We start from the raw sequence: 72,089 nt of genomic DNA, 5'->3' as shown, positions 1-72,089 counted from the left end.
TAAAAAAGGGAAGCAGGCATTATAAAATTTCACCATAGACAGGAAGAAGATGCAGCATCCACCACTCAATTCTAGGAGGTCCAGATCTTCAGGGCCCACCCCTTCCTATCACTTCCTCACCCCCTTTGGAATCCTGATTCTTAATTTTGTAAGGGGGGCCCAAAATTCTCTGTCATCCTGCTCAGGACAAAATGAGTTTTTTTTTTTTCCAGCATGCTGAATAAAACAAATGTTAATATTAGGCAAGGAAGTGACCATAATTACAAGTTTTATTAACACATGACAAAATTATTTAAAAGGATTATATCTTAAGTTTTATATAATTTTAAAGTACTTTTTAAAGATAAAATGACAGTTGAAAACATTTATCCTTACAAAGAAGCAATCACTTAATCCTCCTTCAAATGAGAAAAATATTATATGTCAAAATGTCATACATACCTGGTGACCTTGACCATCTTTGGGTTGTACTGCCTGACCAAGGAAAGCAAAGTTTGCATTATTTTGCCAGTGTCCATAATACCCTTTCAAAAAAGAAGACATTGCATACCTTTAAATTCAGAGTCACTTTATATAGATAGTACCAAAACCCCCATGTATAACTGCAATACTGTCATTCTTTTCAGTGCAGTGATTCTCACCAAAATTCACACTGAGATATTCTGGAATCTACAAATCATCATCCCTCAGCAAACAGTAAGAATGCCTGTCCCCAGGACTGGATTTTGTAGGCACAGAGGTCAATGACAGCAAATTTCTATATATACAGGCACATTTTATTAGGTCCTTCGTCATAAAAAGTATTTTAGATTTTTGTCCCGTAAATTCAAAATAGAGACTCTCTCCTTCCAACTCTCCAATACAGGTGGCTAACAGAACACACTTTGAGAAACACTGCTTGATACCATTTTTAAAGGCACCCAAATTAATAAGGCTATAAAATGACTTTACGTAACAGTGAATCTCAGCTTTTCAGTCAAAAGTAGGACATTACTCTAAACAAACCCATCTCTATTAGGGAAAAGATTTTTTAAACCATAACCCTAATGCTTTTCAATAAAAATACTCTTTAAAAATGGAATAAAGCAGTGTGAGCCATCAGAAACACCATGGCTGCAGACTTGGGAAAAATGCAGATTTCTGGGCTGTGGCAGGTGGAATTCTGATGGCTCTCAAAATTCCTGCCTTTTTTAGGGAAAAAAGACTTTATGGGAGTGTTGTTTGTTTGTTTTTAAGTAGGACATTACTCTAAACAAACCTATCTCTGTTAGGGAAAATATTCCTGCCTCTCAAAATTTCTGCCTCTTTTAGGGATGAAAGACAAAAGAAAGAAAAGGAAGGAAGGAGGGAAGGAAGGAAGGAATGAAGGAAGGAAGGACAGAAGAATAAGGAAGGAAAAAATTCCTGCCTCCTGGTGTACACAGCCAGAGGAGTTCCCTCCCCTAGAATGTGACCAAGATCTGTGAAAATAGTGGGATAGCCGCTCCTGTGACTAGGTTATGTGGCAGACTAGAGCAGGATTCTCCTGATGCTTTTGAAGAAGTCAGCTACCAAGTTGTGAGAGTGTCATGGGCTGGGACATGAGCCTTTAAGTAGCTGAGAGCAACCCCTGGCCAGCAGTCGTTGAAAAATGGGCCCTCAGTCCTACAATCACAAGGAACTAAATCTGCCAACAACCTGAATGAACATGGACGAGGATCGTGAGTCCCTTGATTCAACTTGATGAGCCCCTGAGCAGAGGACACAGCTAACCTGTACTAGGAAAGTATAAAACACATGCATGGGAATGATATATTTCAGCTTTAAGGATAATTGTCACACTTCTGGGAACGAAGGGAAAGAAATGTATTAAGACCTTCAATTTCTATAAAAAGTAAGATCAGAAGCAAATACGACAAAATGTTAATACTTTGTGGTGGGTGCTTATGTATTGAGCATTCTCTTTGTTCTGAGTTCAAAATACTTCATAATTAAAAGTAAATGCAGGCCAGGCACAGTGGCTCATGCCTATAATCCCAGCACTTTGGGAGGCTGAGATGTGAGGATGGCTTGAGGCCAGCAGTTCGAGACCAGCCTGGTCAACATGGCGAAAGTCTCTACTAAAAAAAAAAAAAAAAAGAAAAGAAAAAGTCAGGCATGGTGTCTCACACCTGTAATCCCAGCACTTTGGGAGGTCAAGGCGAGTGGATCACGAGGTCAGGAGTTCGAGACCAGCCTGACCAATGTGGTGAAACCCCATCTCTACTAAAAATAAAAAAATTAGCTGGGCGTGGTGGCGCACACTTATAATCCCAGCTACTCAGGAGGCTGAGGCAGGGGAATTACTTGCACCTGGGAGGCAGAGGTTGCAGTGAGCGGTGATTGTGCCACTGCACTCCAGCCTGGGAGACAGAGGAAGACTGTGTCTCAAAACAAAAACAAACAGCAACAAAAAACATATATATACACCAAAGAAATTAGCCAGGCATGGTGGCATGCACCTGCAGTCCCAGCTACTTGGAAGGCTGAGGCATGTGATTTGCTTTAACCTGGGAGGCAGAGGTTGCAGTCAGCTGAGATCAAACCACTGCACTCCAGCCTGGGCGATAGAGTGAGACTCTGTCTAAAAAAAAAAAAAAAAGAAAAGAAAAATTAAATGCATAATGTTCAAGTGAGTTGAAGAGGAAAGAGGTATCAAGGAAGGTTTTGTGGAGGTGACTTTTGAGCTGGGTCTTCAATGAGTTGAACATGGGATAAGAAGGGAGGGAATAAGGACATTTCAGGTATGAGAAATAAGGAGCAAACAGTGGAAACAACCTAATGTCTGTCAGCCAATGAATGGATAACAGAAATGTAATTCAGATGGTCTCCAACTTACGATGGTTCACCATGAGATTCTTTGACTTTAGAATAGATTTACCAAGGTAGTAAATCCATTTTCAACTTATGATATTTTCACTTAAGATGGGTTTATCAGGACACAGTTAAGTTGAGGAATACCTGTATATCATACAATTTGGCAATAAAAAGGAATGAGTGCAGATCCGCTCCACAACATGAATGCACCTTGAAAACATGAAGCGAAGTGAGAGGAACCAGATACAAAAGGCCACATATTGCATGTTTCTATTTATACAAAATGTCCAGAATAGGCAAATCTTACAGAGAGCAAATAGGTAGATGATCACTTTGCTATGTGCTGGGGGAAGGGGAAATGGGGAGTGATGGCTAAGGGGATTGGGTTTCTTTGTGGGGCAAAGAAAATGTTTTAAAATTGAATGTGATAATGATTGCACAATGCTGCAAATATAATAAAAAATCATTGAACTGTACACTTTAAATGGGTGAATGGTATGATATGTGAGTTATATTTCAATAAAGCTATTATTTTTAAGAGGGAAATAAGGAGCAAACAACAGGGGCAGAAAAATAAAGGTATCAGCTCTGGGAATCAGTGAGAAGTACAGAGAAAATTAAAGGAAGATGCTGGAAAATGAGGTTGGTAATGTATATTGGGGTCACACTGAAAAACTCTAAAGAATGTAGCCTAAACACTAAAGAATGGGAGAATGGCGTCAGAGGAGGAGACAGGATCACAAGCTGTGCTTTACATGTTTGTAGAATTCAGTAAGACAGAAAGATTTCAATAGATGACCACAGACCAAAAATAAAGATACATATATATATATGCATGTGTATATACACATATATATCTAATATATATACATTACATATATGTGTGTGTGTGTGTGTATATATATATAGAGAGAGAGAGAGGCTGTTAGACTGTGATAGTAAATGCATAATAAGTGGGCTGGAAAAGAACTGATTGGAACAAACAGGTTGAACTATAAGGAGAGAAAGCAGAGAGGCTACTCAACAAGGCTGGGTTTCCAAGAGGGCATGATGAGAATATGACCAAGGTAGCAAGTCCTGGCTCCATGTCTCCTTAATGGCTTAGTACTATGTAGCTTGCTTTCTCCAGATCAGACCTTCCTTTTAGGATCCTAGAATGGAATTTTCTTACTGGAAAACACTCATTCTCTTGACATTCAGGTAGGCCCAAGTCTACCACACTCAATCACATTTTCTCTTCATATAATCTCTTAACCATCCTCTGTCCTTTAACTGTTTTTCTATAACCTGATCAAATGGCAACAAAAGTGAGAATGTTATAATCATATCTTTTTAGAGGTAGACTGTATCTCAGATAAAAAAAATGGCAGATATTCAATTTCCCAAAATATATATGCAGAAAAAAATAAGTCTGGAAGGATATATGCTCAGGTAATCAGTTAATTTATTTACTTGTATTTTATGAATTCTTTTAAATAAACACATTGCTTTTTAAAAAAAGACTAAAGGTTTCTGTCAGTTAAAAAATGACACTGATGAAGCAGAGTCCTTACAGATCATCCAGTCTGACCCTGGCCCATACGGTAGCCACGTGTGGCGTATCAGTTCCTTAAAAATGCAGTTCCTGTGCTGCACAAGATGTGTCAAGTGCTCAAAAGCCACATGTCACTAGTGGCTCTGTGCCACACAGCAGGGACATAAAAGATTGCCATCCTCAAAGAAAGTTCTACTGAACAGCACTGCTCTAATTAAATAAAAAATACCATTGAGGACAACATAGTAATAGAAAAGATTGAAGAGGTAGTGCTGATACTTAAAAACCTGGTATTTTCAGCCAGGCATGGTGACTCATGCCTGTAATCCTAGCACTTTGGGAGACTGAGGTGGGGAGGATGGCTTAAGGTCAGGAGTTCTAGACCAGCCTGGGCAACATGGTGAAACCGTGTCTCTACAAAAAATACAAAACATTAGCTGGTCATGGTGACATGCGCCTGTAGTCCCAGCTACTTGGGAGGCTGAGGTGGGAGATCACCTGAGCTGGGGAGGTCAAGTTTGCAATGAGGTGAGATTGCACCACCACACTCCAGCCTGGGTGACAGAGTGAGACCCTGTCTCAAAAAAAAAAAAAAAAAAAAAAAAAGCAAACAACAACAACAACAAAAAACCCTGGTATTTATTTTTAAGTACACTTTTTCAAACATTCAGAAGTTATTTCATCCTATCTTCATGGTTTCCATTCTATGCCTGGTTTAGGATTGGAATCTGATCAAATAAACATGTTCAACAGAACCACTTCTCATGACTATATAACAGATGATCAATATGTATTTGCTGAGGAAATTTTTCAATTTTCTTATTTTTTTTCACAAAATTTATGGTTTCAAAGGACCAAACTTGAATACTACACCTTCATGTTCTAAGAATCAGAGGACGTATATAAAACCTCAGTTGCTTGATAAGGACTACATCAAAGTGAAAAGCCACAGGAAAGAACTAGAAAGTATACTTTTGACCCTAGTTCTGTAAAGTTTCCTTATGCCACAGATAATACACATCCCCATTCCTGCCAAATTCCTTCCCTCACCCCTGTCTATGGTCTCAAAGTTATAGTTTTGGCCAGGTGCAGTGGCTGGCACCTGGAATCTCAGCACTTTGGGAGACCAAGGAGGAAGGATTGCTTGAGGCCAGGAGTTTGAGGCCAGCCTGGGCAACACAGCAAGACCCTATCTCTACAAAATCTTTTAACAAAATTAGCCAGAGGTGATGGTATGCACTTGTAGTCCCAGATACTTGGGAGGCTGAGGCGGAGGATCCCTTGAGCCCAGGAGTTCAAAGCACAATGAGCTATTACTGTGCCACTGGATTACCGTCTGAGCAACAGAGCAAAACCTTGTCTCAAAAAAAATTTTCTAATTAAAGATAAATGGTTATAGTTTTATGAACCTTGACTGCAACTGAGGGAAAAATCCCATAATTGGCAAAATGAATTCTGCCTGCTTGCAAAACTTTAGGACTCATAGAGAATGAATAATAGAAAGCCCATATTAGAGGATCCACATCAGTTAAAAAGTTTTTCCAAGTAAGAGTGACTCTGAGTTCCGCAGAGTTAAAAGATTGGGTTCAAATCAAAGACTTGTGAGATCTTGAGGAAGTTACTTAATCCCTCTGTGACTCACTGTTCTGAAATGTAAATGAAGACAATTTGTAACCCAAAAACATAAACATGAAAGAGTTTTCTCAAAGATTGCAAATCCTAAGGATAATTTCATTTTAATATCAGTCATTTAGTCTGGATACACCATGATGCAGACTAATTTTCCCGCTGCGTAAGGTCCACACAAAAACATTACCAATAAAATTTACTTGTGGATCAAATTTTGCTCCTGAGGCTTCGTCGTTTTTTTGGTTAAGAAAAAAAAGAAAGCACTAGACCGGGCACAGTGGCCCATGCCTGTGATCTCTCTTACGGAGGCCAAGGCAGGTGGATGAGTTTGAGAGCAACCTGGGAAACATGGAAAATCCCCATCTCTACAAAACAATACAAAAATGAGTCAGGTGTGGTGGCACATACCTGTGGTCCTGGCTACTCCGGAGAGTGACGTGGGAGGATTGCTTGAGCCTACACAGAGGTTGCAGTGAACCAAGATGGCACCACTGCACTCCAGCCTGGGTGACAGAGCAAGACCCTGTCTCAAAAAAAAAAAAAAAAAACTATAAAATTGAGAAATTCACAAAAAAATGTGCATACTTGGCCAGGCGCCGTGGCTCAAGCCTGTAATCCCAGCACTTTGGGAGGCCGAGACGGGTGGATCACGAGGTCAGGAGATCGAGACCATCCTGGCTAACACGGTGAAACCCCGTCTCTACTAAAAATACAAAAAATGAGCCTGGCGAGGTGGCGCCGCCTGTAGTCCCAGCTACTCAGGAGGCTGAGGCAGGAGAATGGCGTGAACCCGGGAGGCGGAGCTTGCAGTGAGCTGAGATCCGGCCACTGCACTCCAGCACGGGCGACAGAGCGAGACTCCGTCTCAAAAAAAAAAAAAAAAAAAAAAAAAAAAAAAAAAATGTGCATACTTAACCTTCTTTTTATTTACTTATTTACTTATTTTTAGTATTTTGAGACAACGTCTTGCTATGTTGCCTAGGCTGGTCTTGAACTGCTGGGTTCAAGCCATCCTCCCATCTTGACTTCCCAAAGTACTGGGATTACAGGTGTGAGCCACCAGGTCCGCCAGCCCTGCTACACTATTCTTGGCCCCTCAATGACTATATGAATTTTAGGATCAGCCTGTCGAGTTCCACACACACACACACACACACACACACACACACACACACAAATTCTATTTGGATTTGTGTGGGAATTTCTTGAATATATAGATTAATTCATTGAGTAGTATGTTTATAGCATTGAGTCCTACGATTCATAATACATATGGCATATATTTCAATTTAGTCAGTTCTTCCTTTAAGTCCCTGGGAAAGTTTTATATTTATATTAGTCCCTTTGTAGTGCTATAACAAAACACCTGAGACTGGGTGATTCACACAGAGCAGAAGTTTATTTTCTCAGTTCTGGAGGTTGGGAAGAACAAGATCAAGACTCCAGCAGACACTGTGTCTAGTGAGGGCCTGGTCTCTGCTTCCAAGATGGTACCTTGAATGCTGCTTCCTCTGGAGCAGACAAATGCTATGTTCCCATGAGGCAGAAGGGACAGATTTACCACCCCCCTCAAGCCCTTTTATAAGGCACTAATCCCATGCATGAGGGCTTGCCCTTATGTCTTCAACACTTCTCAAAGGCCCCACTTCTTAATACTGTCATCTTGGGAATTAAGTTTTAACACTTGAATTTTGGGAGACACATTCAGGCTATGGCAATACTCTTCATGAAAGGCCTTGTGTATATTTTGCTAGATACATTGTCAGGGTTTTGTTGCTATTGCGAATAGAATCTCTTTTTCTATTACATTTTCTAATTTGTTATTACTGATGTATGGGAACGCTAATAGTTTTTTAAGTGGATCTTGAATTCAAAAACCTTGCTAACTCTCTTACTGGTCTTAATAACTTATCTGTATACTCTTCTGGATTTTCTGCATAGACAATCATATGGTCTGAAAATACAGGTAGATTTTTCTTTCCAATTTAAAAATTTTATTTCCTTCATCTCTTTCTTTCTTTTCCTTTCTTGTGTGTGTGTGTGTGTGTGTGTGTGTGTGTGTGTGGGTGAGACAGAGCCTCGTTCTGTTGCCCAGGCTGGAGTGCAGTGGAACAATCTTGGGTCACTGCAATCTCCATCTCCCAAGTTTGAGATTCTCCTGCCTCAGCCTCCTGAATAGCTGGGATTACAGGCACCCGCCACCATACCTGTCTAATTTTTGTATTTTTTTTTTAGTAGAGATGGGGTTTCATCATTTTGGCCAGGCTGGTCTCCAACTCCTGACCTCAGGTGATCTGCCTGCCTCGGCCTCCCAAAGTGCCGGGATTACAGGCATGAGCCATCTCGCCCGGCCAATTTATTTCTATTGTCGGTTGAATTACATACATTTCTGATGTTGTGCCAATGCATGCCACTGCACTCCATAAGCTAAAAAAATGGCAATTTCATATGTATTAGCCTAATGCATTACCTAGGACCTCCAGTGCCATGTTCAATAGAGACAGTGATAGAAAGTACCCTTGTCTACATCCTAACTTTGATGAAAAGTGCTTCTAAAATTTTACTATTAAGTATGATAATTGCTTTACATTAAGGAAGATAGGGCTGGGTGTGGGGGCGCACACCTGTAAACTCAGCACTTTGGAAGGCTGTGGGGAGGATTGCTTGAGCTGGGGAGGTGGAGGTTGCAGTGAGCCAAGATGTTGACACCGCACCCCAGCCTGAGTGACAGTGACACCTTGTCTTAAAAAAAAAAAGGAAGCTAGCTTGCTAATAGTGCATTATCTGATGTTGACTCTGTCCTTGCATTATTGTAATAAAACCTAATTCACCACGATGCATTGTGTGTGTGTGTACATTGCTGCATTTGACTTGGTATTATTGTATTTAAAATTTTGGAATTCATGTTCATAAAAGTTAGTAACAGCTAGCATCTATTTGGTTTTCTATGTTCTGGACATTGTTAAGTTACTTTCCTTGAATTATTTCATTTCATCCTAGAAGGCTTCTTGTAGAGGTTATTTCCCCCTTTATCTATGAGGGAGTTAAGGCACAGTGAAGGCAAGTCATTTTCCCTAAGGTCACAGGGAAGGTAAGCAGTGGCAGCAGGAGTACAAATCCGGATTGCCTGGCTCCAGAGGCCGAGCACTAAGCACTGCCCTGTGCCCTCTCCCTGTGACAAAGACTCGTCATTCAGACTGTTCTACCATGAACTGTCCTTGTATATCCTTGTTCCAGTTTTGTACCAATATTATATTATTCTCTATAGATGATTAGATCGCTCTTCTTTTTTTATTTAAAAAAACTTGTCAAACTTTTTAAAAAACCTATTTCATCCTATCACCTTTGCTAGTCTGATGTCGACAGTTTTGCAGTGGCCTCCAGGTTTTACGGCATTTGCAAGCTCCTGTCCTGGGGATACTGGGGAGGTATACATCCCATAAAGCCAGGGACACAGACCACAGATCAGCAGCGGACTCCCCACCCTCCAGCACGCTTGTGTGTGTTTGTTTGTTTGAGATGGAGTCTTGTCGCCCAGGCTGGAGTGTAGTGGTGTGATCTCAACTCACTGCAACCTCCGCCTCCCGGGTTCAAGGGATTCTCCTGCCTCAGCCTCCCAAATAGCGGGGATTACAGGTGCCCACCACCACACCCGGCTAATTTTTATGTATTTTAGAGACGAGGTTTCAGCATGTTGGCCAGGCTGGTCTCCAACTCTTGAGCTCAGGTGATCCACCCACCTCAGCCTCCCAAAGTGCTGGGATTACAGGCATGAGCCACCGCGCCCGACCAGCATCCTTTCAAGTACTGGGGTCCCCCCAACCCCCCAGCTTCCAGCTAGGAGTCATTTGATTCCTTTATCCCAAAGGACCTGTCACTGTTTTGGTTTCCAAAGCCCAGCAGGGTCCAGGCTCTTCAGCCTCCAACCACTTTGTATTCTTTTCTGCTTTTCATTCATGGAGATAAAGATTAACTTATTTTTCAGACTGGGTATTTTTTTTTATTTAGGTAATTTTAAATTTTTATTTATTGAGATGGAGTCTCACTCTGTCACCCCGGCTGGAATGCAGTGGTGAGATCTCCATTCACTGCAATCTCAGCCTCCCGGGTTCAAATGATTCCCCTGCCTCAGCCTCCTGAGTAGCTGGAACTACAGGCGTGCGCCACTATGCCTGGCTAATTTTTGTATTTTTAGTAAAGATGGGTTTTCGCCATGTTAGCCAGGCTGGTCTTGAATGCCTGACCTCAGGTGATCTGCCTACCTTGGCCTCTCAAAGTGCTGGGATTACAGGCGTGAGTCACCACGCCCAGCCTTTATTTACTTTCTATATCTCACCTATCACTGCCGCAGTTTGCCGAAGAGAGGATGCCCTCAACCCTAACTTCTCCAAACCATCCCAAAGGGGAAGTCTGCTCCACGTCAACAGTGTTGTTGTTTTTAAAGGCCATCTGTCTGTCTACAAGCCAGATTATAGCAAAAGGATGTCGAGGGAGCGATATGAAAGCAAGCCTGAGAGTCCTGGAGAGAAGGTGGCCGAGCGGCCCTTTGAAGGTGGTCACTCCCTCAGACCCTGCCCTTCCTGCCTTGTTCCTCCAGTTGTCAGATTTGCTGTTGGGACCCTCACTGGGAAGAGGGGGGCCTGGACTGGGAGGGAGACGGAAAAGCTGCCAGGGGCCCTTTTGGATCCAGAATTGAGGCAGCAGTTCCAGCCAGGTCTGGAGGTGGGGGCTGCCCTCCAGCCCACAAGGGAATGGTACTGATTCCAAAACATGGCGAGAACTCCCTGGCTGGGAGAGGGAGGTGCTTGCTCTCTTGAATCATCTGAGCCCAGGCTGGGAGGCCCAAGGAGGACAACGAGGCCAGCCCACTCTAGCCCTATCCGCTCCCTTTAACCCTGAGCTAGTCACCCTCCCAGATTTGTCCTTTTTCCTAAGTGCCCTCCCTGCAAAGTCTGCAGAGAGCAGCCCTCCCTTGCGCCAGCTCATACCACACTGTCCTTTCTTTCAGCAACCCCATGGGTATGAACTTGAGATGATGCATGTCCTAAAAGCCTCTTTGAGCTGAGGGAAGGTGTGGGTGACTCAGCGAGGTTTGGACTGGGGGCTGCCTCTTCTCAGAGCTGCTGTAAGGGCCAGGGCCACCTTCCCTGGTGGGTGTCTGTGGCCTGGGCAGCAGTGCTACTGGCTTTGCAGGCAGCCCAGGTCATCCCTAGCAGTCTGGGAGGCTGGGGGTGCACCGGCCTCCATTTCTGATAGGGCTGAGGCTCCTTCCTCACCTAAGAGCTGACTGTCTTGAAGAGTGGGCACAGAGGAGCCAGCAACCTGGGCGGTGTAGGCACCCAGGAGAACATCTGCAGCTCAGTCTCAGAGAGAAGTCTCCTCCAACACAGCTATTGTAGAGATGGGGAAACCGGGCTGAGAGGGAAGGGGGCGTGCCCAAATCACCAGGCCTGGAATATTTGAGCTTTGGGGGTGGATCTCCCAGGAAACGTGTTTTATGGCACCGCCGCCTCTGGTCACCCACCCCAAGGTGTGGCGGGCCTGGACAGACAGCTTGACTGAGGGCCGGGCTGGTGAAGCCAAACCTACCACTCAGGAAGGGGACCCAGACCTTCTCCAGACAGAGTTTAAATCTGAGGACTCCCTTCTTTGGGCCTCAATTTCCTCACCTGAATTCCAAGAACCCTTCTAGCTCCTACACTCTGGGCCAAGCATTTCCTCTGAGCCCCAGTCAGCCTAGAGGACCAGGGCTACATCTTCCTTGGACAGAGACCCACCATAGGGGCAGCAGGAGGTAGGGGTGGGGGTGGGCAAGGTTCCTGTAGGGAGGGGGAGCTGTCATCAGAGATGGTGGCCGCAGGCAGTGGGTGTGTCGTGGCTCTGCTACTACTTGCTAGGTGACCCTGTGCCATTTCTTTCCCCACTCTGGACCTCAGTTTCCCTATCTGTTCTATGGAGATGAGATACCTGCCTACGTATTTGGGGACTTGGAAGTGTGTGGGGAGTTGCAGTGTTTCTTAGGTGTGTTCCTGGGGCAGCCTGCACCACCCCATAGAGATTTCCGGGCCCCACCCTAGGCTCACAGGATCGGAATCTCCGAGAATGAAGCCTGGGAACTTACATTTACACAGGCATCCGGGTGATTCTGACATGATTCAAAAACCACTAATAGTATGTGGCAAGTTCTTCATAAACGGTAAATTCATAACTGCCCCGCACTGTGAGCGCTCTGGATAAGCCAGTGCCGAGGGAAAAAGAGCTCTGAATGTCAAACCATGAGTCTCAACTCCACCTCCAGCTCTGAGAGCTGTGGGCAGGGAAGGGCGCTAGTCCAGTGTGCTGTAGAAAGACCAGTCTGCCACTGTATGGCACATGGATGGCGGGGACCGAGTGCGGGTGGAGAGAACAGAAGGTGGACAGGGCAGGGGAGGCAGGGACATGGCTGTAGCCGTGGAGATGGGAGGACAGACAGGACTTGGTGGCCACTTGAATGAACCAAGGGAGGAGTCTGGAAGAGACACCCAGTTTTGTATCAGATGTGTGGAGCGTGGGATGCTGTTCATTGATTGAGGGAGGAGGAGGAGGAGGAAGAGGTGTGGCATGGGAGGAGGTAGCTGAGCTCTGTCATGAATGTCATTTGAAGTCCCCAGGGAGAGCCAGGCCCGCCACCGCCTTCACTGCTTCAGCTGGCCCTCGGGGTGCCTGTGCTCCCTGGCCCTCTCGGCTCCTGCTTCATAGCTGTCAGCTGCAGTGGGGGACAGCTGCTCAAGGGCCCAGCATGTCTGTGTGTTTAGCCAGGGGACTGCTGCATGGTCCATGCCGAGCAGAAGCTGATGGATGACCCTCTGAACAAAACCCGTTACAACAACGTGATCCACCCAGCCACCAGCTCCTCACAGCTCATCTCCATCGATACGGAGCTCTCCCTGGCCCAGTGCATCAGTTGGTAGGTGCAGGCTCAGGACACGTGTGGCTCAGGCTCAGGTGAAGAAGCAGCTCATGCCTAAGCCCCAGGCAATCAGTGTCCAGAGGAATGAAATGACTAGAGTTGACTTAGACTCACCAGTGCATGGCGGGGAGGCTGGAGGAGGGTCCATGAGGTTTATAGGTTTCCAATATTTAATGAGGTCATGGTTTTGTTAAAGAAGAAACGAGTATGAGAGCAGGATCAGCACTGGCTAGGCAGCCAATGGGTCTGCATAGACTCTGCTCCGCTGAGTCTCCAACAGGACCATAAGCTTCTCCTCCTCATCCTCCCAGCCCGGCCCTACTCTCTCCCCCAGCTTGCTCAGCAGGTGACCTTATAGGCTCCCTACTTGTTGGGGGAAATAAGAACCAGACTGGGGGAACTGATGGGTACAGAGGCCCAGGTGTAGGGGCAGGACCCCAGGGCAGTGCAGCCTCTACTGAGCCAGGTGGGTGAGGGTCTGGAGAATGGGCATGGCTGCTGCAGGCATGGAAAGGAGGCGCAGATGGCGGCACTCCCAGGGACCACTGTCAGGGTCTCCATATGTGGATGTGTGCAGAGGTGGGTGCTGAGGGAGGAGGTGCAGGGAATTTCTCATCTTCTCTCCACTGCCTCTGAGTTGGAGATGTCAGAGGGAGACATGGCCCACTGTAAACTAACACAGTGCCCCCACCCACAGGGTTAGAACCCCTCCCCTGGAAGCGGCTCTGAGGGGAGCAGTCACATGTGGAGAGTGCAGGGCGCTGTGTCCAGCCAGGGGAAGGAGGACACCAAGGGGGTTGACCCTCCTCTGGCCAGGTGGCTGCCTTCTGACACACCAGCCTCTCTCTCTAGCACAGTGGCCCCCACACACCTACAGCCCTCAAGAAAGTTTTGGCCAAATAAACGAACAGCTCCGTCTCCCAGGAGGAAGCACAGCTGAAGGATGCGGAGGGTAGTAGAGTTGTGGATGCTCCGCCCCCTCTCTCCACAGTCAGACCAGAAAGAATGGGGCTTTCAGCCAGGCTCTCCCAGGCTGGGGTCTGAGTGTCACTGTCCAGCTATTGGCTTCTTGCTTAACAGGTCAGCCCAGCTGCTCCTGTACAACTGCCACCCTAGTGAGGGTGAACCAGCAGGCGAGTGACATGTCTGATAGTTGGGGATACAGGAAAGATTAGGCTGTGGGCTGCTGGGCCAGGAAGGGGTGTTTTTTTCCAGGGTTTGTTTATCTATTGACTTGATGAGGGAGGGTTATAGGTACAACCAGTTTAAAGATGGAAATTTTGAGAGAGCAGACAGGGACTTAGTGCTGGGTAAGGCAAGCAGGTTTGTCAAAGCAGCTCTTTTGGGGAGGCCAGAATCCTGTACCAATGTCGTCAGCAGGTTCATCAGCTGCTGGGGGAGTGCCGGACAGGGTTAAAGCACAGGAGAACTTTCTGGATGATAGGAATGTTCTATATCTTCAAAGGAGGTGGGTTATATGGGTAATGCATTTGTTAAAACTCATCAAAATGTAAAGCAGATCTGTGCATTTTACTGAATGTAAATTATACTTCAAATTAAAAACATTTTTTAAAAGACAGATGGGCCGGACGCAGTGGCTCACGCCTGTAATCCCAGAACTTTGGGAGGCCAAGGCGGGTAGATCACCTGAGTCAGGAGCTCGAGACCAGCCTGGAAAACATGGTGAAGTCCTGTCTCTATTAAAAATATAAAAATTAGCCAGCTATGGTGACACACGCCTGTAATGCCAGCTACTCAGGAGGCTGCGGCAGGAGAATTGCTTGAACCCAGGAGGCAGAGGTTACAGTGAGCCGAGATCCTGCCACTGCACTAGAGCCTGGGCAGCAGCGGGACTGCATCTCAGAAAAAAAAAAAAAAAAAGACATGAAGGTTTTCACTGAAGGCAGAGTAGCTTGTTATAGATTAGCCTCCCTACAAGAGCAGTTTAAAAACCCGGACAAAAATGTGCCCCCCACCAAAAACAACTGTTTGAAGGTAATTGGAGACCTCAGCCAGGACTTGAGTGACCAGGCCTAGGAGGTGACCCTGACAGTCTGTACTGCTTTTCCCACATTTGGTGACTGGTAAACAACAGAGGGCTAAGAGGTTAAGAAACTGAGTCTGAAGTGGTAGTTAAGAGGCTGGAGAGCCTAGCTGAATGTTTGGCACTCACAGGGTTGAACTGACCTAATGAGAATTTGGGTCCCAGTAAGGAGATGGGACCTTGGTGGGGACCCTGGAAGGGTCACCCCTAGGAGTCCAAATGAATAAAAAGTAGACCAGCCATCACAAAGACTAAAGCCTGCTTTGAACCAGCTTAGTCCCAAACTAGATGAAGGTGATCTGCGCTTACTCCAATTGTGTGCCATAAAGTCAAAGTCAATACTCTCTGGAGGCAGATAAAAGTTTACTAGGAACGCTGTAAGACAAGACTAAATGAGAAAGAACAAGGAAAAAAAAAACAAAAACCCAAAAACAATAGAAACACACATGTAAGGAAGATAAGCAAGAAACTTTTTTTTTTTTTTTTTTTGGAGACGGAGTCTCGCTGTGTCACCCAGGCTTGAGTGCAGTGGCACGATCTCAGCTCACTGCAACCTCTACCTCCCGGGTTCAAGCGATTCTCCCGCCTCAGCCTCCCAAGTAGCTGGGATTACAGGCATGCGCCACCATGCCCGGCTAATTTTTGTATTGGCCAGGCTGGTCTTGATCTCCTGACCTCAGGTGGTCCATTCATCTCAGCCTCCCAAATTGCTGGGATTACAGGTGTGAGCCACCGTGCCTGGCCAGTATTTTGCCACTATTTAAAATAAATAAATTTTTTTTCTTTTTTTTTTTTTTTCAGGTTTGTGTTCTGACTATATTGTAAACAGTCACACGGCAGCTGACTCTTCTCCAGGCCTCGCTGCCGGCTTTTAGATGTTTATTATTTTTGCCTTCTTGTCATGTGCGCGGTAGAAGAATGGCAGGCAGGGCTTGCTGTAGAGATCTTTGGAGGGAGAAAGGCAGGAAACTGAGCACCGTGCGAGCCCTCCCCTGCTCCTGCCTGCCCCCCTCGCCCAAGGGCTCTACTCACCACCCTGCTTGTTGGCAGCCCCGAGCTCCTGAGGGACCGGGGTCCCTGGTGCAGACTCTTCTGCAGGGTTCTGGGCAGCTGCCCGCAATCCACCACGTCCCTGGTTACGGTCGCTCACAAGCGGAAACACCAGCTCCACCTGGAGGGAAAGGTGCTCAGTTGCCACACCCGTGCCCACACCCCCCTCACACCCACCCCCGCAGAGATGCTGCGTGACTTAGAGGGTCCGGAGAAATCAGAAGGCAGGAAACCAAGAGCTAAGGGGGTCTGGGAGGGGCCACCAAGGGAGACGGCAAAGCTGGGGTAGGCAGAGTCAGGCTCACCATGGCCTCCCGGCTCTCCAGCTCCTCTGGGATGCTTGGCATGGGCTGAGGTGCCTCCTCCTCCACCTCCTCCCTGTCCAGTGCATCTCCTGTGGGGAGTGGCCAGAGGGCTCCTCAGACAACCCAACAAGGGACGTAACAATGGACCCACCTCTGCCCCCACCCTCACTGTGCAACCCTGGCCAGCCCCTCCCCAGAGGGAAATCAGCAGCTGTTCTTTACTTTTATTTTTTTGAAGAGCCAACGTCTCCCTACGTTGCCCAGGTGCCGTCCCACTACCAATCAACACAGGAGTTCTGACATGCTCCATTTCTGCCCTGGGCCAGTTCCCCCATTCATAGGCAACCCTGGTGTTCCCCCACTCCCAGGAGGTCGCCATATCTATGCCGAACATAGCGCAGATACCTGGTCGGCATAATGACCAGCTGTTCTAAAAGTCTCCTGCAACTCCTCAATCCTACGCTGCTAACAGTCCCCCCCTCTTCCTGGGGCTCTCTCCTCTTCCTCTAAGTGGTCTCCCATACCTTCCCCAGGGAGAGCCATGAGGCTCAGCTCGGTGTGTAGCTGCTTGTTCTGCTGGATGGCAGCTTCCAGGTGCTCCTAAGGGGCCAGGAAAGAGAGTGAGAAGGCATGGAGGCTGCTAGGTCACCCCGCTCCGGGCCCGGCCCTCATCAACTCCCTCAACTGGGTCTCCTGCAACTATCGGGGGGCCATCTCGGCCACCGCTTTGCCCTGAGCTTCCTGCTGCTGCAGCTGGGCAGAGCCTCCTTCTCAGAGGCCAGCTGCTGATAGGCGGCCACGTACTGCTGCAGGGGACCCAGGGAATGGTCTCGCTGCTGCTGCAGACTCTGAGCCTCTTGGCTCTTCAGCTCCACCTGCAGGATGGGTGTCAGGGTAGGCAGTGGCTGGCTTCCAGATTCTGGGACCATAAACGGGGTAGCGAGGGCACTGTGGGGCTCTGTCGCCTGCCCAAGCCCCTGGCTCCTAGCCCCTTCCTCCAGGTCTAAGTGACTGCCTCCCTTGCCTAGAGGCCCATGCCTCCCTCCCCAGCCTCAAATCTCACACCCTTCTTCCCACCATTGAAGCTGTAGGCCACAGACTGGTGGAAAAGCAGAGGGAGCCAACCACCATCTGCTAAGTTGTGGTGAGGTCGTTCTGTATGATCTCCAGGGTTTGCACCCACCTCCGCCTGCTCCCCCAAAGCTCGGCCTTCCGCCCCAGCTCCCCCAGCCTCTCCTCCAGCTCCTGCAGCCTCACCTCCTGCTTCTGCATCTTCTCCTCCTGCTGCCACAGCCTCGTTTCCTGCTCCCGCATCTTCTCCTCCTGCCTCCCCATCTTCTCCTCCTTCTCCTGCATCTTCTCCTCCTGCCTCCACATCTTCTCCTCCTGCTGCCGCATCTTCTCCTCCTGCCTCCACATCTTCTCCTCCTGCTCCCGTATCTTTTCCTCCTTCTCCCATATCATCTCCTCCTGCCACTGCATCTTCTCCTCCTGATCATGCATTTTCTCCTCCTGCCTCCACATCTTCTGCTCCTGCTCGTGCATCTTCTCCTCTTGCCTCCACATCTTCTCCTCCTGCTCCCACATCTTCTCCTCCTGCTCCCGCATCTTCTGCTCCTTCTCCCGCATCATCTCCTCCTGCCTCCGCATCTTCTCCTCCTGCCTCTGCATCTTCTCCTCCTGCTCCTGTATCTTCTCCTCCTGCTCACGCATGTTCTCCTCCTTATCCCGCATCTTCTCCTCCTTCTCCCGCATCATCTCCTCCTGCCTCCGCATCTTCTCCTCCTGCCTCCGCATCTTCTCCTCCTGCCTCCGCATCTTCTCCTCCTGCTCCCGTATCTTCTCTTCCTGCTCCCGTATCTTCTCCTCCTGCCTCCACATCTTCTCCTCCTGTTGCTGGTACAGGCGGTTCCACAACTCGTTCTCTTCCACCTGGGCTTGGAGCTTCGCGGACACACTCTGCAGCTCCTTACCCAGGTGGTCAGCCTCCTCCTGCAGCTGCTGCTGGAACAGTGAAAGTGTTGGTTTGAACCTCAGAAGGAAACAGACTCATGAGCTACCCATATAAATGTAATCTATAAAACAATGGTTTTTTATCTATGATCCTATAAAATATTTTGTCAAGCCCTACCCTGAGATTCTGATTTCCCAGGCAGGGCCTCAATTTGTAGATTTTTAGCACACTCTAGAGGATTCTATGGCAGGACCAGAACAAGGACCCAAATATTCTAGCTTTTGGCTGGAGACTCCCCATATCCTGCTTGATCCCTAGACCATGGTCCCAGCCGGACAGGGATCCCACAACCCCCGGGGCTGCAGCCGCTTGCCTGTGGCAGCAGGAGCTTGGCCCTCTCCAGCTTCCTTTCTAGCTCCTTTACGTTGAGCTGGATCTCAGACTTTTCAGATTCTACAAGTCGAAGTTTTTCTTGTAGTTCGGCATTTTTCTCCTTCAGCTCATCATCGGTTATGCTACAACCAGAGGCGGTAGATAAAGGAATGAACGAAGAACAGAAAGGACCGCTGTGGTGATCAACCCTCTGCTTTCACCCCACAACCACAGAACCGTGGCATTGGATGGGACCCCAGGAATTAAAAATCACAGGTGGCAGGCCAGAGAGAAGACATGAGTTGCCTGAGGCTACCCCATGAGTCAATGGCACAGCCGGCACTAGAGCTTCCCTGTGCACACGTGAAAACCTGTATGAGCCTCTCACCATGCTCACCTGTACCCCCACCTCCCAGCACATCCCCCAAGCTAAGAGCCCCCAGACCTCCCATCCCACCGTCCCCCATCCTACGTGTTCCTGTACAGTTCCAGACTCAGGGCGTCCCTCTCCTTTGTTAACTCCTCGATGTACTGCAAATAGACAAAGGTGAAGTCAGGATAGAGCAGGCAGAGGAGCGGCTGGCCGACCAGGAACAACAGCCACCGTGACCACTCCACACATCACTCCCCACTCCCAGTCACACCTCACATGCTCTCAAGGCACTTCCAAGCCCACAGTCTCATTTGTTTTTCTGTCTTTGTTTCTTTCTTTTTCTTTTCTTTTTTTTTTTTTTTTTTTTTTGAGGCAGAGTTTGGCTCTTGTTGGAGTGCAATGGCGCAATCTAGGCTCACCACAACCTCCGCCTCCCGGGTTCAAGTGATTCTCCTGCCTTAGCCTCCCAAGTAGCTGGGATTACAGGCATGTGCCACCACACCCGGCTAATTTTGTATTTTTAGTAGAGATGGGGTTTCTCCATGTCGGTCAGTCTAGTCTTGAACTCCTGACCTCAGATGATCCACCCACCTCGGCCTCCCAAAGTGCTGGCATTACAGGCATGAGCCAGAGTAAAACAAGTCAAGTATGGGAAGGGCAGGCACTTGGCCTGCGAGCTCTATGTCCAGTGCTCACTCCCCACAGCACCCCCCAACTCACCCACAGCAGCCGACCCAGCACCAGTTGGCCTCTAACAACCACACACAAAAGCAGCAAGAAATGGCCATGCTGCCTTCTGGGCAGGACACTCCATCTTGCAGAAGGGACTTTTAGGCTCACTCCTCCATCTGTGAAGCCGGGCTCCCAGGGGACAGGGTAAGTAGTTGGACTCACCCTGTCCGCTTTCTTCTTCTGTGTAGCAACAGCAGAGAGAGCCCGCTCTAACTCTCCGGCAAACTTCCATGAATCATGCAGGCGGCTCACCAGATCCCTGGACTCTCCTGGAATGAGAGACATTCAGATGTGGCCCAAAGGTCTCCCCATAAAGGCCTGTCAAAGTGCCAGGTTGAAGGATGACCGGGTGCCAGATTCCCACCTTCCAACTGCTGGACAGCACGCTGGCTGTAATAGAGTGCCGTCTGAAGCTCAGTTTTCTCACATGTAAGGATTCGTATGGTATGAACCTGGGCCTTTGGGAGAAAAGACAAGCAAATGCTGAAAGAGAAGCAAAGAAACCTTCTCCAGAGGACAGGAGGGGAACTTCACACCGTCCACTCACCTCTAGCTCCCTCCTTAGGGCTTCCTGATGTTGGTGGCTTGCCTTCTTTTCCTATAGAAAGAGGAAGACAGAGCTCTTACTAGGGGGAGGCAGAGATGGCACAGCAAGAGACATGCCCCCAGAATGGCACCACTGCCCCAGGACAGGCCCACCCATGGGACCAGGTTATCAGGAACCCTGTGGGGACGGGGTGGGATCTGGGAGCTGAGCCTTCTTCCCCAGGCTGGGAGTGGGCGAGACGAGACTGGGGCCTCTATATCTGAGCGTCCCCCAAACCCAGCAGCCATGTCATGAGCAAACAAAGAAATCACGTTACTTCTTCCAGCTGAGCTTGGTTCTGTTGTTTCAGTCAAAGGAAGGTGACTGAATGTGGCCCCTCGACTCTATTCCCCAGGCCAGGAAGCAGTAGGCAGGGGCCAGGGATGGATTTTCTTCTTTTTTTTTTTTGAGACGGAGTCTCGCTCTGTCACCCAGGCTGGAGTGCAGTGGCCGGATCTCAGCTCACTGCAAGCTCCGCCTCCCAGGTTCACGCCATTCTCCTGCCTCAGCCTCCCGAGTAGCTGGGACTACAGGCGCCTGCCACCACGCCGGGCTAAGTTTTTTTTGTATTTTTAGTAGAGACGGGGTTTCACTGTGTTAGCCAGGATGGTCTCGATCTCCTGACCTCGTGATCCGCCCGTCTCGGCCTCCCAAAGTGCTGGGATTACAGGCTTGAGCCACCGCGCCCGGCCTGGGATGGATTTTCAAGGCAAAGTTCTTAGACCCAATGGGAACACGAACTGGTAAACTGTCCTCAACTCCCAAAGAAAAAGGATTTGGGTCTTTGTTGGGTTTTGTCGACAGCCACAGAGCTCAAAGTCTGAAACTGGATTCTCTAGAAAAGACAGTCAGAAACCTTCAGAGATGGAGTGTGAGAAAAGCCCACTTTTCTGCCAGCTTGTGATTTAGAAAGGTGCGTTCATTCAACAAACATTGACTGAGCACCTACGGGCCAGGGACGGTTCTTCACAGCGGGAGTATAGGACGGAAAAGGCAGACAGGAGCCCTTGGCCCTGAGGTTTCCATTCTAGTGGGCCTTTAACTCTCAGACTCTCAGAGCTGACAGACACCTCTGATACTCTCTATCTCTACCTCAGGAAATGCAAGCCCGAGAAGGAGAGTTTACAGCAGGCCCTGGACTAGGGATTAACATAAAAACAACAATGATAAATCTCATTTAAACTTCACAAATGTAGGTAAAACAAGACCACTCCTATTTTACAGATGTGAAAAGAGAGGCCCAAAGAGCTCAAGCAATTTGCCCTAAATCATATCCCCAGCAGATGGAGAGGATTCAAACCCAGAATTCTTAACCAGTACCTGGCAGTTCTTCCACAATCTCAATTACCCTCCACCACCCCTTGGGCCCTCTGTCCCCAGGAGCCTGGCCAGCGAAGACTCACATCCTCAGGTGAGTGGCAACCACCAGAAGTGGTTGTCTCGGGGTTAGTGCCGTTATTTATTTTCTTCTTTTTGGTGTCAGTTGCTCCTGCACCAACACTAGGGCTGGTCTGGGGATGATAGTCTCTCAACTGTGGAAAGGAAGAGCAGTGATACTCATGAGAACTACAAGCTCCAACAGTCACATCCTGCTTTACCGTTTATACAAAATACCATTATAGACCATCTGATTTAATGCCACCAACAACTGTAGGAAGTGTTGTCACAATCACTTAGTGACTGAGAGGGATTGATACCATGGCTGAAAAGAAGGCAATAATGGAACTTAAACTCAGTCTTCTGACTCCAACCTCTGGGGTTTTACCAAGAATCAGCAGCTGCCAGGGACCAAAACCAGAGGCAGAGGTAGAAAAGCAAATATTAAGTAGGCAGGAACTGTACACTGTGTGGTTTAGAGTCATACATCCTCACATGTCTGTTAGTGTGAGGAAGGGCACCACTACCTCTCAAAATTTATATTAATGTATCCTCATGGCAGAAGGCAGCCTTTCTGTGAAATCTGGGAACTTAACAGAAAGATGACAACCCAACCCTCATTTTAGAGAGAAGTCTTGTATACTCTTATACATCTATGTGACAGTCACCCCTAAGTACATTAATGTTTTGTTCCTCAGTAGACTCAAAGGAAACTGATGCTTCAGAAAGATGCCCCATATTTATCCTGTGGCACTCAAAGTACCCCAGGTGGAGATGAGATGAGGAAGATTCAAGCTGTCAAGTTCAGTTTCCCAAGATCTGTTCCACAGAAGATAGGCAGATCTCACTCCAGAAACCACTGACTGAGGGGCACTCTGGTCCCAGAACAAAGGAGAATTCAAGTCTGAGGTAGAGAACTCAGAAACAATGTTAAAATCTCTCTGGAGAGTAGAAGCCTGGGAGAAAACTAAACCAAACCTGTTCTCCCATTGCCACCCAGAGACACTGTTAACGTGTTGAGCTCATGGGGGACTTGTCGGCTTTTCACACTGTCAATGTCTGTATTAAGGAAGTAAGGCAGCCTGAAACCTCTCTCTCCTAGGCCCCACGGTCCCCATTCCCCTTCCAGCTGGAAACCTGTGCTGCAACCAGAGGAACCTGAAATTGGCAAGAACACTTAGGGGACTGCGTCCTAAGTCCAGAGACCGGTCTCATTGCAGTAATGACAGTTCTAGAGGGACTGCGACATCACTACATTCCACTCCTCGGTGGAGTGGTGGGGGGGACACAGGAGTGCAATGCCCAAGTTGCCACTCTGAGATTGGGGAGGGGGGTCACAGGATTCGGACCCAGGTCCTTAGAGACGCAAGCCCAGAGAGCCCAGGGAGGTCAGGCTTGGGGCGGTGGGAGGTGAGGGCCGAGTATGGAGCAGGGAGCCGCAGGAGTCACCTGCCCAAAGTGACTCTGGGGCAACTGGTGGAGGGCAGGTTCTGGGGCACCCAGGTGCTTGGAGACTTGAGCCCAAAGACCCCAGGGAGGTCGGGTTTCGGGTAGCAGGAGGTAAGAGTGGACTACAGAGTGGGAAGCCCCAGAAGTCACCAGCTCAAAGTCACCCTGGGGGGTTGACTGGCTCACAAGATTTGGGTGTGGGGAGCCCACAGGCACTGGGGGAGGGGCAGCCAGGTGTGCCTCCGGAGTGGCACAGACTCTGGCAGCAGTTTGGCTGTCAGAGGGAGCCTGGGGCTGAGTTGGGGGTGCCGCAACCTGGTACATTTTACCTTTTCCTTGGCCTTAGCCAATTTTTTCTGTAGGGTTTCCTCGGACATCATGGGACGGGTAGGGCGGTGGGTTTGGGGCCACATCAGCACAGTCCAGGCGAGGACAACTATACACCTCCAGTCACCTGCCACGTAGCTGTGTGACTGAGACAGAGGAGGCGTAACCAGGGCCACAGTAGAATGCAGAATAGGGGCGTGGCCTCAATGCTTCAAGCTCATTGGTCAATAAGATGAAAGGGAAATGAGGCGTGCCCAGACAGCAGCGTGTCATGAAGGACCTGTGGTGTCACAAGGAAAGCCGCCCATGCAACCGCTGTCCCCGCCCACTCCAGGACAGGGGCGGGACTGGCTTTCACTTTAAAAACTTTAAAACTGTATAACCTCAATTGAGGTACAAATCCTATTAAAATGGAAATTTATAGTGTGCTTGACGATTGATAAAGACTATATTATCCTATATTCCAATAAGATAATATAATCACAATGATTTCTCTTTTTTGGAAAAACTTTCTCTTATTCTCCTACATTATTGTTAAGGTTTTATTAAACAAACAAACAAACAAAAAACAAGAAACCTGTCTAACATCTTTAAAAACACAAAGCTTTAGAGCCAGGTGTGGCGGCTCATGCCTGTAATCCCAGCACTTTGGGAGGCTGGGGCGGGTGGATCACCTGAGTTCAGGAGTTCAAGGTCAGCTTGACCAACATGATGAAACCCTGTCTCCATTAAAAATACACAACTAACTGGGCATGGTGGCAGGTGCCTGTAATCCCAGCTACTTAGGTGGCTAGGTAGGACAATCCCTTGAACCTGGGAGGCGGAGGTTGCAGTGAGCAAAAATCATGCCACTGCACTTCAGCCTGGGCTACCGAACGACACTTTTTCTCTAAATACATATATACTTACATACACGCATACATACCTACACACACACACACACATACACACACACACACACACACACACAAAGAAAGCTTTCCATTTAATAAGCACTCAAAGGTCTTTACAAGTTTAAAACAAATACAGGACCCTCTAAAGTAAAGCTAAATGCTAAGCGATGCGGGAGAGAAAAAGGACATAAATAACTCCCACTCTCATGAGGTTAATCACTAAATCCTATTTTTCTAGAATCACCTGGCCTCTCTAAGCCCTGAAAATGAAACTGCATTTCTCACTTGATACTTGGCTATGACTTGCAATCATGAAAACCAAGAGTTGTGTTCTGTCACTGTGTAGTGCTTGCTACCTGGGATCAAGGGTTGACTTTTTCATGATTTGCTCCATTACCTGTGTGCTTCTTATCCCAGACCAAACTAAGCTTTTTTCTAGAGTTCTACCATTTTCAGTTTTACTGTATTATTTCTTGCTTTCCAATGGATACAAAGCAGAGTCCTGGTAGGCACATTTTGTATACCTGCAAAGATGCAAAACTAAACAGTTCCCTCTGTTCAATATTAAAACAAAAGTCCTGTAAACCTCAGATAGTGAGTGTAATACTTCGGCACTAGCATGAAAGCCTCAAATACAAAAAAATACCAAGAACACTCCTAGCAAACAAAAGTAAGCTCTTGGCTGGGAGCAGTAGTTCACTCCTGTATTCCCAGCATATTGGCAAGCCAAGGTGGGGTAAGTCAGGAATTCAAGACCAGCCTGTGCAGCATAGCGAATTCCATCTCTGCAAAAATTTTAAAAATTAGCTGGGCATGGCGACACACACCTGTAGTCCTAGAGCTACTTGGGAGGCTGAGGTGGGAAAATCACTTGAGCCCAGGAGTTTGAGGCTGCAGTCGCTATGATCATGCCATTGCACTCCAGTTGGGGTGACAGAATGAGATCTAGATATTACATTCTGTCCTGCTCCTATTTACACTAAAATCACTAAGTTAAAATATTTTCATTCAGCAGGATAATAATTAAGTGAAATTTGACTTTGGTTCTTTGCTAGCAAAACATAAATAAATAAAGTGAAATGACAAATTACTTACTGGGAGAAAGTCTTTGTAACCTCAATGACAGATAAAAGGTTTATATCCTTAGCCTATAAAGAAATCTTTAAAATTACTCAGAAAAAAAAATGAATGATTTCCAGCAGGAAATGGGCAATGGAGAAACCGGCACTTCCCACTAGAAGAAAAATGGCCAATGAGCATATGAAAAAGATTCAAAAGCACTAGAAATCAAAGAAATGTAATGAAAACAATGAAAGGTTCTGCTTAAAGACCAGTAGAAATGACAAATGGCAGGGGGAACCTGGAGCTCCGTCCCTGTTTGTGGGAGTGTAAACTCAACCAATTTTCCTGCAGGATAATTTGATAATTACTTTTAAAAATCCTAAAACTGTTTCATATTATTTTCCTCTAGAAATTCTACATCTATGAATTTGGTGCAAAAATCCTTACTCAAGTCCATTAAAAAGTATATGGAAGGAAATTCACTCTGGTGTGGCACCAGTGCACTTAACATATATCCAGCTATTAAAAATGATGATGCTAGGATATATTTCTCCCATAGAAACATGCTTAAAATATAGTCAGTGGCAAAAGACCATATATTATGATTCTACTTCGTTAAAATGTTTCTAGGCATAAAAAGTGTGAAAAGCAACAAACCAGAATGTGTTGAGTGGCAAAATTAAATATTTTTCTTTATATTTTGTCATCCAAATTATTACAAAAAGAATGTGATTTCCTTTATAATCAGGGAGAAGAGTTATTTTCATTGATTTATACTTACATTTCTTTTTGTTTTCTTCTTTTTTCTTCTGTATGTATCCCATGTAGGCTAGAGAGCTTAAATCCCTGCCTCTCGAGGGAAATCAGCCCATTTTCAGGGCGTGCAGTACGCAAAGCTGCCCCATCTTCCTTTTTTAATTTTTATTATTTATTTATTTATTTACATATTTATTTAGAGACGGAGTCTTTCTCTGTTGCCCAGGCTGGAGTGCAGTGGCGCATCTCAGCTCACTGCAGCCTCCATCTCCCGAGTTCAAGCGATTCCCCTGGCTCAGCCTCCTGAGTAGCTGGGACTACAGGCATGCACCACCATGCCCAGCTAATTTTTGTATTTTTAGTAGAGGTGGAGTTTTACCATCTTGGACAGGCTGGTCTCAAACTCCTGACCTCAAGGGATCCTTCTGCCTTGTCCTCCCAAAGTACTGGGATTACAGGCATGAGCCACTGTGCCTGGCCTGTCATATTATTTCTAAACATTTCAGTGATATTTCAATTAAGTTAAATTTAATTCTTACTGACCTGAACTCTTATCTTGTTTAATGATATCTTCCAGGTGAAAAGTGTTTCCTCTGTAATCACAGGTGCTAAAGGAAATAAAACATGTATTCATTAGGTAGACGTCCACTAAACCACTAATTCTTGCATTGTAGTTCTCAGAACCTCAGCATCAGCAACACGTGGGAACTTGTTAGACATGCAGATTCCTGGGCCAGCCCCACACCTCCTGAATCAGAAAGTGGGCAAGAGGGACAGCTATCGGTGCTTTAATAAGCCTTGAGATGCTCCCTGGAGTTTGAAAACCACAGAACTAGAATACGTGTGGTAGTAAGTGCTCACACTTTATCCCAGGTACCTAGGGACTCTTCCCCTCTTTTCCGTTCTCTTTTCCACTGAAATAAAATGAGAGCTCATTTTGACTTAATGGGTATAAGAAAGAAGGCAGTGAGATGACCAGGGTTTCAAGTGAGAGTTCAAAATTTAATCAGTGGACGGTGACAGGATGCAAGTCTTCTAAACAGATTACTGCAAGAAAGCTGATAATAATCTATACAGTAGGTATCATTAGTGTATTGATGTTAAATTTTGGGGGTAGATTAATGGTATTGTGATTATATAGGAGAATGTCCTGGTTCTTAGAAGATATCTACAAAAGTACCTAACAGTGAAATGCTCTGATACTGGCAACTTACTTTGAAATGATTCAGGGGTTAAAAGGGCACATATACAATCTTTCATACGCGGAAGAGAGAAACAAATATGACAAAATGTTAACTAGTGAATCCAGTTGAATAGCATACAGATGTTCACTGTATGATTTTATCAACTTCTCTATGTTTGCAAGTTTTTAAAATAAAAAGTTGAGGGAAAAGAAACATCACCCCAAATGTTTCTATGAAAGGGAACTATAGAAAAAGCACAGAATTGAACACTCTGTAGAAGAGCGCACCGTACCCATCCGGACAGCGTGGTCACGGCGCAGGGTCTCCTCCAGGAGGCTGTTCTCTGGCCTCTTCTGTGCTGTCACTGCCCCCTGACGCTGCCGAGGCTTTATTCTAACAACTCTTTCTAAAGGTATAACTTTTTTCTTTCATCTAAGAAAGAGACAAAAGAATGAGTATACACTTAGAAAATAATATTACACTTATACTTGTGTAAAAGCAAAAAATACTTTGAAAAGTGGGGAAGCAAGAAATATACTGTTCCACAATTCTGTTCTTACTGTCTTTTTATTCTGCCAATGACTTCCTATTTCTGCTGCCTATGGTGGGGTGAGCTGCAAATGATTTCTTTTCCTCATTGATTTAAAATGTCATGTTTATAATATACTTAACTCCCTCAGAAGCATTTGGGTTTATATCTGAGCTCTATTCTATTCAAGTGATCTATCTGTTCACAAGCCACTATCAATTTTGATTATTAGAGCATCCTAAAGTTAAGTAATTCTTTTTTTTTTTTGAAATGGAGTCTCTCACTCTGTCGCCCAGGCTGGAGTGCAGTGGCACGATGTAGGCTCACTGCAAGCTCCGCCTCCTGGGTTCACACCATTCTCCTACCTCAGCCTCCTGAGTAGCTGGGACTACAGGTGCCCGCCACCATGCCCGGCTAATTTTTTGTATTTTTAGTAGGGACAGGGTTTCACCGTGTTAGCCAGGATGGTCTTGATCTCCTGACCTCGTGAACTGCCCGCCTCAGCCTCCCAAAGTGCTGGGATTACAGGCATGAGCCACCATGCCCAGGCAAGTAATTCTTTGATTAGAATATTAGTATTTAATGGAGCCTGACCCTTTTGACTCTAAACTCAAATTCTTCTTATCTCTAACTTACAAAAGACAACAATTATGACTTCAGTGTATAAAATCCCAGCTTTTTCAGCTACCTTACAGAATTATCTTGTGTTCCCAATATCGATTCAGTTTATCCATTCAGTTTTCTCTCCAAACAATAATGTTTTCATTTTAGTATCCCTAATCTTTTTTTTTTTTTTTTTTTTTTTTTTGAGACACAGTCTCACTCTGTTGCCCAGGCTGGAGGACAGTTGTGCCATCTCAGCTCATTGCAGCCTCTGCCTCCCAGGCTCAAGCAGCCCTCTCACCTCAGACTCCCAAGTAGCTGGGACCACAGGTGCAAGTAATATGCCAGCTCATTTTGTATTTTTTCACAGAGATGAGGTCTCACCATGTTGCCCAGGCTGGTCTCAAACTTCTGAGCTCAAGTGCTGTGAGCTCCTGAGCTCCCAAAGTGCTGGGATTACAGGTGTGAACCACGGCTCCCCGTAGTTTTCCTAATCTCTTATCTTTATCTTTTGTAGTTGCACTGGCTTACGTGGCGATTAACTGTTAGTGTTAATTAATGGGGGTAACTGTAACACTGGACATTTTGTCTTCTTCCTGATCTTTAAGGGATGTTTGCAGAATTTCACCCATCATGCATGATGGCAGCTTTTGGCTAGATGTGTTTATAATCCACTAGGGGTAAAAAAAAATTAGAAATAAATACTGAATTTTATCAAATGTCTTTCTAACATATATGGAGGGAACTGTGTATTTTGTCCTTAACGTCTTGCAACCAGGAATCATACCAGATCTTCTAAGAGTGATTCCAAAGAATAAGGTTCACGTGGTTGTGTGGCATAATTTTTCCACTGGGCTACGTCCGCGTCATGAGTCATGAATAAGAGTGTGTGTGTGTGTGTTAATGCTACCTTTGTCAGGTTTGGGTTTTCATATTCTAACAGTTTCAAACGAAAAAAGCTTGAAAGTTCTACTTTATATGTGGAAATGGCAATAAATTATTTGTGATTTACTGAAAACTTCACTTGAAGGTCTAATAAAATTTCAAAGCAAAACCAAACCTTTCTTTCTTTTTTGTGGGGGGAGGGTGGGAGGAGTGGGATGGAAGGACACTAACTTATTAATACTTTATGGGGTTTTTTGTTTTTTGGGTTTTTTTTTTGCCTTTAGAATTTATCCTCTAGGGACAATCTGGCAATGATGAATTTAATTTAGGTTCGAAGATTTTAAAAATAATTCTTTTGATATTCTTGGTATGGCTTATTTGCGTATTCTCCAGCTCTGTTGCCCAGGCTGGAGTGCCATAGTCCAATAATAGCTCACTGCAGCCTTGAACTCCTGGACTCAGGCGATCATCCCAGATCAGACTCTCGAGTAGCAGAGAATATAGGCTCACGCTACCAACCCAGCTCATTTTTAAAATTTTTAGTGGAGACGGAGTTTCACCACGTTGCCCAGGCTGGTCTCGAACTCCTGGGCTCAAAGAATCCTCCTTCGTCAGCCTCCCAAAGTGCTGGGATTACAAGTGTGAGCTACTATGCCTGGCACTATTCTCATTTTTATTATAATACAATTTTAAGATTGGATAAATAATATAGCCAAATTATTGGAGCCAGACTACATCTACTAAATTTAAATGAAATTTCACTTGTCTGAAATCAGACATACTTTGGAAGATATGTTTGTTATGGTATTAATTAAAATTACGGCTATTTTTTGCACTCACCAAAATCTGTGGAGCACCTTAAAGACACAGGCGGTATCCTCCAGAGCAGTGAAAACAGTTACAAGAGGCTCTCAGGACAGCTTTGTCAGGAGAGACATGCTATACATATAAAGACATAAGGAGAGAGAAAAGAAACAACCATTTTACACACAGTCCCCACATTGAAAGCTATAGGCTGGGTAATGCAGGCACTGATTTTTGCAAATCAGATGCTTTCCATACGGCATCTCTATATAATGTGCTTTTGCTTTAGAGAGTAGCCCCAGGATTTTCGGTTTTCTGTTTGTCTGTTTGTTTGTTTGTTTGAAGACAGGATCTTGCTCCACCGCCCAGGCTGGAGAGCAGTGATGTGATTGTAGCTCACTGCTGCATCGACCTCCCGGGCTCAAGTGGTCCTCCCGCCTCAGCCACCCGAGTAGCTGGACGACAGGCATACAGCACCACGCCCCACTAATTTTTGAATATTTTTTAGAGACCAGGTCTCACTGTGTTGCACAGCCTGGTCTTGAACTCATAAGCTCAAGTGATCCTCCCATTTCAGACTACCAAAGTGCTAGGATTACAGGCGTAAGCCACTGCACCTGGCCAAGATATTTGTTTTCAAAGGATGGATGGTTAATAGTTACAAGAAAAATAGGGAACGCTGAGGCACAGTGGCTCACGCCTGTAACCTCGGCACTTTTGGAGGCTGAGGCAGGAGAATCACCTGAGGTCAGGAGTTCGAGACCAGCCTGGCCAACATGGTGAAACCCCATGTCTTCTAAAAATAGAAAAATTAGCCAGACATTTTGGAAAGCACCTCTAATCTCAGCCACTCAGGAGGCTGAGGCAGAATCACTTGTACCCAGGAGGTACAAGTGAGCTGTGATTGCACCATTGCACTCCAGCCTAGATGACAGAGCAAGAGTCCATCTCAAAAAAGATGGAAAACAGGGAAGGTTTGTTAGTAGTCTGTCAGTTCCACAATCATGTCAAGCATATTAAAAATTCCTTAAATTCCTAATTACCTTTTCCTGTCTTTTTACAAAAGAGGATTTAACGTCATCAGAATTTTTCTTTACATTTAAAACACCTGCATTGTCAGTTGCCTCATCATCCAGCAAAGCAAAGGTCACTCTTTTCAAGCTTTCTTTACATTGTTTACTGTCTTCACTTTCTTCCAGGTCATCGTCTTCATCCCAACACTACAAAAACTCTTATAAAAAGAAATATACTGCTTTCCAACAGAAAAACAAAAGGAAATATATTTTCCCTCAATAAAGTTCTTCTTTTATATGCCTAATGCAATCAAATACTCAGAACTTCCAAAATCATCCAGGCATTAAGGAAGAGAAGGTATCATTTCAGTGAAATGCTATGTAAGAAACAGAACAAAAAGTGTGTAATATATAGAAAATAAATCATTCATTGATCTATAATACAAACCTCCTATCTCACAAAAATAACAGGATTTTGGGGGCACAAAACCAAATCAAAGTTCCTGGTAAGAAAGGTTTGATTGCTACTGCCAGTAATATTTTTCTTCATTAATTGATCTCTAATGTCCCTTTAAATCCAGAGACTTTCCTCTGGCTATCTTGAAAATATCTGATAGGACAGAATCTAACTTCTTAAAACAAACATACGTGCAAACCACAAGTACAAATACATGAGTGGGCAATTCCAGCTCACCTTGTAAAGGATGGTTCAAAATAGATTTCAGAAATGCTTAGTTCTTCTGCTGCTTCTTCAGCAATTTCATCATCTTGTTTGAACCCAGCGCATCATCATGATCACTTGCTATGTGTTCATCATTTTCAACTGGATCAAAAAAATCTTTGTACTTCACATTTCTGGAACTTTTACCTGACTAAGATAAAAATATTTTTAAAACTATTAATTAGGAATAGAAAAATACATCATTAACACATGCATATATATTTGTATGTGTACTGTATGTTTACATTACTTTCTAACTTAATAACACTACAAGTCAAAAAATAGTTACTAGGTGAAATTGGCAACTAAAAACACTACCATAAAACTATTACAGGAACAACTGCAACATAAACTGAATGGAAGTATAGATTCATTTTAACTGATAAGATACAGCATAATATTTATTAGCTCTACATCTTCTGACTACAATTACATGTCTCCTAGAAAAACAGAACAAAAGCTAATTAGAGGAGGAGGAAAGGGCTCTGTCCTCTCTCATAACTTTACCTTAACTTTCTTACTTCCAGAGAGTCCCCCTTCATCTTCATCAGCATGAATATCTTTAAAAAGATCAGTATCTTCCACCTCATCATCATCATCTTTTTGTTCCTCTTCTTGTTGTCTGTGTTCTAAATAGGCCTCCATTGCAGAGAGTTGGAAGAATATCTCTTCTACTATGGACTTTTCTCTTGGTTTTCCATGTCCTTTGTTTTGCACCTTGCTCTGCTGTTCCAATTTGTTGATACCAAAGTCAAGATCAGAATCCTCAGCACTGAAAACTGGGCTTTTCCTCAGATCGCACTTGCTTGAGTTTGCTGTCTCACTCACTTCAGGATTGTCACCACCCATATCTGACACTTCCTCTTCCTCCTCTAAATCTTCTAGGTCCTCCTGGCCACCAGCCTCTGTCTCTGAACCATCCTCTTCACACTCCTGTTCTTCACTCTCTGGGAGACTTATATCCTCATCTTTGTTTCACTAACTGCATTTTGGAAGCTTTGTAAAATTGGGTCATTTTGCAATTCCAGTTGTTGCAAAGTCTGCTCATCATCAAAACTTCCTATCACAAGTTTTTGTAAAGGGCTTCCATGGAGTCTACCATTCTCTAATATTTTATTAAAGTCATAAAACACTTTTGTTAAAGAAGTGAACTTTGATGCCAATCCGTCTTACATCCTATTGGGAGGAATTAAATGAGATTTAGAATTACAGATAATAATTTCACAGCTCTGTTAATTAAACGAAAAATGAAAACCCCAATTCTTCGGTAAAATCAAATTTGAATGAAGTGTAAGTATAGATTCTGGCCCTAACAACATATAAGCTGATGAGCCACACTGATCTATAAAATCTTTCAACCAAGTATTTGTGAATCAGCTGTATAGATTTTAGGCAGGAAAAGCATTACAAATCTCTTTGCTTGGAGATACATAGTGAATTAGCCTTAAATTATCAACTCTGCTACACTACACACCACTCCACTCAGTCATTCCCTTTTTCCTTCCGTGATCAACATTTGCTTTGGCTACAGTGGTCAAGGAAAACCTCTCTTAGATGTGACATCTGAGATGAAACCTACAGGTAAGGATAGTCCTATAAAGATTGGGAAACACGTATTCCAGGCAGAAGAAACAGCAAGAACAAATTCTCTAAGATGCAATTGAGCTTGGGAAGCCTGAGGAATGAAAAAGTGAGCGGGGCTAGAGTGTGAAGGAGGCAGAAGGTGAAGCTGGAGAGACTGATGGCTGCCAAATTCCGCAGGGCTCAAGGTAAGAGTTTGCCATTGTAAGTGTAATAAGAAAACAAGAGAAGATTTTAAGCAGAAGGATGAAATGATAATTTACACGAAGGAAGAAGAAAGGGAGGAAGGAGGGAGAGGAAAGTAGAGTGATTAGAAGGTTGATGCAGCATTCCAGGCAAAGGATCATGGTGATTTAAGCTGGAGTTAGAGCAGTGAATATGCTGAGTACAGTTTGGAGGTAGAACTGACAGGATTGCTAAGGAATTAGATACAGAATAGAGAAAAATGAAGACATCAAAATAGCAGCCTCGTTTTATGTGTGAGCAACTGGAAAGAGAGAACTGCCATTTACTGCGATAGGCAAGGCTTGAGGTGGACCATGGGGAAAGGACTTCAGGGGATGGCAGAGTATGGGTGGGTAGAAACAACATTCTACTCTATTTTGGACACTGAATTTGCGATGCTGACAGTACCAAAATTTTAAAAATTGTTAAAAGCCGGACAGTGCGGATATCCCAGTTGTGTGCTACTGAATTCCAACTAAGCTCAGTCTGTAGTTGCTGTGAGCCAGGAACTCAAGGGAGAGGTTGGAGTTTGAAATATAAATGAGTCATAATTTTATAGATCATATTTGAAGTTCTTCAACAAAATACGCATAAAACGCTTGTGCTGGGAAGAGACATGAAAGTTCTAACTCTCAAGAAGCTTAGTTGGTGTGGACAGACAAGTGACAAGTTTGTACTTTCAATGAAGCATGATGACAGGTAAACACTGAGTGCTTTAGGAGCACAAAGGCGGAAGGAGAAACCAATACAGTTTGTGTGTAGGGCGATGGGGGCCGTAACAAGCCTCAAGGGGAGCTTCTAGGCGTTAATAACTGAGGTTCGGTTGATTTCAATAACATTCAACGGACAGAGCCATACTGTAAAAATTCTAACAATTTTTAAAATGTTGGTAGCCTAGGTCCTCTGAAATGTGGGGAAAAGTGAATTACATTTCCCCTTACCTTCCCCCAGCTCAGCAATTTGCCAGGGGCCTGCAACCTGCGTCCACGTGCGACCCCAGTCGCACCTGAGCCCGGGATCTGCGCACTTATGTGAGGATGTGCTGGGGCAGCCGGTGGCTTTGCCCACCCCCGACCCCCGTCAGACACCGCTGCAGGGTCTGTCAGCGCCAGGCCCGCGTGGCCAGGGCTGTCTCCAACTCCCCACACAAGCGGCAAGCGGGGCCAGAGAGCCGCTGGGAAAGCGCACCGCAAGGAGGCGCCTAGCGGAAATTGGAGCTCCGAGCCCAGAGTTCCGCGGCTCACAGGTTCCGGACTCACCCCCAGCCAGAGCCGCTGGCAGCGCGAGGGCTGTCCCGTGTGCAGAGGGACGGGAAACAAAAATTGCCACTGGCCAACCCAAGCGCCTTTGAACTGTCTCCAAACTTGGTTTTGTAGTTTTCAGGGGCCCACAAGGGGTGGTGCCTCCTGGCTTTAATTTCTGCTTTAGGTGAAGCGGGTGTGGTGTTTGCGGTAGGAAATCAGCAGCCTTCGCCACGCCCCCTGCCGGTCGCCCCGCCCCCCACCGCGCACCTGGTTCCGGTCAGCGGCTGACGGACACAGTGGAGATGGCGCGTGGCAAAAGTTTTAGGTAAACACAGGGGCCAGTGAAGGTCCCCGTGGGTGAGGGCATGTGGGAAGGAGGCCGGGGAGGCCTCAACGTGGCCAAAGCACCTTGATGATGCGCTCTGTCCCCCGGGGCGGGTTCCGCGGCCACTGCCGGCACCTAGGCAGAGGGTACCTTCCAGAAACGCCTCAGCTTAGCGCGGGGATGGCCTTCTTGTGCATGAGTCCCACGGCCACCCGGGAGCTGTGCGCCCTGGGCGCTGCACCTTCCAGTTTGTGGGCTGGAGAGGTGGGGGATCCTGCCCAGCGGGTCTGGCAGGGCAGGGATGGAAGTAAATGGAAGCCGGTGGGTATCTAAGTATTATTTTACCGCACACCCATAAAGAGGCTGGGAAGAAACCAGAAAGAATAGCAAGTAGTGTTAAAAAATAAAAATAAAAATAAAAATTCAGCTGAACTGCAAGCATGACCAGCATCCTGTTGGGACCACTCAAAGGTAAGTGTTGTAAGGAATACAGAAGGAGTTACTTTTCCACGTGCCCTAATAAGTTTATCATCGCCTGCATAAATGGAAAGGTAAAGCACGTGGATTTAGCAACTTCCTTGATTTCTCTCTCCCTTCATTTTTTTAAATTGTCTAGATAAAATCATTTATGACTGAAACTTGCGTTTTCTGACTCTTACTTTCTTTTTATCCTTTTTTTCCCTCTTTCTCCTTTTATAAGAGAGGCAAGTGTTTCCATTAATCTGAGAATAAGTGTCAGGTGGTAAAGCCCCAGAGTTACTCCGGGACATTCGTGATAAATCTTTCTAACACCAGAGCCCACATTCTTAACCATGAGGCATACTCACTTCTTAGGTGATACACAAAATCGGAAGGTGAAAATATAAATAAAAAATGAATATTCGGGAAAAGGTATTTTTATATCTGTATTTTTAGAACTGCACACTTTAATGATTGATGGTTTGGGAGGAATATGACTTCCAACAGGCCATACACTTACTGCAAGACCTGAATACAGTTAAAGATGCATTTTTGTTTTGTAACTTACACATCTTGGCATAAAGTAAAGGAAAAATGAAAATAGTATATTCCAAAGACTGGTTTTGATTTGTCCTGTTAAGATACTTGAAACTTTGTGGCTCCATTTTGTGTGTGTGTAGTTGAATGTATGTAAAGTAAAATTTACCATTTTAACATTTTTAAGTTATAGTTCAGTGGCTTTGACTACACTCACTTGGTTGTGAAACAGTCACCATCACCCCTCTCCTGAGCTTTTTCATCTCACCAAAACTGAAACTCTGTACCCATTACACAACACTTGCCCATTCTTCTCTGACACAGCTCTTGGCAACCACTGTTCTACCTTCTCTGTGAATCTGACTACTCTAGGTACCTTGTGTAATGTGGAATCACATGCTGTTTTTCTTTTTTATGTTTGGCTTGTTTCACTTAGCATAATGCCCTCAAGGTTCATCCATATTGTAGAATGTGTCAGAATGTATTCTGCTCTTTTTTTTTTTTTTTTTGAGAATGAGTTTCGCTTTTGTTGCCCAGGGGTGGGATCCTGGCTCATTGCAAATTCTGCTGCCCCAGTTCAAGCCATTCTTCTGCCTCAGCCTCCCAAGTAGCTAGGATTATAGGCATGCACCACCATGCCTGGCTAATTTTGTATTTTTAGTAGAGACAGGATTTCTCCATGTTGATCGGGCTGGTCTTGAACTCCCAAGCTCAGGTAATCCGCCTGCCTCATCCTCCCAAGTTGCTGGGATTACAGACATGAGCCACCGCACCCAGCCTACACTCTTAGTTTATTAACACTTCTGTTCTTAAGTATCTCATCCATTTATCCACACATGGTTGTATACTGTAGTTTATTCATGCAAAGCAATCTTTATTGTAATAATTGGAATAATCACAAATTATACATTACAGTATTCAAAATAATGCAATTCTGCTGCACGATTCTGAAATGGGAGGCAGAGAGACCTAAAACTGAAGAGTTGTGAATTTCTACCAATTGGGGTCCAACCTGAAATAAAAATATCTTTAAAAAATTAGCTTAGAGAGGGGCGCCCAAGATGGCCAAATAGGAACAGCTCCAGCCTCCAGCTCCCAGCGTGAGCAACACAGAAGAAGAGTGATTTCTGCATTTTCAACTGAGGTACCGGGTTCATCTCACTGGGGTGTGTCAGACAGTTGGTGCTGGTCAGTGGATGCAGCCCAACCAGCGAGATCTGAAGCAGGGTGAGTCATTGCCTCACCTGGGAAGTGCAAGGGGGAAGGGAATTCCCCTTTCCTAGCCAAGGGAAACTGAGACACACAACATCTGGAAAAATCGGGTAACTCCCACCCTAATACTGCACTTTACCAAGGGTCTTAGCAAACAGCACACCAGGAGATTTTATCCCACTCCTGGCCCGGAAGGTCCCATGCCCACAGAGCCTCCCTCATTGCTAGCACAGCAGTCTGAGATCTAACTGCAAGGTGGCAGCAAGGCTGGGGGAGGGGCTCCCACCATTGCTGAGGCTTAAGTAGGTAAACAAAGCCACCAGGAAGCTCGAACTGGTTGGAGCCCACCACAGCTCAAGGAGGCCTGCCTGCCTGTATAGACTCCACCTCTGGGGACAGGGCATAGCTTAACAAAAAGCAGCAGAAACCTCTGCAGATGTAAATGTCCCTGTCTGACAGCTTTGAAGAGAGCATTGGTTCTCCCAGCATGGAGGTTGAGATCTGAGAACAGACAGACTGCCTGCTCAAGTGGGTCCCTGACCCCTGAGTAGCCTAACTAGGAGACATCCCCCACTAGGTGCACAGACTGACACCTCACACTTCACACGGCTGGGAACACCTGTGAGACAAAGCTTCCAGAGCAAGAATCACGCAGCAACACTTGCTATTCAGCAATATTTTATCTTCTGCAGCCTCCACTGCTGATACCCAGCCAAACAGGGTCTGGAGTGGATCTCAAGCAAACTCCAGCAGACCTGCAGCTGAGGGTTGACTGTTAGAAGGAAAACTAACAAACAGAAAGGACACCCGCACCAAAACCCCATCAGTACATCACCATCATCAAAGACCAAAGTCAGATAAAACCACAAAGATAGGGAAAAAGCAGGACAGAAAAGCTAGAAATTCAAAAAATCAGAGTGCGTCATTGCCTCCAAAGGAACGCAGCTCATCACCAGCAACGGAACAAAGCTGGATGGAGAATGACTTTGATGAGTTGAGAGAAGAAGGCTTCAATCGATCAAACTTCTCAGAGCTAAAGGAGGAACTATGTACCCAGTGTAAAGAAACTAAAAACCTTGATAAAAGAATGGAAGAATGGATAACTAGAATAACCAATGCAGAGAATTCCACAAATGAACTGATAGCGATGAAAACCATGACACAAGAACTATGTGACAAATGCACAAGCTTCAGTAACCAACTCAATCAACTGGAAGAAAGATTATCAGTGATTGAAGATCAAATGAATGAAATGAAGTGAGAAAAGAAGTTTAGGGAAAAAACAGTAAAAAGAAATGAACAAACCCTCCAAGAAATATGGGATTATGTGAAAAGACCAAATCTACATCTGATTGGTGTGCCTGAAAGTGATGGGGAGAATGGAACCAAGTTGGAAAACACTCTGCAGGATATTATCCAGGAGAACTTCCCCCACCTAGCAAGGCAGGCCAACATTCAAATTCAGGAAATACAGAGAACGCCACAAAGATATTCCTTGAGAAGAGCAACTCCAAGACACATAATAGTCAGAGTCACCAAAGTTGAAATGAAGGAAAAACTGTTAAGGGCAGCCAGAGAGAAAGCTCAGGTTACACACAAAGGGAAGCCCTTCAGACTGACAACAGATCTCTCAGCAGAAACTCTACAAGCCAGAAGAGTGTGAGGGCCAATAGTCAACATTTGTAAAGAAAAGAATTTTCAAACCAGAATTTCATATCCAGCCAAACTAAGTTTCATAAGTGAAGGAGAAATAAAATCCTTTACAGACAAGCAAATGCTTAGAGATTTTGTCACCACCAGGCCTACTACAAGAGATCCTGAAGGAAGCACTAAACGTGGAAAGGAACAACAGGTACCAGCCATTGCAAAAACATGCCAAAATGTAAAGACCATCGATGCTAGGAAGGAACTGCATCAACTAGTGAGCAAAATAAGCAGCTAATATCATAATGACAGGATCAAGTTCACACATAACAATATTAACCATAAATGTAAATGGAATAAATGGTCCAATTAAAAGACACAGACTAGCAAATTGGATAGAGTCAAGACCCATCAGTTTGCTATATTCAGGAGACCCATCTCACCTGCAGAGACACACATAGGCTCAAAATAAAGGGATGGAGGAAGATCTACCGAGCAAATGGAAAACAAAAAAAGGCAGGGGTTGCAATCCTAGTCTCTGATAAAACAGACTTTAAACCAACAAAGATCAAAAGAGACAAAGAAAGCCATTACATAATGGTAAAGGGATCAATTCAACAAGAAGAGCTAACTATACTAAATATATATGCACCCAATGCAGGAGCACCTAGATTCATAAAGCAAGTCCTTAGAGACTTACAAAGAGACTTAAACTCACATACAATAATAATGGGAGACTTTAACACCCCACTGTCAACATTAGACAGATCAACGAGACAGTAAGTTAACAAGGATATCCAGGAATTGAACTCAACTCTGCACCAAGTGGACCTAATAGACATCTACAGAACTCTCCACCCCAAATCAACAGAATATACATTCTTCTCAGCACCACATCGCACTTATTCCAAAATTGACCACATAGCTGGAAGTAAAGCACTCTTCAGCAAATGTAAAAGAATAGAAATTTTAACAAACTGTCTCTCAGACCACAGTGCAATCAAACTAGAACTCAGGACTAAGAAACTCAATCAAGACCACTCAACTACATGGAAACTGAACAACCTGATCCTGAATGACTACTGGGTACATAATGAAATGAAGGCAGAAATAAAGATGTTCTTTGAAATCAATGAGAACAAAGATAGGACATACCAGAATCTCTGGGACACATTTAAAGCAGTGTGTAGAGGGAAATTTATAGCACTAAATTCCCACAAGAGAAAGCAGGAAAGATCTAAAATTGACACCCTAACATCACAATTAAAAGAACTAGAGAAGCAAGAGCAAACACATTTAAAAGCTAGCAGAAGGCAAGAAATAACTAAGATCAGAGCAGAACTGAAGGAGATAGAGACACAAAAAACCCTCCCAAAAAAAATCAATGAATCCAGGAGCTGGTTTTTTGAAAAGATCAACAAAATTGATAGACCACTAGCAAGACTAATAAAGAAGAAAAGAGAGAAGAATCAAATAGGCGCAATAAAAAATGATAAAGGGGATATCACTACTGACCCCACAGAAATACAAACTACCATCAGAGAATACTATAAACACCTCTACGCAAATAAACTAGAAAACCTAGAAGAAATGGATAATTTCCTGGACACTTACACTCTCCCAAGACTAAACCAGGAAGAAGTTGAATCCCTGAATAGACCAATAGCAGGCTCTGAAATTGAGGCAATAATTAATAGCCTACCAACCAAAAAAAGTCCAGGACCAGATGGATTCACAGCCTAATTCTACCCAGAGGTACAAGGAGGAGCTGGTACCATTCTTTCTGAAACTATTTCAATCAATAGAAAAAGAGGGAATCCTCCCTAACTCATTTTGTGAGGCCAGCATCATCCTGATACCAAAGCCTGAAAGAGATACAACAAAAAAAAAGAGAATTTTAGACCAATATCCCTGATGAACATCGATGCAAAAATCCTCAATAAAATACTGGCAAACTAAATCCAGCAACATATCAAAAAGCTTATCCACCATGATCAAGTGGGCTTCATCCCTGGGATGCAAGGCTGGTTCAACATACACAAATCAATAAATGTAATCCAGCATATAAACAGAACCAAAGAAAAAACCACATGATTATCTCAACAGATGCAGAAAAGGCCTTTGACAAAATTCAACAGCCCTTCATGCTAATTCGGTATTGATGGAACGTATCTCAAAATAATAAGAGCTATTTATGACAAACCCACAGTCAATATCATACTGAATGGGCAAAAATTGGAAGCATTCCCTTTGAAAACTGGCACAAGACAGGGATGCCCTCTCTCACCACTCCTATTCAACATAGTGTTGGAAGTTCTGGCTAGGGCAATCAGGCAAGAGAAAGAAATCAAGGGTATTCAGTTAGGAAAAGAAGTCAAATTGTCCCTGTCTGCAGATGACATGATTGTATATTTAGAAAACCCCATAATCTCAGCCCAAAATCTCCTTAAGCTGATAATCAACTTCAGCAAAGTCTCAGGATACAAAATCAATGTGCAAAAATCAGAAGCATTCTGATTGGGCTTCATCCCTGGGATGGAAGGCTGGTTCAATGTACACAAATCAATAAACGTAATCCAGCATATAAACAGAACCAAAGACAAAAACCACATGATTATCTCAATAGATGCAGAAAAGGCCTTTGACAAAATTCAACAACCCTTCATGCTAAAAACTCTCAATAAATTCAGTGTTGATGGAATGTATCTGAAAATAATAAGAGCTATTTATGACAAACCCACAGCCAATATCATACTGAATGGGCAAAAACTGGAAGCATTCCCTTTGGAAACTGGCACAAGACAGGGATACCCTCTCTCACCACTCCTATTCAACATAGTGTTGGAAGTTCTGGCTAAGGCGATCAGACAAGAGAAAGAAATAAAGGGTATTCAGTTAGGAAAAGAAGAGGTCAAATTGTCCCTGTTTGCAGATGACATGATTGTATATTTAGAAAAGCCCATCGTCTCAGCCCAAAATCTCCTTAAGCTGATAAGCAACTTCAGCAAAGTCTCAGGATACAAAATCAATGTGCAAAAATCAAGCGTTTTTATACACCAGTAACAGACAAACAGAGAGCCAAATCATAAATGAACTCCCATTCACCATAGCTTCAAAGAGAATAAAATACCTAGGAATCCAACTTACAAGGGATGTAAAGGACCTCTTCAAGGAGAACTACAAACCACTGCTCAGTGAAATAAAAGAGGACACAAACAAATGGAAGAGCATACCATGCTCATGGATAGGAAGAATCAATATTGTGAAAATGGCCATACTGCCCAAGGTAATTTATAGATTCAATGCCATCCCCATTAAGCTACCAATGACTTTCTTCACAGAATTGGAAAAAACTGCTTTAAAGTTCATATGGAACCAAAAAAGACCCCCCATTGCCAAGACAATCCTAAGCCAAAAGAACAAAGCTGGAGGCATCACGCTACCTGACTTCAAACTATACTACAAGGCTACAGCAACCAAAACAGCATGGTACTGGTACCAAAACAGAGATATAGACCAATGGAACAGAACAGAGCCCTCAGACATATTACCACACATCTACAGCCATCTGATCTTTGACAAACCTGACAACAACAAGAAATGGGGAAAGAATTCCCTATTTAATAAATGGTGCTGGGAAAATTGGCTAGCCATAAGTAGAAAGCTGAAACTGGATCCTTTCCTTACTCCTTATACGAAAATTAATTCAAGATGGATTAGAGACTTAAATGTTAGACCTAAAACCATAAAAACCCTGGAAGAAAACCTAGGTAATACCATTCACGACATAGGCATGGGCAAGGACTTCATGTGTAAAACACCAAAAGCAATGGCAACAAAAGCCAAAATTGACAAATGGGATTTAATTAAACTAAAGAGCTTCTGCACATCAAAAGAAACTACCATCAGAGTGAACAGGAAACCTACAGAATGGGAGAAAATTTTTGCAATCTACTCATGTGACAAAGGGCTAATATCCAGAACCTATAAAGAACTCAATCAAATTTACAAGAAAAAAACAAACAACCCCATCAAAAAGTGGGTGAAGGATATGAACAGACACCTCTCAAAAGAAGACATTTATGCAGCCAACAGACACTTTAAAAAATGCTCATCATCACTGGCCATCAGAGAAATGCAAATCAAAACCACAATGGGATACCATCTCACACCAGTTAGAATGGTAATCATTAAAAAGTCAGGAAACAACAGGTGCTAGAGAGGATGTGGAGAAATAGGAACACTTTTACACTGTTGATGGGACTGTAAACTAGTTCAAGCATTGTGGAAGACAGTGTGGTGATTCCTCAAGGATCTAGAACTAGAAATACCATTTGACCCAGCCATCCCATTACTGGGTATATACCCAAAGGATTATAAATTGTGCTGCTATAAAGACACATGCACATGTATGTTTATTGCAGCACTATTCACAATAACAAAGACTTGGAACCAACCCAAATGTCCATCAGTGACAGACTGGATTAAGAAAATGTGGCACATAAACACCATGGAATACTATGCAGCCATAAAAAAGGATGAGTTCCTGTCCTTTGTAGGGACATGAATGCAGCTGGAAACCATAATTCTCAGCAAACTCTTTCACAAAGACAAAAAACCAAACACCACATGTTCTCACTCATAGGTGGAAATTGAACAATGAGAACACTTGGACACAGGAAGCGGAATATCACACACTGGGGCCTGTCATGGGGTGGGGGAAGGGGGGAGGGGGAAGGGATAGCATTAGGAAATATACCTAATGTAAATGACGAGTTATTGGGTGCAGCACACCAACATGGCACATGTATACATATGTAACAAACCTGCACATTGTGCACATGTACCCTAGAACTTAAAGTATAATAATAATAATAATAACCTGAAACACACCTAACCTGTACCTAGATTAGGAAACTGAGCATGACGGCACCCTCCGAGCTCCTCATGACCTCTACCATGATTCCCTCCCCTATACTGACCACTCTCCTGAGTCCTACGCCATAGATTAGTTTTGCCTGGTTTTGTATTTCATATACATAGAATTATATAGAATATAATCTTTAAAAAATCAACATACAAAAATCAGTAGCATTTCTATATACCAACAGTGAACAATCTGAGAAAGAAATTTTAAAAAGTAATTCCACTTACAATAGCCATAAAAATGTTGAACACCTAGGAATTAACTTAACCAAAGAAGTGAAAGATATCTACAGTGAAAACTATAAAATACTGATGAAAGAAATTGAAGAGGACAACAAAGAAATGGAAATATATTCCATGTTAATAGACTGGCAGAATCCATATTGTTAAATATCAATACTACCCAAAGCAATCTAAAAATTCAATGCAATTCTTACCAAAATACCAATGACATTCTTCACATAAATGGGAAAAAAGTCTTAAAATTTATATGGAACCACAAAAGACTCAAAATAGCCAGTTATTTCAGCAACAAGAACAACAGTGGAGGAATCACATTACCTGACTTCAAATTATATTACAAAGAGAGCTATAGTAACCAAAACAGCATGGTACTCGTATAAAAACAGACACACAGACCAATGGAACAGAATAGAGAACCCAGAAACAAATGTAAACACCTACAGTGAATTCATTTTTGACAAAAGTGCGAAGATCACACACTGGGGAAAATACAGTTTCTTCAGTAAATGGTGCTAGGAAAAGTGGCTATCCGTATGTAGAAGAATAAAACTAGACCCCTATCTCCTGCCATATACAAAAATCAAATTAAAATCAATTAAAGACTTTAATATATCAAACTGTGCAACTACTGCTAGAAAACATTAGGGAAACTATCCAGGACATTGGTCTGGGCAAATATTTCTTAAGTAATACCCCACGAGCACAGACAACCAAAACAAAATGGAAAAAATGGGATCACATCAAGTTAAAAAAAACTCCTGTACAACAAAGGAAACAAATTACAAAGTGAAGGGACAACCACAGAATGGGAGAAAATATTTTCAAACTACCCATATGACAAGGGATTAATGACCAAAACATGTAAGGAGCTCTAATAACTCTATAGGAAAAAATCTAATAATCTGATTAAAAATGGGGAAAATATTTGAATAGGCATTTTTCAAAAGAAGACATACAAATCACCAACAGGCATGTGAAAAGATGCTCAACATTATTGATCATCAGAGAAATGTAAATGAAAACTACAATGAGATATTATCTCACCCCAGTTAGAATGGCTTTTACTCAAAAGACAGGCATTAACACATGCTGGAGAGGATATGGAGAAAAAGGAACCCCCATACACTATTGGTGGGAATGTAAATTATACAACCACTATGGAGAACAGTTTGGAGTTTCCTCAGAAAAATTAACAACAGAGCTACCATATGATCCAGCAATTCTACTTTTAGGTATATGCCTAAAAGAAAAGAAACCAGTATACCTAAGAGATATTTTTACTCTCATGTTTGTTACAGCACTGTTCACAATAGCTAAGATTTGGAAGCAACATAAGGGTCCATCAACAGAGAAATGAATAAAGAAAATGTGGTACTTATCACAATGGAGTACTATTCAACCATTAAAAAAATGCAATCCTGTGTTTTGCAACAACAAGGATGGAATTGGAGGGCACTATGGTAAGTGAAATAAGCCAGGTGATATGGTTTGGCTCTGTGTCCCCACCCAAATCTCACGTCAAATTGTAATGCTCATGTGTCGAGGGACAGACCTGGTGGGAGGTGATTGGATCATGACGGCAGATTTCCTCCATGCTGTTCTTGTGATAGTGAGTGAGTTCTCATGAGATCTGATAGTTTAAAAATATAGGACTTTCCCCCTCATTCCCTTTCTCTCCTGCCTCCATGTAAGATGTTCCTTGCTTCCCCTTCATTTTCCACCGTGATTGTAAGTTTCCAGTCGCCTGCCCAGCCATGTGGAACTGTGAGTCAATTAAACCTGTTTTCTTTATAAACTACCTGATCTCAGGTAGTTCTTTTTAGCAGTGTGAAAATGGACTAATACACCAGACACAGTAAGACAAACTTCACATGTTCTCACTTATTTGTGAGATCTACAAATCAAAACAGTGAACTAATAGAGACAGAGAGCAGAAAGATGGTTATCAGAGGCTGGCAAGGATAGTGAGAGGGTGAATGGTATGTAGGGATGGTTAATGAGTAACAAAAAAATTAGAAAGAATATAGAAGATGGATCATTTACATTTACTTGGTTACTGAAGACATTGGTCTATTTTCCAGAACTCCTCTCAAGTTATTTTAGCCAGTTTCAGTTTTTTTTTTTTTCAATACATCTGTGGGTGGTATGGACTGGGAGCATCCTGGTCTTCCATGTTGCTGATGTCACTCTTCTCAAGTCAATAAATTGATGACTGTCAACTTCTAATCTCCAAGGAAGTCTTATCCCTGAATCTCAGAGTCGTATCCAATTGCCTTTCTGTCATCTCATTTTAAACTTAACTCATAATCTGCTTCATTGTCTCAAATTTACTCCTGCCACCTTCTTTCCCATCTTACTAAATGGTAACGTCATTGTTTTATTTGCTCAAACAAAAACTTTGGAATCCTCATGAGTTTTCATGCAAAGTCTCAGCAAGTCCATTAGCTGTTTATCAGAAATATATCCTTTATCTGACTTTTTAAAAATCATCTTCATTGCCACAACTCAGGTGTGAAATTATTATCATCTCCAATTTGGATCATCACAATAGTCTCTTGTCTTTTATTATCTTTCTCCCTTCCTTGCCGCTCTGTCAGAAGAGTCAGAGTAATACTTGTAAAATGTAACTCATATCAAGTTACTTTGGCGTTATTGAGAATCTAGAGCAGTGCAGTCCAACCAAACTTTCTGTGATGATGTATACTGTGACAGTTTGGAATGTGGAAAGTATGACTGAAGAACAAAATTTTTATTGTATTTAAGTTTAAATAATTTTATTTTAATGTTACATAGTCATATGTAGCTACTTGCTATCTTATGGAAGTACCACTACAGATGGACAAATATCAAATCCCAGGGACTGGTAAATATGGAAAATGCTGAAATGGTACGCAGAGCTGAACTGGAGCCATCAATGCCTACACTTCGCTGAACAGACAAACCAGAAGTGTTTTCAACATGCCTGTCTACAAACTTCCATCAGACACCCAATCTGCTAGCACATTGATCTTGGACTTCCCAGCCTTCAAACTATGAGAAATAATTTTCTGCTATTTATGTTTCCTGATTTATGATGTTTTGCTATAACAGCCAGAATGTAATAAAAGAAGGGGTAAATTCTGCCCACATTACTCCACCTTGGCCAGAAGCAGGCATCCTCGGTTTATTTAAATTGATGCTGTGTAAATTTTTATCTAGCTTTTAAGGTGTTTATAGAAAAGAGGATTAGTAAAAGTCACCTTAGGCTTCCACAACTACTTGTATTCTATTGCTGATATTGTATTTTCTTTTCTGACTAACCGTCATTGTGTGCTATTAATCGTAACTGGCAAATTATTTTTATTAATAACTTGAAGTCTAAAATGATGGTATATTCCTCTAGAATGACATACTATTTTCTGATAAACTTTTATTGATACCATCATGTTTCTTACCAGTTTCATCTGGGTGACTGATGAGGGCCAGCTTTCTGGTCCACAGGTGCCATCTAGCTGTGTCCACACATGGTGGAAGGGGCAAGGCAGCTCTCTGGGGCCTCTTTTTAAAAAGCACTAGTCCTGAGGGCTCTTCTCTCATGACCTAGTCACCTCTCAAAGGCCCCACCTCCCAATGCTATCACATTCATATGTTGATTATGTTTCAACATACAAATTTTGGGAGGCACAAACGTGTGGACAATAGGACCCTCTCATGTTAAACAAGAAAATAAGCAGAGAAAAATATAAAATAATGGTTTCAGACACTGGACCTCAGGCACTGTATTAGTTTGCTAGGGCTGCCATAACAAAGGAACACAAATTGGGTGCCTTAAACATCATACATGTATTATCTCCCAGGTGCAGATGCTAGAAGTCTAAAATCTAGATCCTGGCAGTGTCGATGGCACCTGTGAGGGAAGCATTTGTTCTCAATCTCTCTCCTTGGCTTTTAGATGGTTGTCTTCTTCTCCTCTGTCTATTTAAATAATCTTTCTTCTATGTGTGTCTGTCTCTGTATCCAAATTTTTCTTTTTTATAAGGACATCAGTCATAATGCAGTAGAGCCTACCCTCATTGTATCTTGATTAACTCTGTAAAGATAGATCTCTAAATAAGATTACATTCTGGGAGTTAGAATGACAAACTTTTTTGAGCAGACAAAAATATATCCTGTAACAGGCACTGAATAACTATGATTCCCTGAGCGACAAGAAACAAATGCTATAATCCCTATAATTTTCCTCTTTTACTGCTTGAGTTCCCAAACCATGGTGCAGGCAGGGGTAACCCAAGTGTAGGATGGTAGACTACCAGATTTGGGGATATGGAACTTAGTCTTAGGAGACTAAGAGGACTATAACTCATGTGGGAGAGTATCAGAAAGGAGACAGCTGCACAGAAGACAAAGCCAGAAATTTCCAGAAGGTTCCCACCAAGTATTCATCTGAGGACACATGTACAAGAAAACTACCTGTATTTAAGGGTCCCCAAGACCACCCTCAGGTTAAATGATTGCTACAAGAACTCACAGAACTCAGAAAAGCTGTTATGTTCATAGTTAAAATTTGTCCCAGTGAAAGGATACAGAGTAAAATCAGCCATGGAAAAAAGAGTTGATGTCTTCTCATTTCATAGTGCAGTTACTACCTCTAGGTTTTGAGGACTGGTTTCAGTGGGGTGAGACACCTACAGGAGATGTGAGTGCACCAGCTGTGTGGGGTGCATTAGTTCTCATTCCAGTGAGGGCACAGGTGTATAGTTTCTATGCAGCATGATAAGCTGAGGTCAGCATGAGTAAAGATGGCAAACGTCCTCAATGGCTGAGGCTGCAGATGTCCATAGTGGCAGCAAGAATTGTTGGGGTATTCAGTGGCAAGTGATTCTGGAGTCCTCCTAAACTCTTTTTTTCCCATGATGGAAGCATGGCCAAGGGTGTGTCTCTTGGTACTGGGTCTGGCTTGCAAGCACACTTGTAATGGTGGTGCTGCTGGTGTCGGATGCATATTACCCATGGATCAGCCACAGAGATGGGGCCTGAAGCATTGGCATGGATGGAGGACTTTGACTCCAGGGTCCTGGGCAGTGTTGGCACCAGTGCTTGGAGCACAGGCACTCAGCTGCAGCATTGGTATTGGTGTGAGAGGAGTGGGTACCATGTAGCAGGCAGGGAACTGGGTTTGGAACTTGGGCATGTACAGAGCTGCAGTGACTCTGGGGTCTGGAATGTGGGCTAGCCATCCATGGTAGTAACTCCATTGGTCGATGCACAGATACACATAGAATGGTTGCAGAGCTGAGTGAAGTCCAGGGTGCAGGCATACACAAATTGAATGCAGTGCAAGGGTACAGGGCCTGCATGGGTTTGGGTGGCGTGACAGCCCCATTTCTGTGGCAGCACAACAGTTTCTCCTTCTTTGTAGGGGGATGATATGCAGTGCTTTCCTCTCCAGGGTTCCTGTGGCAGCAATGGCCGTTGGTTTAGCTCGGTAGCAAAATGCCTGGAATTCTCTGTGGGGCAAGCCACTGGGTTTGTGCTAATAAACTCTAGGGAGTCCTCTGTGTGAAAGATGCAGGGAGTCTTCAGCTGCCACTGGGCCGTTAAGATCTTCAGTAGAAAAGGCTGCCAGATTCTTCTGTAGGGCAGACCATTCAGGATCAAGGTGGTACCCACTGTCTGTCTGATATTGATAGCCTCCCTCTTCTTGTTCCTAGCTGTCTCCAGACAGCTCAAGTTTGTAGACCTCTCCAATAATATTTTGTACGCAGTTATTTTCCTTTTATTGTTAGATGTATGGCTCCCCTTTCTTAATTGGACTTTTGAGCCCTCCCCGGGCTATGTTTATTTGCAGATAGTTGTCTGATTTTTATTTTTGCAGGGGAAAAATGCTGATGTTTCTCACTGTGTCATCTGGCTGATGTCCTGCAAAACCACAGAAGTTTGTTTTTTGTTTATTTATTTGTTTGAGACAAGGTCTCTCTTTGTCACCTGGGCTGGAGTGCAGTGGTGTGCAATCACGACTCCCTGCAGCCTCCAACTCCTCAGCTCAAGTGATCCTCCCACCTCAGCCTCCTGAGTAGCTGGGACTACAGGTGTGCACCACCATGCCTGAGGATTTCAATTTTAATTTTTGTAGAAACGGAGTCTCACTTTGTTGCCCAGGCTGGTTTCAAACTCCTGGCTGTAAGTGACCCTCCCATCTTGGCCTCCCAAAGTGTTGCAATTACAGGCACAAGCCATCATGCCTGGCACACAAAAGTTTTTAACTAGAAATTTTCATTAACAAATCAAAATACTGGCTGGGCACGTTGGCTCATGCCTGTAATCTTAGCACTTTGGGAGGCCAAGGCAGGAGGTTCACTTGAGGTCAGGAGTTCCAGACAAGCCTGGCCAACATGGTGAAACCCCATCTCCACTAAAATACAAAAATTAGCCAGGCATGGTGGCGAGTGCCTGTAACCCCAGCTACCCAGGAGGCTCAGGCATGAGAATTGCTTGAAGCCAGGAGGTGGAGGTTGCAGTGAGCCGAGATTGAGCCATTGCACTCCAGCCTGGGCAACAGAGTGAGACCCCCTCTCAAAAAAAAAAAAAAAGAAAAGAAAAGAAAAATAAACAAGAAAAAACAAATCAAAATATTTATTACATTTTTTATTTTTTCTTTGAACTGTTATTAATATAGAAATATGCATATTGAGATTTAAATGTCAAATGTAAGAATAATTTTCTAGTTATTGTTTGTTATTGATGTCTGACAATCTCGGACTATCATTAGAGAATATATTCTGGATGATGTCAAGTCTTTGAAATTACTGAGATCGGTTTCAAGCTCAGCATGTTGCCAATGTGTACTTGAGAACAGTGTGCCGTCTAGATCGGGGGCCTGGTGTTTTACATACATTAGCTCAAGTTCACTGATCATGTCGGTCAAACTTTCCAAGGCTTGCTGATTTTTAAAAATTATTCAATCACTTGCTTACAGGGACACCTAGTGGTTCAAAATACTCATAAGCTAACCCAAGTTATTACACACTGGATATTCAATGAAAATCAATTAGTTTGGTTATTGGTAACAATTTTTCTCCCTTTTGAAAAATAATAGCCACAAATATTTTGATGAAGAAAGGGGACAGAAAATGCACTAGGATATATTTTACAAGTATTTTAACCTCTTATTTTAACAAGAATCTCCCAGGAGGCACAATATGGATTAATTCTGTTGATTCTTACTCTGTGGCCTTTCCAGTGCGTGCTTCCATGCAACACAGTTTCCAGCTTCTATCACTGCCAATATCTTTCTTACTTGACATCTGAAGGAGGTATCGTGGCTCAAATGTGTGTGTGTGTGTGTGTGTGTGTGTGTGTGTGCGCGCGCGCGCGTGTGTGTTCTTTATCCCTGTCTTTCTCTCTCGGTAACTCTCTCTCTCTAGTTTGCCATACATTTATTAAGTTCATACATTGTGTTTAGTCTGTATGGTTTCCTTAAGAAAGCAGAAAGCAATTTTGTAAAAAACAACAACAAGAAAGAGTACTTTCACCTACTTTTTTTCATTGCAGAAACACATCACCCAATTACCCATTATTCCTCTCACAAATGTTTAATACAAACTTTCTATGAAGCATAACATATATACAAACATTTATTCTCAAGTAATAAGCACACAGCTTTATAAATACTCACAAATTGAATACACACATGCAATCATATGATATTTAATGAATTATAATTAACATAATTATCATAATTAACAGCCCAAAGGAGTCCCCTTCCAATCACTAAAATTGTTACCTCCTTTTATGTTGGTTTCTAACACTATAGATTGATCTGGACTATTTTTTTTTTTTTTTGAGATGGAGTCTCACTGTGTCACCAGGCTGGAGTGCAGTAGCGAGATCTCAGCTCACTGCAATTTCCTCCTCCAGGGTTCAAATGATTCCCCTGCCTCAGCCTCCCGAGCAGCTGGGACTACTGGCACACGCCACCACACCCAGCTAATTTTTTGTATTTTAGTAGAGACAGGGTTTCACCATGTTGGCTAGAATCCCAATCTCTATGTTAAACCAAGGGGTATCCAGCATTTCCAGCTTGCTCACAGAGGTCCATCTTTGATCCATATTTTAGCCAACCAACCCACCAGTTAGAGCTCTTTCTAACTCCCTGAGCTGCAATGATAAGTGCAGAATTTCTGCTTAGTGAGCCTGTATTAATAAATTAATACAGATTCAACTTTATATTTCTTCCCTCATTGAGCCACACCCTTAATATCTATTCCCCTACACACTTGCTGGATTTCTGCTTGTGTAAATTAGAAAACCACATTCTTGGGGATCGTTAGTCCCTACTGCAGTTAGATATTCTATTTTGATGGTTGTTTGCATGCGTGTGTGTGTGTGTGTGTGTTGTGTGTGTGTGTGTGAGAATATAGTCATGGGAAATCAGAATTCAATCCCAGAATGCAGCCTGCTTGGGTACACTCTTCAGAAGTAGCCTGAATATAATCAGGAGCCAGTGGAACAAAGGAAAGTGATACTCTTTTGTAATGCTGTTTGGCTGAAGTGTTCTTTGCGGTTCAGAAAGTTGTGGACTCTCCATGGGTCTTTGAACTGTCGTGCTGTGTTACAATTGGGTTCATTTTGCTGCTGAACAGGAAAGCGAGGTGGAGCTCTGCATATCCAGGCTTTGATGCTGCTGTTCTCAGCAGGGTCAGGCCTGGTGAGTATGTGATGTCCTTCTTTAGTGTATTTGGCCCCAGTTTTCTTTGGAGTCTGAGGAGGTTTGGCCTTAAAAAATCAAACTACCATGGAAACTGCTTTACCCAAAATTTTGTTTCCCAGCCTTCACAAGATCGCCTACTGAGGAGAGTTTAGTCATGTGAACATATTCATAAGCTGGTGAGTTTGTAATGCCACCTTATGGCTAGAATTCGGAGGTCAAAGGTATTGAATCTTTGTAGGTGTGTATCTGTTTCTGGATATTATGTGTTGTTTATATAAGGTACCAAATTGACTTATAAGTAGAAGATCACTCATAAATTAAGTAAATAAGTCCAAGCATTTAAAAAGTTCATTTGACGTAAGTAAATCTTTACTAGACAACATGCCTTTAATATTCTTGGTAAAATAAAAATGCTTTTCAAATTTTTGGCATACATTTTTGCCTAGATTTTATATTTGTCTCTGCCAGGTATTTTAAGGTGTCAGAGTTTGGTACAAAAGTTTGTAAGATTGTAAACCCAGCCAAGAGGAAAATGATCTGTGTTTGTGGGATTTTTTTTGAGAAATAAGGCTAATTTAATGTGGCTGGTTTAATGAAAGCAGCTGAATCTTCAGAGTTATTAGCAATAATGTCCACGTAGTTAATTTTAAGCCCCTTACTTGGGTAAACATTTAATATGTGCAGGTTATAAGGATGGTGAAGAAGAAAATGACTACATTTGTCTGATATCTCAGTTCTCATAAATAATCTAGATAAACTGCTAAAAATAAATAAAATATAGATGAGGTAATAACTGTAGGTGACCTTTTTGTGTAATTTAAAGTCTTGAAATTGTTTTGGATGCTAATACAAACATGTCTGGGTCATTTCAAATTAAGAAAGTTATGATATGGGGAAACATGGTTTCTTTAAAAAATTGTAAAATCATCTAACCTACAAAATGCTAATATCTGACAGACATTTCAGGGTTTCTTGCTTCCTAAGTATTGCAGTAAAAATTAAGGTTACTAAGAATAAAAATTCTAGTTATTATACAATCCTATATATAAAATATGCTAAAAAGATACATTTGTATTTTAAAAAAATTGTCTAATTCAAAAGTTATCTGAAGATTCATTTAAATTATAGACTTGGAAGGGTTATTTATGAACCCAGGTAAAAAGGAAGCTGTAAACAGGAGAGAGAGATGTAAAAAGGTTAACACTGGCCCTTTATGTTAGAACAAGGCTTCCTTAAAATATTTATTTGTTCTTAATAAAATTACAAGGAGTTTTTATTTTGATTCTATAATATGCTACTTTTTGAAAACTTCTCAGATTCTTGTCTTAGAAGTGCAACTTTGCTGTGTCTTGCTGCTTTCAGCTTTTATTCTCCACTTGAAGAGGCCTCAGATGATGATAAATATCTTTTTTTTTTTTTTTTTTTTTTTTTTTGAGAGGGAGTCTCGCTCTGTTGCCCAGGCTGGAGTGCAGTGGCGCGATCTCGGCTCACGGCAAGCTCTGCCTCCCAGGTTCAGGCCATTCTCCTGCCTCAGCCTCCCGAGCACCTGGAACTGCAGGCGCCCGTCACCACGCCCGGCTAATTTTTTGTAGTTTTAGTAGAGATAGAGTTTCACCGTGTTAGCCAGGATGGTCTCCATCTCCTGACCTCGTGATTCACCAGCCTCGGCCTCTCAAAGTGCTGGGATCACAGGCGTGAGCCCCCGCGCCGGGCCAATAATTCTCTCTTACAAAGGTTTCATAGGCTTCTGTAATGTTTTTCTTCTGGTTCTAGCTGCTGTTGTGGCCTGATGCTGAAATGTTTATCTTGAATGTTTATCTAGAAAAGCAATGTTTTCCTCTAGGATAACTTGATTCTGTACTCTTGGCTTTTCTTGATATGTCTAAATTTTTTATCAGATATTGAGACAGCCAAGTGTAAAGGGGTCCCCAGAGAAATTCCAACTAGCCCGTGCGCTGGGAGGACTGCGCACTGGGCTGGAGTCACACAAGTTTGTGCCCTTCACGGTGGGGAGGAGCCTGGCCCGTCCTCCTCCTGGGTAGAACCCGAGATTCATCTGCAAGGCAGGAAGCACACTAGCAGGACTCTGGCTTTGTGGAGGGTCCCTGTTTCCCCTTTTTTCCCAATAAATTCCATTTTTTTCTCACCCTTCAAAGTGTCTGCAAGCCTAATCTCTGATGGCTATGTGACAAAAATCCGGCTTTTAGCTGAACTAAGGAAAAACTCCTGCAACAGCTTCGTTGCCCAGAACATGGGGCTTGAGAAGGGGTGAGGGAAGTGGGGACTCAAAACTTCTCACTGTTGTTTCTGAGCCTTTTGGTCCTGTGGCATTCCTCTTCTCTTTTTTAGTAATGGCACCTCTTTTTTCTTTTACAATACTGGAAGGGGTTCACATCCACCCCAACATCCACAGGAGTGCACGTGAGACAGGCAGGGCAGCTCTATTCTCCTGCTTTCCTGTCAGCTGGGGTGCACGGCCTTATCTGCCGCATGTATGCATGATGTCCAAACATGGCCACGCAGGGTGGGAATCAGCCACAGTGGCTGCCTGGGCCCCAAGGCACCCCACGCGGCTGGCTAGCATTCCCTGCCACATGCCCACGGAGTCTCCTCCCCTGGCCAGGGAGGCCAGCTCCTTGTCACAGCAAGTAAGCTTTTCTCCCTGATGGAGGAACCAGTTGCATGAGAATAAGAGGTTCTTCCCCCAAGAATCCTTTTTTCTTTTCTTTTGGTTTCCTTTTTTTAATTTTTACTTAATTATTTTTTGAGACGGAGTCTCACTGTGTTGTCCAGGCTGGAGTGCAGTGGCACGATCTGGGCTCACTGCAAGCTCCACCTCCCGGGTTCAAGCCATTCTCCTGCTTCAGCCTCCCGAGTAGCTGGGACTACTATATTTCACCAAGAGATTGGTGAAATATTCAATCTCTTGGTTGTTGTTATCCATAATAGCTAAAATAAAAGTAAGAGTGCTGAGTTGGACCCTGAAGGGAGACCAAATTCAGACATGGGTTGGTCTGAGCCCAGATCACTAGTTTCAAGGCTACCCTCAAAAGGGGGAAATCATGTCAGGGAACCAGAATGTACCTCTGAGACCTGTGGTTTCAAAGAAGGTAGTCAATGTGAGGGAAGGGCAAAACCAAGTAACTACTGAAACCAGAGGATATAATGTTTTTTAAAAAATGTTCCATTTTTATACATTGGTGTCATCAGCTTCCTGAGGAACCTTTACTAAAATTGATTGCAATATTGGAGCAATGTCTTTGGTTTTAAACATTGTAGAATGGAAGAGTATGTTTTGGTTGATGCATGACCTGCACCTCACTACTGAATTGTTGTAGATGGAGATATATGTATATGTATGCGTGTGTGTATATATATGTATGCATATATATGTGTATATATGTACACATATAAAATACATATTTATACATATAAAATTTGTATATGTGTTGCAGATGGAGATGTGTGTATACATACTGTAGTATACATACTATATATACTATAGTATGTATAGTATATATAGTATATATGTATATATGTATATATACTATATTATACTATATATACTATGTATATATGTATATATGTATACTATGTATATAGTATATATAGTATATATGTATACACATATATATGTGTGTATATGTAGTATGTATACACATATCTCCATCTGCAACATATGTGTATACACACACACACACACACACACACACACATATATATATATTCATTCCAGACACACAGGAGGTTATTTCTGAGAGAAAGCCAGCCTGGTGAACTGGATGAAAGTCACTGTAAGATCTGTTGATCCTGAGAAGAGGAATTGCACAACTCTACCTGTCCATGCCAAGTGGAGCACCCAGATGACACAGCTGATAGACTTCCTATGCAAGCCAAGGGGGCTTAGCTTGATGACAGGTATCAGGGGAACCCACCCCCGATAGTTAACATGGGTTCTTTTCTATTTCCCTAAGTGTCAGCGGGTCTGAGAAATAAAGGGAAAGAGTACGAGAGAGAAATTTTAAAGCTGGGTGTCCAGGGGAGACATCACATGTCGACAGGTTCCGTGATGCCCCCGAGTCATAAAACCAGCAAGTTTTTATTAGTGATTTTCAAAAGGGGAGTGAGTGTATGAACAGGGTGTGGGTCACAGAGATCACTTGCTTCACAAGGTAATAAAATATCACAAAGCAAATGGAGGCAGGGCGAGATCACAGGACCACAGGTTGAAGTGAAATTAAAATTGCTAATGAAGTTTTGGGCATGCATTGTCATTGATAACATCTTATCAGGAGACAGGGTTTGAGAGCAGACAATCTGTCTGACCAAAATTTATTAGGTGGGAATTTCCTCGTTCTAATAAGCCTGGGAGCGCTACAGGAGACTGAGGCTTATTTCATTCCTTTGGCTTCGACTGTAAAAGAGAGCCACCCCCAAGGGGGCCATTTAGAGACCTACCCTCAGAGGCGCATTCTCTCTCTCAGAGACGTTCCTTGCTGAGAAAAAGAATTCAGTGATATTTCTCCTATTTGGTTTTGAAAGAAGAGAATTGTGGCTCTGTTCTGCCCGGCTCACTGGCAATCAGAGTTTAAGGTTATCTCTCTTGTTCCCTGAATATTGCTGTTATCCTGTTCTTTTTTCATGGTGCCCAGATTTCATATTGTTCATACACACATGCTCTACAATGTGTGCAGTTAATGCAATCATCACAGGGTCCTGAGGCGACATACATCCTCCTCAGCTTACGAAGATGACTGGATTAAGAGATTAAAGTAAAGACAGGCATAGGAAATTACAAAGGTGTTGACTGGGGAAGTGATAAGTGTCCATGAAATCTTCACAATTTATGTTCAGAGATTGCAGTAAAGACAGGTGTAAGAAATTATAAAAGGATTAATTTGGGGAGCTAATAAATGTCCATGAAATCTTCACAATTTATGTTCTTCTGCCGCAGCTTCAGCTGGTCCCTCCGATCGGGGTCCCTGACTTCCTGCAACAGACAGGAATATTAACCTTACTTTTTGACTTTTGGGTTTTGGCTATTAAGTTGTTTAAAAGGGTTTTAAGAATCAATGAGTGCCTACCCACCTTCATTCCTGTCTGGCCTAACATGCCTACTTGGGTATAAGTCTTTTCACTCTAAGTCTCTTGGCCATAGGTGGTCTCACTGAGAGACAGGTTGGACTCAGGCCAGGTAGCCACAGCAACCTGGCAATAATATACTACAAAATAAAAGCTTTGCCATTGATGGGCTCTCTTGCATGTCTTGACCATAAGGGGTCAAACTAAAATAAATTCCTAAGTTTGGGGAAAAGAAAGAGAGATCAGACTGTTGCTGTGTCTATGTAGAAAGGGAAGACATAGGGAATTCCATTTTGATCTGTACCTTGAACAATTGCTTTGCTGAGATGCTGTTAATTTATAACTTTGACTCAGCCACTTTGCCCCAGCTTTGAGCTCACAAAAACATGTGTTGTATGGAATCAAAGTTTAAGGGATTTAGGGCTATGCAGGATGTGCCTTGTTAACAAAATGTTTACAAGCAGTATGCTTGGTCAAAGTCATCGTCATTCTCTAGTCTCGATAAACCAGGGGCACAATGCACTACAAAAAGCCAGAGGTATCTCTGCCTTGGGAAGCCGGGTATTGTCCAAGGTTTCTCCCCATGTGACAGTCTGAAATACGGCCTCGTGGGATGAGAAAGATCTGAATGTCCCCCAGCCCGACACCCGTAAAGGGTCTGTGCTGAGGTGGATTAGTGAAAGAGGAAAGCCTCTTGCAGTTGAGATAGAGGAAGGCCACCCTCTCCTACCTGCCCCTGGGAACTGAATGTCTTGGTATAAAACCCGATTGTACATTTGTTCAGTTCCGAGATAGGAGAAAAACTGCCCTATGGTGGGAGGCAAGACATGCTGGCAGCAATGCTGCTTTGTTATTCTTTACTCCACTGAGACGTTTGGGTGGAGAGAAACAAAAATCCGGCCTAGGTGCGCATCCAGGCATAGTACCTCCCCTTGAACTTAATTGTGACACAGATTCCTTTGCTCACATGTCTTCTTGCTGACCTTCTCCCTATTATCATCCTGCTCTCCTACTGCTTTCCTCTTGCTGAGATAATGAAAATGATAATCAGTAAAAACTGAGGGAACTCAGAGACCAGGGCCGGTGCAGGTCCTTGGTATGCTGAGTGCCGGTCTCCTGGGCCCACTCTTCTTTCTCTATACTTTGACTCTGTGTCTGATTTCTTTTCTCAGTCTCTCCTCCCACCTGACGAGATATACCCACAGGTGTGGAGGGGCAGGCTACCCCTTCAGTAAGTGCCCCACTGACTGAATGGACCTACTTGTGACCAAAGGGACCACAGTTATCAAGACACAACCTTACCTAGGAATAGGTCTTTTCTCTTGCTTTGCTGAAGACACAATAGCCCCACTAAAGTGAGTTGCCTCTTCCCCTTCAAAGTATTTTCTGAGAGACTACTTCTCTGAGCTCCCTGAGACTTGTGGATTTTTATCATATATAAAACAATTAAAAATAGTCTTCCTGAATTTGCTTCCAAAATGCTCCAGTTTCTTATAGACGTGCCTCTTCACACTTTAACACCAGGAACCAAGTCCTGCTGAAGACCTGAAAATCCCACCTGGGTGAGGGCCAGCTGCAGCCACAGTGGTCCAGTCCATTTGAGATGCTGCTAATCACCCCCTCATCTGTCAAGTTAGCCAGTGTTAAACCATGGATTCATCACACTTGGTTAAAACCTGTCCCTCTGGGATCCCTACAGGAAAAACAATCACAGTCTTGTAAACCTCAGTGATTGGCTTTCTGTAAGGCAAATAGTCACAAGATTTGTGTATGTGATTTTTAGCAAGTTCAGCCCTGTAGCTACTGCAGATGAGAGTCTTTTTAAGAGTACAGATAAATTTTTCTGGTCATTGATGCTGCACTTGAGCTGGGAATTCTAATCCCTGATATCACTCTTTCAGCACTCTGTCCAGTAACTTTAGAAGCAACCAGCCAACCTTGTTAATCATGTGTCACTTAACAATGGAGATACATTCTTTCAAATGTTCTAGGTGATTTTGTTATTTTGTGACATCATAGAGTGTACTCACGCAAACCCGGATGGCATAGCTTACTACAAACCTAGGCTGCACGGTATAGCTTATTGCTGCTAGGCTACAACCTGTAAAGCATGTTACTATATTGAATACTGTAGTCAATGGCAAGTATTTGTGTATCTAAAAATGTCTAAATATAGAAAAGGAATGCATTGCACTATGAGGTTATGACAGCAATAGAAATTTTTTCAGTTCCATTGTAATCTTATGGGACTAGTCACATATGTGGTCCGCTGTTGACCAAAACCTCATAATGTGGCACATTGCTGCATATTTGTCACTTCTCCAAAAGTGTTCAGAATTATATGCACATTCATACTGCTTCTTGCTTCTTCTAAGTGTTTGATTAGTAGTATCCAATGAAGATATTTTATATCTCTATTGCCAGATCATGTCATAGACTGTGTTTTCTTTACTACTATAAATAGAGTGATTGGTGTCTTTAAATCTAATCAGATTAGAGGGTCAATTCCAGAGACCCCAAAATCCATTCAGAAAACTCATTCTTAAAATTCTGTTCCTCCAGAACCACTCTTGTTACAAAAACCAGTGTTCTCCACAGAAACAGAGCCAATAGGAGATAGATTGGATAGATGGATGATAGATAGCTAGATAGAGAGATAGAGATAGATAGATAGATAGATAGATAGATAGATAGATAGATAGATAGATAATAGATAGATGCAAGATTGCAATCCTGGGTACTGGGAGACTTGATGGTATAAATTCCAACCTGAGCCTGAAGGCAGAACAAGACTTATGTCCCAGCTTAGAGACCTGCTGGGAGAGAGTGAGTTTGCTTTTGATCATCTTGTTTCTGTTCAGGAATTCTTGGACTGTTATCAGGCTCACCCACACTGGAAAGCACAATCTTCTTAGTCACCAATTCAGATGTTTAGCTCATCCGCAGACATGCTCACAGACACACCCAGAATAATGTTTAACCAGAAGTCACAACCCATGATTCAGTCTAGCTGACACATGAAATTAATTCTCACGTGCATTTCAACCACTTTATTGAATATTTGGTCCCATGCTGGAATAATTTTGCATTAACCTGATCATTACTGACACTGAGTGCATTTTCATATGTTTATTGACCATTTCAATATGCTTTTTTGTGATTGTCTACTGGAAAGTCTACATTTTTCTTATTGATTTTAGGAGTTTTACAAATATGCACATTTGTGGATATATGTATTATAATTATTCTCTGTCACAATGTGTCTTGATGTTTTACTTTCTTTTGATGAACAGTAGTTATTAATTTTATAATCCCAGCACTTTGGGAGGCCGAGGCGGGCGAATCACAATGTCAGGAGATCGAGACCACGGTGAAACCCCGTCTCTACTAAAAATACAAAAAATGAGCCAGGCGAGGTGGCGGGCACCTGTAGTCCCAGCTACTCGGGAGGCTGGGGCAGGAGAATGGCGTGAACCCAGGAGGCGGAGCTTTCAGTGAGCCAGGATCGCGCCACTGCACTCCAGCCTGGGCGACAGAGCAAGACTCCGTCTCAAAAAAAAAAAAAAAAAAAAAATTAATTTTAATAAAATCTAATTTAGCAATATTGTGTCTTGATAATGTTTTTGCTACTTTTAAATAAATGTTTGACAAATCCCAATGTCATGAAGATACTCCTCAATGTTTTCTGTGGAGAGAGAAGTTAAAACATGTATCGCTGTGATGTGTAACTGCACAAAGAGAGAAAACGGAGTTACACTGCGGCAAAGTTAAAACATGTATCGCTGTGATGTGTGTTACAATAACTGCACAAAGAGAGAAAACGGAGTTACACTGCGGCAAAGTTAAAACATGTATCGCTGTGATGTGTGTTACAATAACTGCACAAAGAGAGAAAACGGAGTTACACTGCGGCAAAGTTAAAACATGTATCGCTGTGATGTGTAACTGCACAAAGAGAGAAAATGGAGTTATATGCGGCAAAGTTAAAACATGTATCGCTGTGATGTGTGTTACAATAACTGCACAAAGAGAGAAAATGGAGTTATATGCGGCAAAGTTAAAACATGTATCGCTGTGATGTGTGTTACAATAACTGCACAAAGAAGAGAGAAAACAGAGTTATATGTGGCAAAGTTGCTGTGTTTCATCAGACAGACATCATGATAAACCTAAAGAAGTTTGGGATAAATATAGATGTAGAAATATTCCTAGAACAACTTCTAGGAAAATATCTTGAAAAAATAGAATTAGAAATCAACAATCTAACTAAAATAATACACTATAAATATCAGTAAAGAAGGAGAACAGAACAAAAATACATGAAAACTACATAAAACAGCAATATGGTAGATATAAATCCAATATCAATAATTATATCAAAAATCATAAATGTTCAGACAAGATTTTTTTAAAAACGAAGATGAAGAATATGCTGTCTGCACAAGAAATCCTTCAGATTAAATGGCACAAATACATAAAAAGTAAAAGGATAGAGAATGTGGACCATGCAAACAGTAATGATGGGAGAGATGAAGCAACTATATGAATATCGGACAAAATATAGTTTAAGACAGTAAATACAACTACAGACAAAGAAAGACATTTATTAATGATAACTGGTCACACATAGAAAGATATAACAATTACAACATCATACATGCTTGAACAAGAGAGTCCCAAAATACATGAACATAACTGACTGAATTGAAAGAAGCAATAAAGAGTTTAACAATCACAGTTAGATATTTTAATATATATCCTCTAGGAGTTGATAGAAGAATAGAAATAAAATTAGTAGGGATATAGAATATGTGAACAACACAATAACCCAACTCAATTTGACATTTATAGCTCACTACATACCAAAACGGCAGAAATACCCATTCTTTCTAGGATAGCATGACACATTCTCTGGATAAATCATATCCTAGGTCATAAAACAAGTCTCACTATATTTAAAAGGAGCAATTGTACAAAGCATGTTCTCTGATCACAACACAATTATATTAAAAATAACTTTAAATTTATTTTGGAAATCATTATTTAATAATTTAATTATACAGATTTTAATAAAATATCACAAGTAAATTAGAAAATATTTTCACCGTAATAAAGATGAAAACAAAATATTACAAGCTGTATGAGACACACCTAAGTAGTTGTCAGAGGGAAATTCGTAGCTTTAAATGCTTATATGAGAACAAGTAAAACATCTAAAAATCAATAATATAAGATACCACATTATGATGCCCCCAAATGAGTAGAAATTAACTTGAATTAAGTAAAATAAAGGAAAAAATAAATACCAGAACAGAAATCATCAAAATAGAAAACAGAAAAACAATTAAAAATATCAAAAAATATCAATGAAACCAAAGTTTGTTCTTATCAATGTTTTTTTTTGGAGGGGGAGGTGGGATTAAAATCTATATAGCTGGCCGGGCGCGGTGGCTCACGCCTGTAATCCCAGCGCTTTGGGAGGCCGAGACGGGCGGATCACGAGGTCAGGAGATCGAGACCATCCTGGCTGACACTGTGAAACCCCGTCTCTACTAAAAACTACAAAAAACTAGCCGGGCGAGGTGGCGGGCGCCTGTAGTCCCAGCTACTCGGGAGGCTGAGGCAGGAGAATGGCGTGAACCCGGGAGGCGGAGCTTGCAGTGAGCTGAGATCCGGCCACTGCACTCCAGCCTGGGTGGCAGAGCGAGACTCCGTCTCAAAAACAAAAACAAAAACAAAAACAAAAAAAAATCTATATAGCTGTAATGCATATGTCAATATACAGGTAGCCAAAAAAATGAAAAAATGTTCAACATCATTAATCATAAGGGAAATGCAAATTAAAACCATGATGAGATGTCATCTTGACTGAGATACCAGTCAGAATGGCTATTATTAAAAATAAAAAAACAACAACAGATGGTGAGGATGCAGAGAAAAGAGAATGCTTATTCACTGTTGATGGAAATGGAAATGAATGCAACCTTCATAACAGTATAGAGATATCTTAAAGAACCAAAAACAAGACTCCCATTTAATCCAGCAATCCCACTACTAGGTATCTACCCAAAGGCAAAGATGTCATTATAACAAAAAGATACCTGCATTTTTATGTTTATCACAGCACTATTCACAATAGCAAAGTCCTGGAACCAACCTAAGTGTTCATCAGTGAAGGGTTGGAGAGATATATATATATATATTTAAATGCAAACACACACACAGAGCATGGAATAATATTCAGCCATACAAAATAAAATTATTCATTTGCAGCAACATGAATGGAACTGGAGGCCATGATCCTAAGTGAAATGACTCAGAAAGCCTAATACTGCATGTTTTCGCTTATAAGCTGGAACTAAACAAAGAATAAACATGGACATACAGAGTTAAATAATAGACATGGGAGACTACAAAAGGTGGAAGCATGGAAGAGGGGTGAGGGCTGGAAGACTCAAGCATGAGTGTTCATAAGCAGTATTCATAGTAACCAGACATTAGATACTATTCAAAGGTTTTCCCACTGATTAATAAACTATGTAGCATGCTTATACAATATAATATACTATTTAGATGTAAATAAATTGTGCTGAAGGAAAGAAATCAGACAAAAAGACAACTCATTGTAAGATTCAATTTATATTGAATTTTAGAAGGGCAAATCTGTAGAATAAAAACCTATACATTCCCGAGTCTGAGAATGAGAGTGCGGATTGACTATAAACAGCCATGAAGAAATGTTTTGGGGTGATGCAAATGTTCTAGAACTGATTTATGGTAATGGTTGAAAAACTGAACGAATTTACTAAAATTCATAGTAATGTACATTTGAAATGTGTGGATTTGATGGTATTCAAATCATACATCAATAAATTTGTTTTTTTTAAGTGCAGGCAAGAAGGGAGTGACATCAGCAAGATGGCGGAGTAGGAGACACAGCCTTTGCTCCCCACAAAATAAACAACAACAATTATCTAACCATGAGCAAAATTGCTCTGGTACAGCTCAAATATCCAGTTAAAAAGCTTTACCAACACAGTGGAGAAAAAAACTGAGAACACTGCACAGAAAGATGCTGGAAGTGGAGTTTCATTTTGCCTGCATCAGCCGATGTCCCTGGCCTGCATAGCTCAGCCCTGAGAGCAATTTCCTTGGCCCATGAGCTACCCTCACAGCAGAGAAGGAGAGCGGGGTGAGTGACCAGCTTCCCCAGCTTTTGGGGGTACCGCTTGAAGGGCTCACTTTGGTTTAACCCTGCCAAGATTGCTGGGGAGACAGGCACACCCACGGTGTGTACAGATGGCTAGGGGCAAAGAAGCGAAGTTATCAGCATCAGCCGCACGGTGAAGCCACCATGGCCCCCAGGCTGCTCTACAGAAGACCCCAGCAGCCTTGGCCACTGAGGACCTCAACAGCCACAGCAAAGGCTTCATCTCTCACCACGGAGGACCCTGCAGTAATCGCCTTAAGAGACTCCCGTGGCCTTCTCCTGGAAGACCCCAGCAGTTTTCACCTTTGAGAAAACCAACAGCCTCATCTTGTTTAAGTAAGAAAACCAAATTCTGCCTTTGCATTAGTGTATTATTGAAGCTAAAGCTAATTTTAACAAAACCTTATAAACAAGTCCATCCAAAACCCAAGAAAAGGTTTTCATAAACCTTTTATAAACTCTTACACTTTTTTTTTTTTTGAGACGGAGTCTCGCTCTGTCGCCCAGGCTGGAGTGCAGTGGTGAGATCTCGGCTCACTGCAAGCTCCACCTCCCGGGTTCCCGCCATTCTCCTGCCTCAGCCTCCCGAGTAGCTGGGACCACAGGCGCCGCCACCTCGCCCGGCTAATTTTTTTGTATTTTTAGTAGAGGTGGGGTTTCACCGTGTTCGCCAGGATGGTCTCGATCTCCTGACCTTGTGATCCGCCCACCTCAGTCTCCCAAAGTGCTGGGATTACAGGCGTGAGCCACCGCGCCCGGCCTAAACCCTTATATTTTTAATTAATGAGCAGATCCACGCTCCAAGAAAACCCTGTTACTCCGACACAGGGGGGAGTCCCGGCTCTGGCCGTGCCTTGGTCTCTGCTTTTCATATTTAGGTTTCATTTTTAGAAAAGCTAAATGACCTCTTCTTAATTTCAGCCAACATGATCATATACAAAATTATTTTCACAAGATCCATCCTTCACAAACTTTATACACTGGCTTAAACCTTCAGTTGTGTCTATTATGTCTTACCGTTTTACCCTAGGACAAAGGTTTACTTTATTTTCCCCCTTATCATTTTGACCACACAGAATTCTCTCTCATGTAAATGAAAAACTACTCTCTCTCAAACTCTCTCACATTTTACTTTTCCTTTAACAAAAATCACATTCTCTTGCCTTCTTATAACCTTTTTATTTTATTTATTTATTTATTTATTTTATTTTATTTTATTTTTTTGAGACGGAGTCTCGCTCTGTCGCCCAGGCTGGAGTGCAGTGGCCGGATCTCAGCTCACTGCAAGCTCCGCCTCCCGGGTTCCCGCCATTCTCCTGCCTCAGCCTCCCAAGTAGCTGGGACTACAGGCGCCCGCCACCGCGCCCGGCTAGTTTTTTGTATTTTTAGTAGAGACGGGGTTTCACCGTGTTAGCCAGGATGGTCTCGATCTCCTGACCTTGTGATCCGCCCTTCTCGGCCTCCCAAAGTGCTGGGATTACAGGCTTGAGCCACCGCGCCCAGCCATAACCTTTTTTTTTTTTTTTTTTTTTTTTTTTTTTTTTTTTTTTTTTTTTGAAACGGAGTCTCACGCTGTTGCCCAGGCTGGAGTGCAGTGGCGCGATCTCGGCTCACTGCAAGCTCCGCCTCCTGGGTTCACGCCATTCTCCTGCCTCAGCCTCCTGAGTAGCTGGGACTACAGGCGCCCGCCACCGCGCCCGGCTAATTTTTTGTATTTTTAGTAGAGACGGGGTTTCACTGTGGTCTCGATCTCCTGACCTTGTGATCCGCCCGCCTCGGCCTCCCAAAGTGCTGGGATTACAGGCTTGAGCCACCGCGCCCGGCCAACCTTTTTAAAATTAAAAGTGCATTCTATTTTCTTTAGAGCTTTTGGATGTAAAATTGCTTTGCTTTGCTTTGCTTTTCCTTTTTTTTTTTTTTTTTTTTTGAGATGGAGTCTCGCTCCGTCACCCAGGCTGGGGTGCAGTGGCGCGATCTCCGCTCACTGCAAGCTCCGTCTCCCGGGTTCACGCCATTCTCCTGCCTCAGCCTCCCGAGTAGCTGGGACTACAGGTGCCGCCACCACGCCCGGCTAGTTTTTTGTATTTTTAGTAGAGACGGGGTTTCACCGTGTTAGCCAGGATGGTCTCGGCCTCCTGCCCTTGTGATCATCTCCTCTTGGCCTCCCAAAGTGCTGGGATTGCAGGCATGAGCCACCGCGCCCAGCCAAAATTGCTTTGCTTATGTCTAGTAGTCTTAATTACATATATTACTTACAATGTAAACTCTTAGTAACTCTTATTTTCAGTGACAAACCCAGGAAGCAAGCAGTTTTAATTATGTGTCAGGTGTGTAGCCAAGGCCAAAAGATCAAACTTGGGGATAGGTCTCATCATGGCCTAACAGCTCAAATCTAAAGGCATAAGTTTATTGAAAGTTTAAGCAAGTATCAAAAGCACTACAGAAGCAACCGTTCTATGATCTTAAAATATATAACAGAGATAGTATCTGATCAATACATCTAGGCAAAAATGTCCAAATTCAGTTCTGAAGATGCTTTTATTTTATTTTAAGAACAATTTTGAAACTATCTTTTTTACTGAATGTCATTCTTAAAATCACATTAACCTGAAAAGCATTTAAATTTATGTATTTAATTTATGCATATTCTTTTATTTATAAGCCAATTTGCTATTATAGACAACATACAAAGACATACATGCGTGCATACATAAAGATCAAAACAGACATAAACAAAGCCCCTAGACTCTTGATTTTAAAACTCTAGCTATTAGACTGGCAAGGGTCGCCAGTCCAAAAACGGCAGCTGGATTCCAGTTATGTCTCTGTAAATGGAACAAGTCAAAATCCACCTGTTCCACATGGCTCAAGCGCTCCCCAGATCCCAGAGGAAACAAACTGGCAATCCATAACTCAAAGCAGAGAGAAAGAGACAATTTATTCTCCTTTAAGAAAGAGTTTAAGGCCAAGGCAGGCAGATCACCTGAGGTCAGGAGTTCGAGAACAGCCTGGCCAACATGGTGAAATCCCGTCTCTACTAAAAATACAGAAAATAGCTGGGCATGGTGGCATGTGCCTATAGTCCCAGCTACTTGAAAGGCTGAGGCAGGAGAATCGCTTGAACCCAGGAGGCAGAGGTTGCAGTGAGCCAAGATCACGCCACTGCACTCCAGCCTGGCTGACAGAGCAAGACACCATCTCAAAAAAAAAAAAAAAAAAAAAAAAGAGTTTAGGCCTTGTTAGAGTTAGACTCAGAATTGATACCAAAGCAACACAAAATCACAGGAATTTACCATAAGATTTTATAAGGCAAGTTTTCTCATAATACGGAGTCATTTCTGGTATGGCAAAAGCCGAAGAGATAAGGTAGAGTAATTTTAGATCTGGGAGGACTCTGTCCTCTTGAGATTCCCTGAGGAAAAACAGAAGTTCCTCCCCAAGAGAGGAATCCACCACATCTTTTTCTATTTTCCTTAAGGAATTTCAGTCTGTTAGAAAAAAATTTTTTTGTCCCCTCATGTGGCAGCGAGGGTGGGAAGATGCAAAAGGGGCTGACAGAAGGAAATGGAGAAACAGGCAGAGGGAGCACATATGGCTACCATGGGTGCAAGGAGAGAGAAATTTACCCAGTGGAGAAATTCTTACAGACAGAACAGAGGCCTTAAAACAAAGACTCTTATGCATACATACATGTGCACACATGTGTACGTGCACGCGCGTGCACACACACACACACACACACATAACCTAAATAGTAGTTTCAATTAAGTTGACTTTTGACTATCAAGCTCTTTAAAAATCCTTTCAAACTTCTTATTAGAGAATTTTAACCAGGGCAAACAGCTGATATTTAAGAATTTGTATCCTTTTTATTTCTTTTTTTTTTTTTTTTTTTTTTGAGATGGAGTCTCGCTCTGCCGCCCAGGCTGGAGTGCAGTGGTGCGATCTCAGCTCACTGCAAGCTCCGCCTCCCGGGTTCACACCATTCTCCTGCCTCAGCCTCCCGTGTAGCTGGGACTACAGGCGACTGCCACCACGCCCGGCTAATTTTTTATATTTTTAGTAGAGACGGGGTTTCACTGTGTTAGCCAGGATGGTCTCGATCTCCTGACCTCGTGATCCGCCCGCCTCGGCCTCCCAAAGTGCTGGGATTACAGGCGTGATCCACCGCGCCAGGCCGTATCCTTTTTATTTCTTAAAGACACCATTTAAGTTAAGCTTCACCAAGATTATGATTTAACCAAGGACGCATGAAGTGTCTCCAGAGAGGTGAAAAGCAGTATTCACAAGATCCAAAACCACCCCGTCTTTTGACAGTTCAAAGAAATGAAAATTTTGCTAGCTACAAATGGATTATAATCCACATTCCTGTTTCCCAAATTCTCTAGAGTCTCAGGTTCTTAGTTGACTATGTGCACACAAGGCTCAAAAGCCTCAGATGCCCCCACAGATGGAAATCAAAAGCTGTCCATGAAAGAAAAATGCATTACCAAATGGCAAAAATCTCACAAATGTCAAACCAAAAGGACTTGTTCCTTGGCTGGGAATCAAACTCAGGCTATCACAGTGAAAGGGCAGAACTTTAGCTGGTGGATTATAGCATGAGACTGCCTTCCCTATTGTTCACAGGGAGGATCTGAAGTGGGCAGTTCTAGGCTTGCAAATAATTTTTAACTTTGTTTTAGGTCAAGAGAATTCCTAAAGCTAACCATGGCACTATTATGCGTCCTTTGTAAAATTTGATTTTCCCATCAATTGTTTAGAACAAGAGATCTCTAAAATCTTTTTAAATTTAGGAACCTAAAGGATCCCTTTTTCAGGCTGTTTTCCTCGGGAGTCTAAAGAATATTGTGGCCAAGTAGTGCTGCAATAAAAAAAAAATCTTAGTCCTTTTTATGTGTCCAAAGCTAAAATGTTTTGCACCCTGCAAATAAGTATCTTCTTTTCTCCTAATGAAAACCTTGGTGTTGATGTTTGGAAATAATACATACCCTGGGCAAATAGACCTCAGTTTAGTTTGATAACAATTGGTGACTGCAAGGTACAAAAGTCCTGAGTGGGCATCTCATTTGTGGCACACTGACCCCTGGCTGCAGCATTGTATTCTACAGAATGCACCCTCATGGGCTACAAGGAGGAATAGAGCTCATGCTTTCTTTTTTAGATGACAAAGCCTTAGGTGACAAACCCTTAAGGACTCAGCTGGGCTTTGGACAGAATTTCAAGAAAGCAAATCAAAATCGAAATGCAATTTCTCAAGGTCTGGATCCCTCCAGTTCTCTGTAGAGATTCCCCACTAAATACGCTGTCATTCAGCAGAGGTGTGGGCCTTTCCAAAGCAAGGCCGGGTGTCCTGCTGAAGCAGAACCCAGCACCTAAAGGAAAAATTGTTTGGGGCCATTGTTAAAAACTCCACTTACCAAAAGCAGTGCCTCATTTCTGGCACTGCAAAGAGTAAAGCACCAACAGATGCTGGCAAATATGTGGAGAAAAGGGAAGCTTCAAACACTGTGGGTGGGAATGTAAATTAGCACAACCACTATGGAGAATAGTTTGGAGGTTCCTCAAAACTGTAAATAGAGCTGCCATAAGATCCAGCAACCCACTGTTGGGAATACACCCAAAAGCATGGAAATCCGTATATCCAAGAGGTATCTGTACTCCCATGTTTGTTGCAGCACTGTTCACAATAGCCAAAGTGTGGAAGCAACCTAGTCCGTTAGCAGATGAATGGATGAAGCAAATATGGTACATACACACAATGGAATACTATTCAGTCGTAAAAAATAACTAGATCCTGTCATTTGCAACAACATGGCTGGAACTGGAGGTCATTATGTTAAGTGAAATAAGCCAGGCACAGAAAGACAAAAATTTGCATGTTCTCACTCATTTATGGGATCTAAAAATCAAAACAATTGAATTCATGGAGATAGAGAGTACAAAGATGGTTACCAGAGGCTGGGAAGGGAAGTGGGGGTGGGGTGGGAGGGAGGTGGGGATGGTTAATGGGTACAAAAAATAGAAAGAATAAGACCTAGTATTTGATAGCACAACAGGGTTACTATAGTCAATAATACTTTAATTGTACATTTTAAAATAACTAAGTATAATTGGATTGTTTGTAACACAAAGAATAAACACTTGAGGGAATGGACTCCCCATTTTACATGATGTGGTTAACACATGTTGCATGCCTGTATCAAAACATGTCATGTACCTCATAAATATACACACCTACTATATACCCACAAAAATTAACATTAAAAATTGAAGGCTGGGCACAGTGGCTCATGCCTGTAATCCCAGCACTTGGGGAGGCCAAGGCAGGGGATCACGAGGTTAGGCGATTGAGACCATCCTGGCTAACAGAGTGAAACCTCGTCTCTACTAAAAAAAAAAAAAATTAGCTGAGCGTGGTGGCGGGCACCTGTAGTCCCAGCTACTTGGGAGGCTGAGGCAGGAGAATGGTGTGAACCCGGGAGGCAGAGCTTGCAGTGAGCCGAGATCGAGCCACTGCACTCCAGCCTGGGCGACAGAGCGAGACTCCATCTCAAAAAAAAAAAAAAGAACAGAAAGCACCATAGGCCTTTCTTTCATAATGGTGGTCAGTTGCCAGATGCAAGAATCCATCCCTGAATACTATCATTCAGGCAGCCTCTGGACAGGGTTTGAGCATGGCTGTGGCCAGCAGCCAATGTGCCACAAGTGAGATGCCCACTCAGGACTGTTGTTCCTTTGCAGTT

At 43.2% G+C, this 72,089-nt stretch overlaps 1 protein-coding gene and 2 pseudogenes across 1 annotated transcript; 1 reads left to right on the top strand and 2 right to left on the bottom strand.

Moving 5' to 3' along the window:
• Positions 1-15,765: 15,765 nt before the first annotated feature.
• On the bottom strand, positions 15,766-18,600 carry LOC106992414 (uncharacterized). Its single transcript, XM_077938679.1, has 5 exons — positions 18,554-18,600; positions 17,604-18,378; positions 16,871-16,946; positions 16,347-16,435; positions 15,766-16,162 (listed from the first exon to the last, which is right to left on the bottom strand). Exons 1-5 carry the CDS (start codon positions 18,598-18,600, stop codon positions 16,016-16,018), a joined length of 1,134 nt encoding a protein of 377 aa, XP_077794805.1. The 3' UTR covers positions 15,766-16,015.
• Positions 18,601-31,976: 13,376 nt separating this feature from the next.
• LOC719711 (U3 small nucleolar ribonucleoprotein MPP10-like) lies at positions 31,977-34,364 on the bottom strand (annotated as a pseudogene).
• Positions 34,365-58,583: 24,219 nt separating this feature from the next.
• Positions 58,584-59,194, top strand: LOC144329714 (uncharacterized; annotated as a pseudogene).
• The last annotated feature ends 12,895 nt before the right edge of the window (positions 59,195-72,089 follow it).

Source organism: Macaca mulatta, chromosome 7 (assembly GCF_049350105.2).
Source record: "Macaca mulatta isolate MMU2019108-1 chromosome 7, T2T-MMU8v2.0, whole genome shotgun sequence".
Classification (NCBI taxonomy): Eukaryota; Metazoa; Chordata; class Mammalia; order Primates; family Cercopithecidae; genus Macaca; species Macaca mulatta.
The sequence above is the reverse complement of the archived record's forward strand: the minus strand, read 5'-3'. Positions and strand labels throughout refer to the sequence as shown.

Coding starts and splice junctions, on each gene's coding strand:
- LOC106992414 (XM_077938679.1), bottom strand. CDS start 18,600: ATGGGGAGTCTCCAGCCAAAAGCTAGAATATTTGGGTCCTTGTTCTG. Junction 16,947..17,603: donor AGAAGATGCAGAAGCAGGAG/GTGAGGCTGCAG, acceptor CTGGCCCCTTAG/GAGCACCTGGAAGCTGCCAT. Junction 16,163..16,346: donor TGGAGAGCCGGGAGGCCATG/GTGAGCCTGACT, acceptor CTTTCCCTCCAG/GTGGAGCTGGTGTTTCCGCT.